The sequence below is a fragment of the Camelus bactrianus genome, chromosome 7 (assembly GCF_048773025.1).
Source record: "Camelus bactrianus isolate YW-2024 breed Bactrian camel chromosome 7, ASM4877302v1, whole genome shotgun sequence".
Classification (NCBI taxonomy): Eukaryota; Metazoa; Chordata; class Mammalia; order Artiodactyla; family Camelidae; genus Camelus; species Camelus bactrianus.
In genome coordinates this window covers 19,858,419-19,926,664 of record NC_133545.1, presented here as the reverse complement: position 1 = coordinate 19,926,664, position 68,246 = coordinate 19,858,419, and the positions used below count along the sequence as shown (strand labels likewise).

General features: G+C 41.2%; 2 protein-coding genes across 5 annotated transcripts; one reads left to right on the top strand and one right to left on the bottom strand.

Annotated features, from left to right (window-relative positions):
* Positions 1-8,062: 8,062 nt before the first annotated feature.
* On the top strand, positions 8,063-14,743 carry LOC105063079 (carboxypeptidase A1). The gene is made up of 10 exons (XM_045511060.2): positions 8,063-8,194; positions 8,683-8,764; positions 9,198-9,431; positions 9,677-9,778; positions 10,294-10,395; positions 10,572-10,682; positions 11,324-11,414; positions 11,928-12,127; positions 12,658-12,742; positions 14,473-14,743. Exons 1-10 carry the CDS (start codon positions 8,130-8,132, stop codon positions 14,658-14,660), a joined length of 1,260 nt encoding a protein of 419 aa, XP_045367016.1. The 5' UTR covers positions 8,063-8,129; the 3' UTR covers positions 14,661-14,743.
* Positions 14,744-18,992: 4,249 nt separating this feature from the next.
* Positions 18,993-65,812, bottom strand: CEP41 (centrosomal protein 41). 4 transcript variants are annotated; one of them, XM_074367060.1, is made up of 12 exons: positions 65,688-65,812; positions 51,972-52,035; positions 44,160-44,267; positions 39,789-39,836; positions 35,475-35,536; positions 34,478-34,547; positions 28,861-29,005; positions 27,052-27,203; positions 26,589-26,656; positions 25,447-25,561; positions 24,762-24,977; positions 18,993-24,094 (listed from the first exon to the last, which is right to left on the bottom strand). In XM_074367060.1, the coding sequence occupies exons 1-12, from the start codon at positions 65,718-65,720 to the stop codon at positions 23,946-23,948; spliced, it is 1,230 nt and encodes a 409-aa protein (XP_074223161.1). In that variant the 5' UTR covers positions 65,721-65,812; the 3' UTR covers positions 18,993-23,945. The 4 variants fall into 4 exon arrangements, with proteins under 4 accessions (XP_074223161.1, XP_010945832.1, XP_074223163.1 ...); XM_010947530.3 differs by lacking the exon at positions 44,160-44,267; XM_074367062.1 differs by lacking the exons at positions 51,972-52,035; positions 65,688-65,812 and adding an exon at positions 46,213-46,221.
* Positions 65,813-68,246: the final 2,434 nt, after the last annotated feature.

Sequence of the window (68,246 nt, the reverse complement as noted above, 5' to 3'; positions counted from 1 at the left end):
ACATCCCCCCTTTTGTCCAACCTGTAAAAGAAGCAGAGGTTGGACCAGTTAGTGGAAGGATGGCACAGTGGGCATCAATTGGGTATGCCTGTGCCCAGGGCCAGCTGTGCCATGTAGGAGGCCTGAAGAACCAAGACCATCTCCAGGGGAATTGCTGGTGACAGAGAAGGAAACAATCCTGACTCGGGCTAGACTTTCCCAAAAGAGACTTGAGTTTTTTTAAAAGCTGGAAGTGGTCTGAGTGAGCTAGAATTTCCAAGCTGAAGTTTTCTGCTATTAGTAGAAATCTGAGGTTATGAGCTACCTTAATATAAGCTATTGATAAATAAAGCAAATTATACCTTTGCATACCAGAATCCGTGATTATACCTTTTATGCCCTTTGCTTAGATATTTTTATTTCATCTTCATGGGGAGGATATTACTCATATCGATAAGCTTGTTAATAAGCTAAGATAAGGAAAGCATGATTTGGAGAGGTTTTAAAGGTTACAAAAGGCCACAAAGATTGAAGGTTGTTGAGGGAGATTTGAACTTGGGTTTGTCTCACTCCAAAATCATCATGTCACCATTTGTCCAAGTGTGACCTGTGGCAGACTCCAAAGGGAGCTGGTTAACATAAAGATGTTTGGGTTCCATCCCCAGACTGAAAAAATCTCTGGGGTGGACCCCCTAAATCTGCATTTTTACCGTCTTCCCCAGGAGTTCTGAGACTCCTTAAAGGCTGAGAACCACTGATCTCCGCTCTCCTGCCTCCCAGAAGGAACATGTTTAATTCTTCTAGGGGGTGTTGGGGTTTTGGCCTCCCACCCTCTGCCACTGTCCATTAGGGCTGAAAGTGGCTACTGCAGTGGAAGCCAGCCATCCTTCTCCAAAATATTCCCAAGGGGCTGCCTTGGTCCTAGCCTAAAGCAGTGCGATCTGCAGACCCCAGGCATCAGCATCACCTGGGAGCTTGTTAGAAATGCAAATTCTCAGGCCACCCCAGACCTCCTGAATCAGAATCTTGGGATGGGACCCAGGTGATGGAGAAGCACTGCCCTAGAGACAGGAGTATCTGGACCCTGATGGGTTTCCCAGTAACAGTGAAAAGAATGAACTATTTTCTGGCGCTTACTGTGTGCCAGGCATGGTTCCAAGTGAGTTACAGGATTCAATATATTGCCTCCTCACAGCTCTAAGAGGTAGGACTATTACTGCCCTTATTTTCAGATGAGGAAGCTTAGGCTCAGAGAGGAAGTGACCAAAAGGCACACAGCTACTGAGTGGCAGGCCTGGGACTGAACTCCGGGTGAACCTGATCCATGCCCCAAAGCCTCCAGGACCAGGGCCAGGAACTTGTTCTCACAGCCACGTTGACAAGATCCCTCTGCAGCCAGCAGGCCCACAGAAGTTGGGACTGAAACTGCCTTCCCAATGGAGGTCTTCTTAAAAGGTAATTTTTTCCTTAAAATCCTTCACTGACTTATGAAAGCCCGCCCAAGGCACTGCATGGCTGGCCCTGCCAGGCCCTGCAAGGTGGCTAGCTCTCTGTCACCTTGTTTCAGAACCTCGTTCATCAGCTCCAACCTCACCAGCCTTCTCTCAGTTCCTTCAGATCTTTCCCAACTAGATGCCTTTGTATGTGCTGCTCCTCCTTGTCTGGAATACTCTTTCCTCTTACTCTTCCTTCATATGGCCCATTCCTTAAAATTTCCCCTTCAGTATCGTTTCCTCACTAGTCCTTCGAGGACCACCCACTGGAGATCTTCTATCATTCTCTTTCCCCAGGCTTTATTTATTTCTTCGATAGCAATGATAATTGACTTCTTTATTTGTTGTTGTTTGTGTCTGCTGCTAGTTTGAGAGCCTGCTAGGGAAGATTCCGTGTCTGGGTGATTCACCCTCACTCAGTTCCTGTCAGGCACATAGGTACACAACATTTGCTGAAGGGGTGTTTTTCTCCTCAGCCTAGTACAAATTGGGACTAGGTTTAGCGTTATGCGACAGAAACCCCTCTTACTGTGTCTTAACCTGATCAAGGTTTTGTTTTTGTCACGTAACAAATCATCTGAGGTGGGCAGTTCAGGGCTAGTTCAGTGGCTCCTTGTTGCACTGGGGACCCAGACTCCTCTGGCCTGTTCTGTTTTGCCCCTGCTATCATTTTGACCCCTAGTCTATTGTCATCATGACTGAATTCCGGCAGGAAGAGCAAAGGGCAAAAAAAACGTTAGTTGGCCATCCATGGACTTCAGGTTCCACCTTATTGCCTGGGACTGGTCAGGAGGCCATGCCCAGCTGCAAGGGAGGCTGAGAAATGGCTTTATAGCTGAGCGCATCACTGCTCCCTAAAATTGGAGTTCTGTCAGTAAGAAGGAAGGGGCGAATGGGTATTGGGGAAGCAGCCAGCAGAATCTGTTGCAGCTTCCCTGAGGGGGGAAGAGGATCTGAAGGGGCCTCTGAATCAGTTTTTTTGCTCTAGTTCATCAAGTGACTGACTTAATCATAAAGCCACAGAACTTTCCAGATGAAAGGGTCCTTTGAAAGCTTCTAATCCAACCCTTTGCAGTTGTAAAGACTGGGGGCCTCTGGATCATCTGACTTACACAAGGCCCCACAGGAACCTAATGCCTGAGAGAAGCCACGGATCCTAGGACTGAGGGGTCTCCTTAGCAAGCCCAGTGGGGTGATGGCTGGGGATTTAAGTTTATCAAGTAAAAGCTCAAGACATAGACATACAAGTTCTGGAGATAATACAGTCATAAAACTTGAATTCTCCACCTGCCCCCCCCCCCCATTTCTTAGGTATATGCTACTAAACAGGATTTTTTATTTTCTGCATTCTCCGTTTTTTTACCTCCCAACAAACTGCTCTTTTTAAGGTATGTTTTTTCATCCTTTTCACTAGTAAAATTTATGAGCATTTATTTAAAAGAAAAAAGCACTGGAAAAACTGAAGAGAGAAAGAGTGATTATACATATGGAAAGCTATAAAGAACCACAGTGAATGTGCTGTGGTTACTGCTTTCATAAAAAAACAAACTAGGCAGGCAGTTTGGAATGTGAAAGAGTCCTGTGTGAGGGCAGGGCAGGCGGCAGAGGGTGATGGGCTAATGGCTGTGGTCGTCGGAGTCCAGTGAGGAGCTGTTCACTTCCCCCGTCCTCCTCCGTTTCCCCTCTGGCCACCCTAGACAGGATCAGAGTTTACTGAAAAATAAAATTAAATTTTAAAAAGCTTCTTTAGAAAAGTAAGAAGGCCCAGGCAGACACTTGGTACAAGCTGAGGGAGAGACCAGGGAACATGGCGCCTATCAGTGCTTGACAAACTGGTGAATCCATATTCCTCTTGGGAGTGAGGTTTGGGGTCGGGGTGTCCTGAAGGACAACTCCAGCCAGTTCGCCTTCGGAGGGTCTCCTTCCCCGAGGACTGGGACAGTCCTTGGGAATGATGATGTTTGCAAATCTCTTCGTTTGTCTTGTCTCTCACTAGCCTCTCCCTGGGGTCTGCACTCGACCTCTTGCTCCCTCCTACCCAGCTCTGTGGCTCTGCATTTACCCCCCTGCCCATCAGCCCACTTCCCTCATTCCCCAAAGCATAGCCTAGACCACCAGTGTCATCTCACAAAATTTTACTTGGGAACACAGAAGAGAAATGCAATGTGAAAAATAAAGCACCTAAATTGGATGCTGGAGATCGCTGGTGTTGGATTTGGTGGTTCATGTCCCTTCATGAGGAAACCCCTGCAGCCTTCACTCCCTTTGACCCTCTGCCTGCTCCCACGTTGCTGGGACAGCCCATCCAGCCCCTCAAGTGTAGCAGTGCGCCCAGTGCTCCCCAGCTCCTCTGTCGGTCTCAGTTAGAGGCAAACTTCCCCTTCCCCATTTTTCCTTCTACACATGGGACATTCCTGCTTAGTTCCTCTCTCTGCTGCATCTCTGTTCTGAGATTTGGGCTTAAATCGACTTTCCTAAAGACCCACTGGAGTGCTGCTCTCACCAGGTGACTCTTCCTCCAAAGAAAAATTCTGCCTCCCGTCTGGGGACAGATACCACTAGCTACTTTAAAGTGACAGTTCCACAGCTTCAAAGCAAACAAATAGGCTCTTCTGGACACTCAGTTATGAAGGACCTCCTCCTTCCAGCCTTTCATGATGCCCCCGCAGCCCCACGACCCGCTACTGCAGCCTCTGCAGGATGTAGTCTCTCCCCACCTACACTGCCCTGGGAACATTTACCCATTCGAGCCCCAGGGCCCCTGTGGCTCTATTCTGATCTCCCTGCAAATCTGGCGAGCCTCTCTCCACCCTGCCCAGACCTGTCACCACGGCTGTGATTTGTTTGACGGTAAAAAATACAAATATCCTAGAATCATAAAGTGTCAGAGCTGGAAGGGGCCATGGAGACCATTCTGACCAACCCCATCATTTCATAGATGGTGACACTGAGGCCCAGGGATGTTCAGGGACCTGCCCCAAATCATATGCTGGGTTTGTGGCAGTCTACTTTCACAAGGCATTCCTCTCCCATTTTCCTCTATTCTGAAGTTAGACAGTGTCTTTGTGTTAGCTGTGTACTTTTTCAGTCACATGTGACAGAAAACCAACTTGAAAAAACCTGAGGGAAAAACTAAAATTGGTTGGCTCTTCCTTAGAGTGGGGGTGGGGGTGGAGTGGCTAGGTCCACCTGAATCACATGGCTTCAGAATCAGGAAGGGTGGCCCTAAGGGGAAATGGATGTGCTGTTATCAGCAGGAGGATACTGGGCGGGGCAAACAAGAGATGTCCTTGACAGTCTGCCACTTGCCTGCCCCAAATTCCCATAGACTTCTCTTCCCATACACACACTGTACCACGTACAGCCTTAAACACATTTGCCAGAAAGACAGCTGGCGTCTCATCCATCTACTCTACCAGCCGTTCTGACTGCACCCGTTTGTGTGCTCTTCAAAGGCCTCCCTTATCCACTGCCCCCGTTTGATCTCTAACATGGACGTGGGGGACTACTGCTTCTTGTGTGTCTTTAACAACCCATTTCCTAGGTCCTACTTGGGGATCTCTAAGCATTGTTCCAGAGCCTCTATTTACCATGCTTGGGTGTTCTCTGGCAACAGGGCTGTCACCAATAGCTGTCCAGTTTGTGCACTGCACAAAGGCGTTCAGTGGAGGATGAGGGTTGATGTCTGCCCAGAGTGGGAGGGGGATGCCTTTCTCCACCTCAGATGAGGTTCCCCTGGACTAAAATTTATTGTCTTCTGGCAATACAACACTTTAAAATCTTCGGAAGTGCATCAGAGTGTTTTTTACAGCGATAACAGAAATCCCAATTAATAAAAATAATTTTTTTCATATATAGTCCAAAGGTGGGGCAACAGGCTTAACAATATCCAGAGAAAGGTGCCTCCTTCTCAAGACAGGGGAAATATTTTCTAGAAGCTTCCTCCCTGGCCTCCCCTCACATCTCATTGACAAAAGGGGGTTGCATGCTCACCTGTAAACCAACCACTTGCAAAAAAGAATGAGATTCCTTCGACCCATCTTAGAATTTATCCCTGAGCTGGGAATGGGGTGACCTTCCTGGGGGTGACACCCGCATACAATCTGGGTTTGCTCAGCCAGGACGAAGGAGGGAGGGACACTGATCGCTAGTCAATTTCCATTTATTTGCATTCAGGCACTTGCTCAGTGACCTGTCCTTGAATCTAGATGCCAGCCTGGTGGTTTCTTTCTCATGCTAATAGGTGCTCTGCCTGTTCCCCCAGCTTTCAGCCCAATGGCCCTCTTCATTGCCCTTGCTTTGGACGGATATGAAATGTTCCCATGAGTAGAAAGGCAGAGCTGTGGCTCTCTGCCGCAGGTTCCAGTCTAGCAAATTGGTCTTTACGAAGAGGCAATTTTCAGCTGCCTGAGGTACTTTGGAGGGACCCCAGGAATTAGGCTTAACCTCCACCTGAGACCCACGTTCCTGGGCCACTGTGCTTCCAGCCTCCTGCCAGTGCTGGCCCTAATTTTGGTTTGTGGCATTGAATTAATCTTTTCCAACCTTGCAAGAAAATAGATTATATGACTCTTGAACCTTAGATTGCTGGCTGAAGGCAGCAAGAGGCCCTCTTGGTGAGGCAGGGCCCTCCCTGTACTCCTCCCCTTTTTCTAATGGGCTTGTCTTTTCAGGAAGGAATTCACCAAAGGCCAAAGACTTAGCCAACACCCACCTCGACATGTGTAGTGTGCATGAAACGTTCAAAATTGTGGGACAGCTTTTGATTTAGAAATAAAAAAGAAATACTGTTTTCATAATGGAAAGTAAAGAAAGGCTCTCCAAAACCTTCTTTCCTGGTGGGGAACAAATTTGAACAGTCTGAGAGCACTGCAGGGCACTAAGAGATGAGGGGGAATATGAGGGATGGGTGAGACACCGTTCCTGGTCTTAGGAAATGTATAGTCTCATTGAGGAGACAGAAATAACACTCTAGGAACAGCTAAAGAGAAACAAATGGGAGTTTTGTGTTCAAGCAGCGAACAGTGTGATAAACACTCCTTCCCTTCCCGGCCTGGCAAAGTCCAGTCATTAACATCCAGGTCAAATTTCACCTTCTTGGTAAAGTCTTCCCTAGACACTCTTGGATGGGCCTGGCTGAGTCCATAGCCCTACTGGTACTTTTCACTCCATATCACAGAAAATGCCCTACTCAGGTCTCCTACAGCAAGAGAGCGGCCCAATGAGTGTCTTGCATGTTTAATCAAGTCTTGGTAATAGCTTCTTGGAAAACCTGAGAGAACATGCATTTGTTGGTTACTTCTGTTTTCCCCGTTAGGCTGTGAGCTCCCTGAGACCAGGGACCAGTCTTCCGTGGGCATCATCCCAGGGTAAAGCACAGGACTTAGCCCAGAAGCGTGAGTGATCAAAGGAATGAGCATTCAGAGAAGCGGCAGATACATGAGAGAGAAGGAAACCAGAGGAAGCTTCAGGGAGGAGGTAAGCTGTGCTTGGGGTCTGGAGGGACAGGCAGGGCTGCTGGGGTAGAAAGGAACAGTCTTCATGGAGGCTCAGCTTGTGTTAAGGATGGATTCAGTGTTTTATCATCTTCCCAGAGCTATGCTCAGGAGAGAGTTGTGAGTAAATGTAATGGGGTCGCCCTGCCTTGGCCTGGGAATGTTAGCCGGGTCGGGGGTGGGAACAGATGGAAACCAGAAGGAGATGCCTTGGCTGTTGTCAGTGCCCAAGCCTGAGGCCCTGACACAGAGCAGAGCCCCAAGAGGGTGCTGGGGAGCTGCTGGGGCCCCATGGATTAGGGTGGATTTGTGTTAGATGTCTCTGCGATGAGATCAGCACCCAGAGCCAGAGCAAATTCCCCTTGTGAATTCCAGCTCCTCCTGTACACTGTGCAGTCCCACCAGGCTCTGGCCCTGGTTCCCACCACCACACTTTCTACTCACATGACATCTGGTTACAGTTCCCATCAAGGGCAACCTAATCCCAGAGCCCCAGAGCAGTGGGGGTAGAGGGAAACGTCTGCTTCTGCTGCTGTGGCCTGACTCCCACAAGGCCACTGAGACTGATGGGAGTGGGGCTGGGAAGTTCCCTTCCAGGGGCTGTGTTCTAAGGGTCAGGCGGCCCTGGACAAAGTCAGTGTGGTGAGGAGCCAGCAAATTTGGGAGCTGGCTGGGGGCAGAGGGTCCCAGCTTGCTCTGTCATAGGAACAAAGAGCTGGTGCCCAGGCAAGCGGGAGAAGGGGACACCTTACACGAAGCCCTGGCTGGTGTGGTCACTCCAGAGTGCTGGCTCCTTCTCCCCGGCCAGGTCAGTAGACAGGACGGCAGGGGCTTTGGGCTGCAAGGCTGTGGGCTGTGGCAAACAGGGTTCCAGCTGGGAGGCCTCAAGCCCCAGCTGACCCTCAGGCCCAGGCTGGCCCCTCATGGCCATGGGGTTTAGGCCTGGCTTATCTCTCCAGCTGCCCTGTTCCCTGACACTTTATCAGGGAGGGTGGGAAGGTGTCAAGCTCAGAATTCCCACCCCTCCATCCCCGTGGGATAGGGCCCAGGTGCAGGGGGAGGACAACTCTTGGGCATAGCCAGGAGACCTCTATCCTGGGAGAGTTTAAAAGGCCCCAGGACCCTCTCTCAGCCTCAGTTGACCTTCCCAACTGGCTGCAACATGCGGGGACTGCTGATTTTGAGTGTTCTGCTGGGGGCTGTCCTTGGCAAAGAGGACTTTGTTGGGTAGGAGCATGGAGAGGATGGGGGATCTCAGAGGGGAGATAGGGAGGACTCAGCCCCCAGCCAGTGTCTGGAGGAGACGGACAGACAGCCGCATGGGAAGATGGCCAGAGAGGAGCAGACTAGCCCATCCTAGAAGGCAGGCTCATGGGGTCCAGGGCTGATAAGGGGCCCGGTCTCTCAGGACAATCTCCTAAACCTTAGAGAAGTTGGAGCTCTGAGGAGGAATTTTCAGGAGAGGAGGCAGGAGGAGGCCTGTCTGGCTTTGGAGAAAGAGTCTAAACTGGGATGGAGACAGCGGCAGTGTCTGGAAGTTTCCAAGGAGCCCAGGCCTCTCATTGCTAGGGTCCCTTGTACTTCCCCCTGCTCAGCACAGAGGATGAGGCCCAGCCTGGGGCTTCCAGCTGCCTGCCGCCCTCCTCCCACCTGGGGAGTGTGTGTGGCCAGAAGGAGCAGCTCAGGCCCTCAGTCTGCCCTCCTGCTCTGCCCAGGCACCAGGTGCTCCGAATCTCTGTGGCTGATGAAGCTCAGGTACAGACGGTGACGGAGCTGGAGGACCTGGAGCATCTGCAGGTCAGAGGAAGTGGGAGCCACCCTGAGGGCTAGTGGGGCCCACCCCAGGCCACCACCTGCCCAGGGCCAACTGGGGCCTTGGCTCTCTCTCACCAGCCACTCAAGAAGGAGGCATGCGACTCATCCCTATTAGGAAGTGACTTAAACCCCTCAGTTCCAGAGTATTGCTGCCCTTGAGAACCTGAGCAAAAGAGCTCCCCTCTCCCCAGTATTTCTTTCTGCCTTGCTGTCTCAGAGCCCCTCGACTCTGCTTTCTGGGCCATCTCCCTAACCAAACTGGACTTTGTCTAGTGCCCAGAGTTTCCCTTCATCTTCTGCCTCTAACACCGATGCCCCATCCCCAATTATATAGGAAATTCTGGCTCCAACACCCCTTCCCAAGGCAGGCTTTTTCCCAGCTGGCCGAGACAATGCCGGCTCTTGTTCTCCCCAGCTGGACTTCTGGCGGGGCCCTGCCCGGCCAGGGTTCCCCATCGACGTCCGAGTGCCCTTCTCCAGCATCCAAGCTGTCAAAGTCTTCCTGGAGGCCCATGGCATCAGATACAGAATCATGATCGAGGACGTGCAGTCGTTGCTGGACGAGGAGCAGGAGCAGATGCTTGCCTCCCAGTCTCGGGCCCGCTCCACCAGTACCTTTAACTATGACACCTACCACACCCTGGAGGAGGTGAGGGACCCCCTGGGCCACTCCCCACAAGCAGCAAGCTCTTGGACAGACTGGCAGAATGCTCCAAAGCCAGGGCCAGCCCAGGTGTGCGTGGCACGTGCTCTGTCTCTGCATGGCCTTGGTGGTCTGGGTCATGGCTCCTCTGTGTTGCAGGGCCCACAGCAGGCTCACTAATGGAGCTGCTACAGGAGGCATGCAGGTGCCTGGAAGCCATGAAGGCATCCTTTGCTCCTCTATCCCCTCAGATCTATGATTTCATGGACTTACTGGTGGCCGAGAACCCACAGCTTGTCAGCAAGCTCCAGATCGGCAACAGCTATGAAGGTCGTCCCATCTACGTGCTAAAGGTAATGGGCGCCTGTGTGTGGATGTACGTGGGCGCATCTGCAAGAATGGGCACCCACATCTGTGCATAGGCTCTTGTGGGTGAACCTAGGGTTACAGAGAACACAGTTGTATGGACTCCCTGTGCTAGCATAGGTGTGTGCATACCTGTACATACATAGTTTAAACTTCTAGGTGTTTCCAGTCAAGTGTCATATTGTGGGAAGTATCCCAAACCTGGTAGTCCATATAAAATGTTTTGTTCGTGACTTTTGACAGAGAACTATGTATGGGCATCGGGACCCGAAAGTCAGGGCCCGAAAGTCTGGCTGAGTCACACTTTCTCCAAGCTTGAGCTGAGGACAGGAGGCCAGGCTCTGCAGTTTCTGTCCAGACCCACCCTGACATCCCACCTGAGTGATGGCCCCACAAACAGTCTCAACCTGAGATACCAGAGAGCAGGTAGCTTCTGGCCCCTGGTGTGCCCTCCTTCAAGGACAGGGCCCCAGCTGAACTATTTCCTGTTCTTTTCGTCCAGTTCAGCACTGGGGGAAGCAACCGTCCAGCCATCTGGATTGACACGGGCATCCATTCCCGGGAGTGGATCACCCAGGCCAGTGGGGTCTGGTTTGCAAAGAAGGTAAGCCTGGGGAGAGGAGGAGACCTCTTGCCAAGGCCCACAGAAACCCTGGCATCTGCTTTCCATCTAGAAGCAATGACCACAGAGGGAGGCTGAGGGCAGTCATCCGTTGCTCTAGTATGGCAGATGCCTGGCCTGGCCCACTCTGCCCCTCTGCTCCCTAACCCCCCCACCAGATCACAGAAGACTATGGCCAGGATGCAGCTTTCACTGCCATTCTTGACAACATGGATATCTTCCTGGAGATTGTCACCAACCCTGATGGTTTTGCCTATACCCACAGCAAGGTACAGACTTTCTCCTGTTCTTTGGGAAAGCAGGGTTGGCCTCTGGCCTCTGAGCCCCACAAGCTACTCACCCCTAATCTCACCCCACAGAGGTTGAAGGAGGGGCACAAAGACCTGTCTTCCTAGACCAGGGGTTCTTGACCTCAGCATTCTTGACATTTTGGGCAGATAATCATCTGCGGGGGCGGAGCGGGGGCTGTCCTGTGCAGGCAGCATCCTGACCTACTCACTAGATGCCAGTAGCAACCCCCCAGTTGAGACAACTGAAAACATCTTCAGACGCTGCCAAATGTCCAGGTGTGGAGGACAGAATTGGCCCCAGTGGAGACTCCCTGCCCAGACCTTCTTTCCTGGTTCCTCTTTATTTTTATGGGATGACATGCTATGGATCAGCTGTGTAAGGGGTGACGGGGATGCCACATACCTTCTTCACTTTTCACCAGTAGAACCTCTGGCCAGATGCTGTCTGCTGTCCCCTCTGTCTTCCTTCAGCCAAGCACTCTCTTTGCAGATCTTCCTCCCTGACAGTCAGTTGAAAGTGGTTTCTGATCCCCCACTGTGTCCACACCCAGGCTTCGGATCAGGACTCTTTGTGTCCATTGTGGCCGCTGTGAGGTGGCTGATCACTTTTCCTTTCTCAGAATCGATTGTGGCGCAAGACTCGATCCCTCACATCGGGCTCCTCCTGTGTTGGCGTGGATGCCAATAGGAACTGGGATGCTGGCTTTGGGAGTAAGGCCCAGCGTGGTTTGAATGGGACACCCCGGAGTGGTTTCTCACCGTCCTTTGTCCTGCCTCCCTGACCCCCTTCCGGCCCTAGTGGTGGGGGCATATGGGGAACGTCGACCTCTCCTCCAAGGAGCTCAGTGAGGAAGGTGGTGCTCTGAGATATGCCTGTCCCTTGTCTCTAAAAAGAAAGCCCTGCCCAGTGGAACTGAGGTCTGAAACTGTTCTAGGGGTTTTCTAGCATAACTTGGGCTCCTTCCCTCCCTGGTCACTTTACTGCAAGACCTAGTCTCACCTGAGGAGCTCTTACCTCCCGGGGTACGTCCATCAGCTCTGTCTGACCTTTGCTCGGGAGGGAGGCAGGACCCCCAGGTTATAATGGGCTTCTGCCCTTTCCTAATCTGGGGCAGGGGTGAGCCCTCCTGCATCTCACCTCACCCTGAACTTCACGCAAATACCAGAAGCCATGGGAGCCACACTAGAGTATAAGGAATGCCAACTACCCCTTTCTCCTCCCAGTGTCGGGTGCCAGCAGCAGCCCCTGCTCTGAGACTTACCATGGCAAGTCTGCTAATTCTGAAGTGGAGGTCAAGTCCGTCGTGGACTTTGTGAACGACCATGGGAACATCAAGGCCTTCCTCTCCATCCACAGCTACTCCCAGCTCCTCCTCTATCCCTATGGCTACAAAACAGAATCACCCTCTGACAAGGATGAGCTGGTATGTGCTGACTCCCGCTTGCCCTCTGGTCCCAAAGGCATCTCTGAGCAAGCCTGAGTATTCATCCATCAAACCAGCTTAAGGCACAAGGGCCTATACTGCGCCTAACACCCCTTTCTCCTGTGGACCCTGATGGCTTGGGAAGACCAGCAAGGCAGGCTAGCCATTCCTTTTTGGAAACTGAGGCACAGAGTGGTCGAGTCACTTCTGTCACATGACAGATCAAGGGGTGGGGCAGGGCTGGACTTTGAGTTTGTCCCGCAAAGTCTACACTTGGAGTTGCAGGGTGACCAAAGGGCAGTGAAGTACCAGCCAGACATCCTGCAAGGCCATAGGATCATGGGGCTGCTGAATTCCCAGGGCTGACCCTGCAGGGCCCGACAGGCTCTGTGCTCTCTGCTGGGGGCCCGCTTTTGCAGGGTGCGAGCTCCTGGTTGACCCTGCTAGCCCCCAGGACCCCCTGGCCCTGCTGTTCTGGGCGCCTGGTATTGCTGGCCATGATAAGTGATCTTGCTTGGCATTTTCTCCAGGATCAGGTGGCTAAGTCTGCTGTTGCTGCCCTGAGCTCTCTGTATGGGACTGAGTACAAGTACGGCAGCATCATCACAACCATCTGTAAGTAGGTGCATGGTCTCTGTGTGGGAGGAAGCTCAGCTGGCTTTTCCTGCCCAATAGTGTCTGTCCTGGAGGAAGTAGCCAAGGGCACTCTGACCCGGGAGCACAGGCGAGGAGAACAGCCCCAGCTGTGCCTGACAACCGCTGGCTTAGGGGGCAGTGGGGCCCTTTCCTGACGTGAACTCTGCCTTCCTTGATACCTTCAGACAAACACTTCAGTTCCTCTGAGAACTCTTGTCACCCTGTCTTGAAGTTAAGTCCAGCTTCGTGCATGGAGTGGGTGGAGAGTTCCGTTTGCCTTTGTAGATCCTCAAGGAATTCAACTTAAAAAAATACTTCTCCAATGACCTTCAGTTAGAGAATATGTCCTATCTTTGCCTAGCTGACTTATCCATGCCAGGAGCACTGCTATATCAAAATGGAATTAAGTCAACGTATGCTGAGGAACACCTACTAGGCACCAGGCCTTGTTTTGTGTGCTGGGGATACAGTTAGCTGGGAACAAAATAAGCAAAGATCAGGAAACTTCCATACTAGCCAGGGAGACCAATGATAAACATGAATAAGGAAGTGATACAGCATGATTACTACCAGGACAGGGTGAGGGGACCCAGGAGTACCGGTGGGGGGTGGGGAGCAGGGCGGGCTGACTGAAGGGTAGGCCTCATTGAGAGCACGAAATTTGGGCAGGTACTGAAGGAAATGTGGGATGGAGCTAAGAGGCTATTTGAAGAAGAGCCTTCCAGACAGAGGAATCTTCTAGAACAAAGGCCCTACCATGTGTCCTGGCATGTTGCAGCAATAGTAGGAATAGCATGAAGACTGCAGCAGAGACAAGGTGGGGTGGGGGCAGGTTCTTTAGGGCCCTTGGGGGGATGCAGCAGGTTTGTGGCTCACAGGAGACAAGAGTACTGAAGAAGCAGAGGACCTCATAGACTTCCTGCCCGGAGAGCCCAGTTTTGGAAGAGGAGTGGGTCACAGTCTCACTTGGGGCTGGCCTTGCTTTTGGACTCCAGGCTTTCTTTGGAAACTGCTTCAACCCTAAGTCAAAAGTTTTTTGCTTTCTTCAATTTTTTTAATTGAAGTATAGTCAGTTATGACATGTCAATTTCTGGTGTATAGCATAATGTCCTAGTCATGAATATATGTACATATATTCATTTTCATAAAAGGTTACTACAAGATATTGAATATAGTTCCCTGCTTTGTTCAGTACTGTCAAGTTAAATTCTAATTTGCAGCCATATCTCTTTCCCCTGCCCCATTCCACAGCAGCTTCACTACTACTGCAAATCTGGGCAAAGTTTCCTTGGAAAAGACAGACAAGGGGCTTTTGCTTTGCCTCTGGCCGTTGCATTTTGCCTCCAGACCTGTGCCCTAGAGGACAATCCTGGTTACCCAAGTGGGCAACTCTAGTATATTTGGGGGCTTGACCAAGTGGCTGTTAGATGGAGGTGATTTTCAGCAGAGCTTTCAAAATCAAGGGAAATTTCTTGCTTCCTGCAGTGAGAGGAGAACTGTTGCTGGTCCTCCTCTCTTGGCTTCTTGGGCTGTGCCCCTCAGGGCACTTCTTGGGAGTAAGCCAGGCTGCCTGATGGACAGCAGGAACTTAGCAGATGCTGACTCCAGTCAACACTGCACCAGGCTCTGGGCTTTGGACCATTAACCCGGCCCATGCATATGTTTCCAAGTGAATGACCTTTACTCTCCCATTTCTGCTCCTGCCCCAGACCAAGCCAGTGGAGGCTCCATTGACTGGACCTACAACCAGGGCATCAAGTACTCCTTCACCTTTGAGCTCCGGGACACCGGGCGCTACGGCTTCCTGCTGCCGGCCTCCCAGATCATCCCCACGGCCCAGGAGACGTGGCTGGCACTTCTGACCATCATGGAGCACACGCTGAATAACCCCTACTGACCTGGTCCTTCAGCGCTCTTCTCCTCCTCCTCTCCAGCCCCACACGGGCAACCAAATAAAGTTTGAGTGTACATGGAACAGAATGGGGCTCGTGTGTGAGAAGGCATGTGGCATGTCTGCCTTTTCAAGCTGAGGCAGAAGTGATTTAGTTCCCTCAGTTCTCGCTGGAAACGTGTGGGTGGTTGGACTAGATGACCCTTAAACTCCCCTGCATTCCAAGGTCCTGTGAAGTTGTATCCAAGTGCCGTCCATTTTAATTAGACCACCCTGAGCTCAGCCCGTCAGTGGGGTGATTTGTTCATACCTTGGTAGCAAGCAGCAGCCACAGCTGCTAACCAAATGCCCGGCACCCTGCAGCGGTGAGGAATTCAGCTTGTACAATAGTCTAGCTAGTTGGATCCATTCATCTACAAAAGCAATAACCTTGAGTATGACACAGAATAATCCTGGTGGCCACTGTTGTCCCAAATCGATCTTGCAGCCAGGCAAAGCAAATTTCTGTAAAGCAAAATATGGCCTCCCACTACGGAATTAAATTGGAAGAAAACAATTGGGTTAAATGGAATCATTTACTGAAGATAAAGAAGAAACAGCAGTCCCAGGACATTTGATTAATTGTAGCATATCACAAAGACTTTGCCTTTAGGAACAGAAGTAGTTTACTTTTCATTGCCACATCCTTTCTAGCATCTCCTGGTACACTGTCCCTGCTTCCTCTCCTCTTCTACCCATCACTACACCTTATTGTTCACAAAATTTCTCAAACATAAGGCTCTCCTCTTGATAACCTCCATATGTCCTGGAATTTGGCTTCTCTCCTTTGGCTTGGTGATATTGATGGCTGTGATATCACACTTGGTAGCTTGAATCGCAACACATAAGGGTTAATCTCAACTTTTTTTCAAAGCAAGAATCTACCCTCTGTTTCTTCCAAATTTCTTAAAGTGTGACTGTGGAGCAGGGGGTTACTCCCAGAGAAGTTGCTTTGGGGTGGATTGCTAGCTCCCCGAACAGGGGAGCTGTGGTAATGATGGCAGCCTCTCCCTGAATCAGCCAGATGAGGTGTCACAATGCATCCAACTTCCCTGACTTAAAATTTGTGTCTTTTACACATAAAGTAGCCTTAAGGTCAAATCCTTTTTTTAAAGGGCCCGTTGGGGAATTTTCATCTTGGAGATTTTTTTAAAAATTATTTTTAGTTTAAAAAAATTGAGGTGTAGTTGATTTACAATATTATGTTAGTTTCAGGTATGCAACATAGTGATTCAAAATTTTTATACATTATATTCCATTCATCTTGGACTTTTTATTTTAATATTTTTTTTCTACCAAACATTCTAAAAAACTAAAAGAATAAGGCTGATTATACATATAGTGTACATAAACTTATATGTATTATAAGTTTATAAGGCAAGGTAAAGTGGTGTTTCAGTCTTTGTAGAAAGATGATCTAAAGATTTTATAACACTTCCTTCAAGTTATCTTTTGGGAAACATTTCTCTTCAATGTATGTAGATAGGCTGAAACCCACTGTAACAGCTCAGTTTGGGCAAAAAACCCAAAAAACCCAAAACAACTGATCTTATTTTTTGTTTAATAAAGACTGATAAACAAAAAAACAAAACTAAGTTAGCAAGACAATATATCATTTTACAAAACTGGATTACTTAGGCTTTAAGGGTAGAATTGCTTAAGTGAAAATAAACTGCAGTCCCTGATGGCAGGAACCACTTTGTTTGGCATTCAATCTCTAAAATCATCAAAAGTACTTAATACACAGATGCCCAATAGGTATTTGTTGAATGAATGTTCTCCACATTTACTAGAGAACTCATGGATTTTATAGTCTGTATTTTGTAGGCTTGCAAGTTATTTTAAATTCCCGGAATTGTAGTTTACAAAGTAAGGCTCTGAACAAGTAAGAGTCTTAAGAGAGCGGAAAAGACAAGGAGTAAAGCATCAGAAAGAAAACTGCATGAGGGCAGCGATTGCATCGTTTTGTTCAACATTCAGTTCCTCCTGGTTGGCCAAGTACGTGACACACGGTAGGCACTTAATAAATGCTTGTTAAATAGGGACATGGAAGTCACTAACACTTTTTTTTTTTTTGTATTTTCAAGTATAGGAAGAATTTTACATTTTGTTTTCAGAGACATTTTTTTACAAATCTACGGATAAACTTTTAATTTTATAAATAAAAACATAAAGCTAAAAAATAAACAATCATTTTAGAAAGTAATGCAGAGTATATGAACAATAACTTTGAAAGAAAGAGAGCTTTAATAAGTAGAAGGGGTTAAAAAAAAAAGATGAACATTTCAAAAGAAAAATAGGCAATTCCCAAAAGAAGAAACACAAAAAATCAATAAATGTATGAAAGATTCTGATCCTCTGATTTTTTTGCACATTAAAGAAAAATAAATATATTATTTTCCTCCCATCAGATCGACAAAGAATAAAAAGACTGACAACTCAGTGTTATCAAGAGTATGAAGAAGTAAGACCTGTCATATACTGCTCATGGGAGGATAAATTTACACTACCTTCCTGGAGGAAAATTTAGCAATATAAATAAAAAATTTCAATGTACTACTGCCTTGACCCAGTAAGTCCACTTGGAAGAATTTATTTTATAAAAGTATTCAGACAATTTCATATACATGTATGTACAAGGTCAAAATAATACGAATTTTAAAAGGAAAAGAACCTAGTAGACAGCAGTATTGATACAACTATGTCACGTTTACACAGTGGAATATTGTGAAGCCACTGTGATCTGCGCTGATATGGAAAAATGGTCACAAAATACTAAGTGAAAGAAGGTGGCCACATGATAGAAATACTCTAAAATAGGAATGTGGTGATTGTTGAGCAACTTTAAGTTTACTAAGAATCACTGAAATGTATCTTTAAGATGGGTGAATTTTATGGTATGTGACATATATTTCCCATACAGTTGTTAAAAAAAAGAAGCAGGCTACAAAATAGTACATTGAGTATGAGTCTCATTTTTGTTTGAAAAACACACACCCGCTATGCCGAGAAGGAGCTATTCCCCAATAATAACTGTGGTTCCTCTAGGCAGTGCTGGCGGTTTTCCTCCTTATACTTTTCTGAATTTCTTGCTTGTATAATCGCGGGGATAGAAGGGGGAAGCTATTTCAAACACACCACATAACCTGTGAGTAAAGCTATTTAATATCAACTTGTTATTAAAATCAAACATCCACATGGTCATCTTAATTTGTGCCCAGATTTTCTTTTATAATTTGTCTAAACTCATTTCTTCTGCTATTGCCCAGAACAATGTGATTGTCTTATTTTGGGGAAAATCTGCACTCCAGATAGAGCTGGAAGCAACAGCAATTCTACCAAGGGAGGGGTATGCATGTCTCCTGGTTGGGGGCTGTTCCCCAGGCACTCTGCAGTAGATCAGATGACAATTCCTAAGAGCCCTTTCTCTCACCTTCAGTTCCCGCAGCAATCTGGGGAACTGCTTGTGCTAATGCCTATTCATCAGGGCTTTTCAAAAATCTTTGGTTTTAAATTAACTCATTTTACTTTGTTCTTAGACCATTATATGTGGCTCTCAGTGTGGCCTGTGAGCCACTGGTGGTCCGTGAGAATCCTCCGGGTGGGCTCTTGAATATCTAAGATATGCATGTTGAGCTTTCTGGCTTTGGCCTAAAGTTAAAATTGAAATGTCATTGAATACAATCCAGATATGACCTCACTGGTCCCTCATCCACTGCAGGGCTATTCATCATCTCAGCAATTGTTTTGCAAAGGCAAGTGAGACTAGGTGGATTCGAAGATGCAGACGGAGTCTTGCTCTAAGGACTCTAAGGTCAGAAACATCATTTTGTGAACACACTAAGACCCAGATGCTCCTTACAGGAAACTGACATGACCAACCATAACATTCAAATTGGCCAGGTGAAGGGAGAAAGAAGCACAGAGCACCCGCCAGATCTGAAAAACTGTCAAAGGGTAATGAATTCTCCCCCAAAGCTTTCAGGATCTGCATTAATTTGGCAACTCAGAATTGTGAGCAACATCTAACGACCCCAGGGATGGAGACTGCCAAATGTTTACTGCCAAACTAAAAGAAGAAAATTAAAAGTCTTCTGCTTAACCACAGGGGCGTGTTCAGCCATAGTTTTAGAAGAGTGCAGTGGAAGAAGAGCTCTGCTAATATGGACTGAGGCACAGAGATTCGCCACCACTTCCTCCAGTGAAGCCCAGGTCTGTGGCCATGAGCCAGTTCACACATTTATGTTTCAGCCTAACTCAGAAACATCATCACAAAGGAAAGAGAAGATCAGACACAAATCATGTCAGTAGGGTTTTATTGAATGAATAGTTCAATCAGGAAAACAGCCTACTTTTTCGCCTTACAACCTAATGAAAAGTTTGTAACTCTCATTCCTTAAGTGATACCTCATTAGGTATTCATTAATAAAAAATGGATCTCAGAAACCCTGGAGCATCTGTCTTCAAGATAGGTGACCAGACACAGACAGTGGAATGTGGAAACGCATGTTCCCAGGAGCGGATGTTTTAGTCCCTGATGCCCATCACTTGTCGTGCAGGCAGAGCAGCAAAGCTTTCAGTGGAATCTCAGGTGAAGAGGCGGGAGGAGAAGCCAACAGCCAAGAGAAAGTTACATTTTCATTGCTGAGCTGGAGGCATGACCAGGGAGAGTGTGGCTGTGCCCACCTAGAGTGGAAAGCACAGAGCAGAGTGGCTTCTCAACCAACTCAGGACGAGTTGCTTAATTTCCACTCGACTCTCAGTCTCCTCACCTGAAAATGGGGGTATCTACCTTGTAGGGATGTTGTGAGAATCAAACACGTCAAAATATGAAGAATCTAGGAATACTGCCTAACACGTAGAAAGCTCTCCATAAATGATTGCTAGTACTATTACCTGGAAATCTTCAAGATTTGCAACAAAAGAGAAAAAATAACCCTTTTTCAGATGGGGATGGTGTGCAGCCTGTCGCTGATGGATTCTGAAGGCTATTTTGAGCCTGAGGGGACCGTGAAAAAGGCTGACTGCAGACAGCCAGGGTAATAACAACACCCTTAACAGTTCTCCGGGGATCTCCTGCAGTGGGTGATCTTAAAATCTCAGGGTTATGAATGCCCCTCCTACAAAAGTAGGACATACAAGGGGACAAGAGATACGAGCTTTCCAGGTCTCCAGAATGGCAAACCAGCGCTGAGTAGCCGCCACAAAGGGCTTCACATCCCAGACTTCAGTCTTGACAGGTTCAGTTTATTTATTCATACCCTTACTAAGGGCCACTGCCATGCAGTTGGTGATTTTTACCCTCTGAAGCTTTAAGTCAAAATATTTTAAATAATTAAAAAAATGTAGTCCATCAGTCAGTAGTGTTTAGTAAGTGACCTCTGTTTTCCACACATTTCAGCAGGTGCCTCAGGATATGCAGGTGAAGAGAATTTGCTTCTGCATTCGGAACAAAGAGGATCAGCATCAGAGAGTGAGACCATAAGGGGATGGGGGTTGGGGAGGGAGTATGGTTTTGTAAACACATAACATTCACTGAATCCTGTTCTGTCAGAATTCAATGCTGACAAATTGCCACCATTACATATTTTATGCTATAACTGACCTATGTACCAATCTGAGGATGTGGCAACAGCAATTTCAATAATTACAGCAATTTTAGGAAAGTATTACTACCCAAATGTATTCGGATCACTTTGGAAGCACAGCATGTGTTATATATTGTTTTTATAGGAAAAATATATTTTAATCAAAAAATTAATTGAACTGCAAATAAGCATATCATCATGCTCACATAATTAAACTGATGAATTAAAATCCACATTCCTGATGTTTCTTAAAAAAAAAGAAAAGGAAGTATTATGGGAGTTACAGCTTTGAAGGAATTGTGAAAAAAACAAACACAAGTTAAAGACACTGGGAATAGTTTGGAACAGGAGAAAGGTTCTTAATGGTTATCTTCAGAGTAGAGCAGGAAGGGAGTGTCATGGATTTAAATCCAGGCGGACAGAAATTAATTATCCCCCTTAAAAAAGTCAGGTAACATAAAAGACAGAATCTATAACCAATATATAACATGACAGAAACCAAAACCAACAGAAGAAAAATTACCTACATATTTCTTGCTAGCCTAGGACTCTAATTTCACTTATATTCCACAAGGGAATTAGAGAAAAGAGGGTTTTGTTTTGTTCTGTGTTCTTGGTGAGTAGCCCAGAGTCTTATGAATTTTTGTATAATCTCAACAGCACCACAGGAAAAATCCTTCAGCAACTAATAAACTTTATTTGTTCTCTTTTAATTCTGATTTACACCCCAAGTCCAATATGATTGTGCTAGTTCTGGTTTTCTACTCAAGGTAGAAAATAAAATTACTTTTAGGCCATTTGAATCACCTATGCCTTTCAACAGATTAAACCTGACATTATTATAGCCCGAGATGTTCTTTCTATTCTGGAATGAGTACTGTTGCTTTCCCCTTCCCCTCTCCCTCCTTCCCCATTTCTTGCTTCCATGCTTCTCTCCTTCTTTCTTAAGTACATGCCCCTTTAAAGCACTGAACGTATTATTTAGACTTTGGCCGTCACTGTCGCTCAGATGGAGCAGTAGTTGTACGCTGACAAAGCACTTTCCATCCAGGAGGTCCTAAGTTCCCAGGCAGGGGCAGCTCATCAACCCCTGCAACACTGACTAGAAAGCCCCACTGTAATGCATTTAAGGGGGCAGCCAGTCCCTGCCTGGGCATGAGGAGAAATGCGGGCCTTCTGACTAGAGAGCCAAGGTCCCCTTGCCTTAAGTGGAATGATTTTCTGATTCATTTATACAAAGAAAACGTGTTTCTGGGAGATGCAGCAAAAAGGAATACTCTTTCAAATCACCCCTGTCTCACGTGGCTCCCCAAAATCATCTCAACAGAGAGGAAGAGAGAAGTTGGCAGAGCTCGGCACATTAATAGCAAACAACAAATTAATAAGTATGTACTTTAATCTTCAACATTCATAACTGCACAAAGTATCACTGATCACTTAAATAATACATGTAGTTAATCTAATGAAGAACCTAGTAAAGTAGAACATTCAAAGCGATGCCTTGAATATGTAAAAAAACTATTTTTAACTGAGTGTTTTTAACACAAAAAATGCAGAATCAGAACACGTCTTTGAGGGGTCGTTATTTAAAATCCTTACCAACAGGCAAAGCACTATGGAGAAACATAAATACAGTCAACCTGCCAGATCTCTCAACTAAATGCACAGTGATTCTAATAGGTTCGGCTATACTGGCTTTGCACGTATACACAGCAGTTTCTAACACTCTAGTGTTGTGAGGTGATGGGAATGCAGAATAGAAACAAAGGGGGCTACCACTTACTTTCAGAACAGAATCGAGTGGGGGAGGTTTAAATTCCTGACTAGTCAACGTGAAAATAGCATAACCAGAACTTTGTCACAGAGACAAAAAAATTTTTTTTTCTTAAAAATGTATATGTGTCCAAAATGGCTGAAAATCTTGTCCATGCTAGGGGAAAGTTGAGTGTGGAAAAATTTGCATTTAAAAAAATCTATGCTGTAAAGAAAATAAAAAGCCAGAGCATTTTGGCATTAGCAAAAGGCTGAACTTCATTCTCAGGCAATAAATTTATGGGGAAACATGACAGGCTCCTCATTAAAGCTATGTGTACATTGGCTGAATTTTATACAAGATTCTTGAATCTTGTGGAAAATTGGGCACGGCTTGACATCTGAACAATGTCCCTGGTTTGTTTGATTTCTAAAGCATTGGAAAATGTTGCACTTTGGAAATCAAGTAGAGAAGAATAAACACACTAAAGCAGAACTGGGCTGAATCTCAAAGTTATTTTTCCATATGTCTCTATAAGATATTTATTACCTTTATTTCTCCTACAAACACAGCCCCTCTTGCTGGAAATACTGTGACACTTTTTTTTTTTTTTTGGTGGCGAGAAAATAGTCCCGTTAAGACAAATCTTACCCAGCAGCAATAACCACCTAAGGACAGGCAATTTTCAGTTGGCTTTTCAGAAGCTGGTTGCCATGACAAAGAGCACAATTTATTCCTTAGTCCCTTATCACAGCTACAGATCACAGACCATAAAAATTAACAAGGCTCTTTTTCCTTTTTCTGATGATTTCAGAGTTCCTCATCCTTACCTGAGGTCTTTTGTTCCCCCAATTAAATGGAATGAATGTCAGTCATCTAGCAATTCAATTAATGCTGATTCAAAATTCTGGCCCAAACAAGAATCTATAATCACAACCTCCTAATCACAGCTCAGTCACGAGAATGAAAAGTAAGCAGGAAATTGCACTAATTACTCAATTAGACTAATACTGTATTTTAAAGCAAGGGTTTAAGGGGTTGTCAGCTCTGACAATGGACTGTGGAGTTGTCTTCACCTTGTGTGCCCAACCAAAGCTGATGTTTTCAAGTGGCCATAATTTCTACCCATCTAAGATGGATGGGCCTGAGCTGTGTAATGGAAATTTACAACTAATAAACCAGCCACAAATGAGGGATGGGCCGGGGGCTTCAACGGCTCTCCATCCAGCCTTGTACAGTGGACAGGGCTTTCCTGTGAAGGCAGCTGAGCACACATCACCACCTGCGCTGGCTCCAGGAAAACATCTAAGGAGGAGTGTGAGAGCTGCTATTACATCTTAAAACTGAGCAATGCTCACAGGCACCAGCCTCCAAATTCAAGACAGAGCCTGCAGCGGGTGCTGGGAAAAGAGCTCCTCAGCCAATGGGTCCACACTTGGTGGGAGCCTGGGGGCTAGGAATCATCTGCACCCCCGCGGACACCTCTACAAAGCCGACCTGGAGAACCTCCATGAAACCAAGAACACTGAGTGAAAAAGAACTGGCTGGGAAGGACACACAAGATGTGCCTGAAGTATTTACAAAACAACGCAGGACACAGACCAAAACAAGCTGGACCTTATTTTAAAAAAAGAAAGCCTAAAATAATTAGATTTTTTTTTCCTATTCAGTTTCAGAGACCTAAATACTCTGTAAACAATCGGGAGGACACTAGAGACTGCCATGCCTCTGCTTTCCGTAAAAATCCTTCCCGAGCCGGATGTGGGAGAGGAGCTGGAAACGGGAAGAGGAAAGGGAGCCTATCACCCATGTCGTGGTCTTTTCTCTGCAGCAGTTTCTGAAAATGACCAACCTGGGGACTGCTCAGGAGTTCTGAAAGGAGAGGAAACATTTATTTGACTAAGATAGTCTTTACTTCCATGGTTTGCCTTGCATGTGGCCACTGCCCAGGGAGCGGGGGTTCGGGTGGCCGGCAGGGCCTCCGGTGGGTAGGTTCTGACCGCTGCGGGTGCCTGGTACCTTGGAGTCTCTTCCAGAAGCATGAGGTTGGCTCAGCCGGCCTGAAGGGAGCAAAAAAAGCAGGGAGCAGAGCTGCAAGAATGATTCCAGGGACAATCTGCCAAGTACACTTTGAAAGTAATGAAGTCTTATGCTACAACCATGTTTAAGCTAATGGAGTCCTATTCAGCATCAACTTTAGACTAAAACCCACTCTTCTTCTTTGAGACTAACTAGAAGATGGGGAAGGGACCAGGATGAAAGGAAACCCGGATAGCTTTTCTTTCCTTCCTCTCCATTATCCCAACCAACCTTGTCCTTCATTCCTTCTTTGTAAAGAAGGGTGCAGGAATGATTAGAGGAAAAAGAGAACGCAGCGTGCTTAAGGAAAGGCTGGAAGGAGTTTAAACATGCCCAGAAGCAGTGGAAGGAAACAAACTTTTCAAGAAGGAATCTAATCTTAGCCCCTCAACTCTGCCTGAGATACACACTCTCTCTGACTGATACCTTCTCTTCTATGTCTGTGTGCAATGCCTAATTCTTGCCATAATCTGGGGTCACCTCCACTCCCCTCATCACAAACAGTACCTGCACTTTCCCCTCCCCCCACAAATATTTTAAAAATCTGAATACAAGAGATCAAGCTTTTCATATGATGGGGTTGATGTTCTAAGCTGCAAATCTCAAGTTCTACAAAAAACATTATTTCTAAAGGTCAAAATATCTTACTAGGATTGTCTGCAGGACCCTGGTCCTCTTCCAGGTAATATTCTATCTTCTTTAGGTCTTCTGGGGTAAATCTCCACTTATTCTCAGCTGGTAGGGGTGGCACTTTGGGGCTGAATCGTTTCCGAGCAGAACCAGGAGGAAGGGCCTGCTGGCAAGATGCTGGCAGGGAACCCGTAATCAGTCCTTCTGGGAATTTCTGAGCTAAGACTTTTAGACCTAGGTGTGGAAGATCATCAGAAAAAGCACTATTAGCCTGGCGAGGCCAAGGCAAACCTGGAAGGGAGCCTGCATGTCTCATCTTTGGTCTCCAAGTCGAGGCCAATACGAGGACGGGAAATCTTTCTTAACTGCTTCACCATTAAGTAAATTATACCAGAAGATGTCTGTCAGTTGTTATGTGGGATTCTGAGAATTCCACCAGAAATCCTTTAGCTCAAGTCTTCAGCATTAAGGCTTTCTTACAGGGCCATACATCAACATCATTATTTCAGGAATTAAAAACATGTACTGAGGGAGCAGACAGAATTTTCACATACTCCTGATTCCTTTCAGCCAGCATGGTTTTCTCTCTTCCCAGAACATTAAATTCTAAGCACTGGGAGGAAAAAGGCGATAGGGCTGGAGCTGAAGGACTGTGAGCCCCAGTATCTGTCTCTCAAGTCCTAAGCAGCATCAGCCCCCTCACCTCCGGAAAGCATGAAGAGGTTTTCAAATCCCCGCTCACACATGGTGGTGGCTGCCTGGCTGGCCAGCCTCTCGTCATCGTCGTATAGAATGATGATCTTGCCGTGGGCGTTTTTCTGAGTTGGGTGAGTTAAGGTTTGACCACACCAAGCTAATGCTCCTAGACTACACAGAAACCCCAGGGCAACAAGAGCCACCAAGGTTCACCTCTCCGAGTTCAGGGAGTATCAGACGACCCCTCTTTAGAGGGTACTGGATTTCTTTCCTGTCGTGGAAACCACACAAGATGGTATCCTTTTCTTTTATAAACTAGTATTACCATGTCCAAGACGGCACTAGTTACACACACTACATCTTTGGCTCTTTTATCTAGATGACTCTGCAGAGTCAGTATCACCACCTCCATTTTACAGATGAGGAAACAGAAAAACTTTTACACCCAGTGTGTCCACTGCAACCTTATTTATAATAGTAAAAAAATGGGAACCACCTAAAAGACCAATAGAGAGGAATGGTTTAAGAAAATTACAGTAAATCTGAAGATGCGATATTACACGGCATCACAAATAGGGTATACAAAGAGCTTGTGTTAGTGTGGGGAAGTACCTCGTAATATGAAGTGTAGGGAAGCAAGACACTAAATTATGTGTACAGTATGGTTTCTACTTTGTTAAAGAGAACATACAGAAGATAGTCTGGAATAAACACACAAAAACATAGTAAGAGTTTGTTCAATTGTGTAATTATTTGGAGATTCAATTTTATTTTTTATATTTTTCAGTATTTAAATTATTTTCTACTTGTATGATTTTTATGAGCACGAAAATTAAATGTTAAGAAGAAAAAAATTTAAATAGAAGGAAAAAAACTTACTCCTTATGTTTTACTTGGGAAGGTTTCTGGGGAAAAAGTCTTAGGACTAACTCTCAATGGATCGTAACCTTTAACCTAATGTTTTTTGGCCCACTGTAGGATTGCTTGGAAGTATTCACAGCAACAGCTAAGGATCCAAATTCTACAATATGCTAAATAAGCTAATTAATATCGAAGGTCCTTCAACGAGTTTTCTTACCAGGAGCATGATATGTTTGATTCTTATAATCCTTATACCACCCAACTCCTTAAAAATGCAACAAAGGATACATATTCAAGAATATCATTTGAATAAGGGTTCATTGTTCTAGACAGAGTTGCAATTGGGTAACTGTAAGCTGCAAAGAGAAGAAAAAGCTTAGGAAGTCTGCAGCTCTCAGTACAACTTGGCTCCAATTCACAGTTGTTTTAAAGTCTAAGAGTTAAAATAAACGTATTTTCAAAATCAACTAGCTATAAACCTAAATACTTTTGTGAAAGAAAAGAAACAGGACATGGAACAAAATACGAAGCTTCACTTCACTATTTCTGACGTTGAGCACTGGGCCCCTAAGCTCTCTGAGAATGTCATCAGCCTCTCAGAGCATATAGTAGAGCCAACTTACAGGTTCCCAGAATGTACCCGGCTCCGGTTTCCTTAACTGCTGACCATGGGATGTGGTGCAAGCCTGCCTGGACTCAAAAATGGGCTCTGTTCTTGGCAGGAGACACTATAAAGCCTTCTCTCTCTTACCTCCAACAATGTGGCACTGCTGGTAAGAATCTCTATCTCGCACATCTAGCAGCAGGAAGGGGCAGTCGGGATAAGGCTTGTCTTTGGTGTTGGGCTCTGCTTTCTTCACAAGCCCTTTGTCTAGATCCAGTTCCCCAACACCACTGATGACACTGCAAGTGAAAAAGGAGGTCAGCAGACACTGGTCAGGGATTGGTGGCTTAAAGGTCAAATGTGCCTCTTCAGAACAGTGAGAGAGTGCTCACTGTCTTTTCAAAAGATACTTCAGAGACAAAGGAAAATGGATATGGGGTCTCAGTTCTGCCTCTGAATACAAGATCCTACGGATGGATTCCTATTTGATCACAATGGACCCCAAGGAGGGGACCCACTGTACATACTTACCTTCAGCGAATGTATGTTAGGTCATTAGCATGGCTGAGGGGGTAGAAACTGTAAGGCGCATGCTGCCTCCAGCAACAAGGGAGTTCAGAGAAAGAAAGAGGCGGACAGTTAATCCAATGGATTTCTGATGAGTGTAGGAAAGCAGAGCAAAAGAGGAAAGAATAAACTTCATGGGACAGGAAAAATGGAGGCATTTCTATATATGTAATATAAAGTAACAGTGGTGTTTTAATATATTTCATATACTTATACAGTGACCTATCCAATATGGATTTTGAACATTAATGTTTTCAATAGTTTATCTGTACTCACTTCCATTTTATAGGTTACAGCACTGATGCTGAAGAGACTTTTGATTTGGTGGCATTCATAAAAACTAGGATTAAAATGAGGAAGTTTACCACTGACAGTTCTGTTTCTGAGGTCATAAAATCACTAAAATTGCTCACCATATTAATATAGGCAAAATGTGGCAAAAACACGAATCAGAGAAAAAAGAAGAATAGGTATTATGAACAAAACGGTAAGTAGTGAAATATCTGCATTGGAATAAGATGATGATCACTTTCCTAGGCAAACAGGAAGACACATATGCCAAACCACAGATCAGTCTGTAGCAATAGTTCCTCTCCCATCACAGCAAGTCAAATTCTGCCTTTAAATCCAATAAACACAACTATATGTCATATAGTGCATATTTTGTTGAACCAAAGAAGAAGAAACTATTTCTCACAAAACTGAATCTTCAATGGAAGCCTTGTTGGTGTGGCTTGTTTTCAATGCAATTTTAGAGTCCTTGCACAGAAGGTTATAAAAATAATAATATTGGTATTAATGATAGCAATTCTTTCTCTATTAGAACTGGCTTCTCTAGTAGAAGGGATGGATATGTGCAGAAAATCAGCCCTGTCTTATAATCAACAATGAATACTGTGAGAAATTGTTGCATCATGTAACTGCCATGTGCAGTTGGAGAACTGACACCAAGGCTGCTTTCACTCTCCTTTGCGCCTATTTAATATCAGAGCACTACGTGTGGCACTCTATTTTTCTTCTGATTCTAGACAGGGTAATTATAAGCTGCAGCAGACAGAAAAGGAGAGGGGGGAATCAAACTCCCTGAGTCAAAAGATAGTGGTTGTAAAGCTAAGTCCTAATAGCAAACTTGCATATAGGAAGGCTGAGAAGAATGGGGTTGAGGAGTGAAAATTAATGCTCTCCTATCAAATATATCCTTACATTAACTAAGAATGCTGTGAACAGACTCAGGAGGTGGCATTTATATAAAGAGAAAATAGAAGGGCTTGGCTGAAAATGTGGGACCTCACTATTGCCAATCTGTTTCTAAGGTAATTAAATCACTGACATTGGTATCTAGATTAATGAAGGTAAAGTGCAGTGAAAACACGAATCTGATGAGAGCACCTCTGAAGAGTTGAGCGGCTGGAGTCCCCGGCTCCCGCACTGTTTATGAACTGGACGGGGCTTGGCGATTGCTCCCCGGGGCTCCCTTTCCCGTTGGTCCTGGCAGTGATTTCAGCATCAGGGTCTGAAGTTGCAGAACCATTGTCTAAAATTTGCAAATGAATAAGTAAGTAAATTTAATTTCAGAATCTGTATTTACTTGTTAGGCAGTTCCATTGAAATTAGGTGGGAAAAAAAGGAAATCATATCACCGTTATTAAATTATTCTTTAAGTTCTAACATATATAGACTCTCAAAATGTAGTCTGTGGACCTCAGGAGTCCCCAAGACCCTTTCAGGGGATTTGCAAGATGAGAATTATTTTCATAATAATATTAAGATGTTATTTGTCTTTTTTACCGTGTTGATATTTGCACTTACTGTGCAAAAGAAATGGTGGATGAAACGGTTGGCAAGAATCAGGGCAGAGGTACTGAGTTTTATTAGTAATTATTGCATTTTTCATCAATACACACCCACTCACAGTTAGTAAATATGGCAATCATATTTTTAAAAGTCCCTGACTGAAGTAGTAATAATAATTTTATTAAATCTCACCCTTAAGTACACATCATTTTTAAGACTCTGTGTGATGAAATGGAGAATCCACATACAGCATGTTTGCTACATACCAGTGTCTCAAGGAAAAGTATGAGTGTGAGTAGGCTGCTTTTGCCTTGAACATCATTTTCACTTGGAAGAAAAACTGACAGGAAAACTATGGTTATTTAGATTTGTGCATATCGCAGATACACTCTCAAAAATCATACAAGAGAACTTCTCATTTCAAGGAAAACAACTGATGAAATAGTATTTGTTGCAATGATTAAATCTTGAACAAAAATCTGAATTTTGGAAACTGCCATCAAAAGCTTGACTGATTCCCTGTCTTAATAATGACTTTTCTGATAAGACAGGTGTTGAGGTTAATAAATGTGACTTTTTTGATATTGTGTAATGAAGTTTGTCAACATTTGGAAGATCTTCATAACTCAGTGAAGCAATATTTTCCAAATGACCAATGAGCGATGTTACAAAATCATAAATGGGTAAAAGATTCATTCAGAGTGCAAGAAAGACCAATGGGTTTACTGTAACTGAGTATGAAAGCTTTGTTAGTAGAGTTTCAGATTCTACACTACAGCTAACCTTTAAGACGCTACCAGTCACCAGGTGTTGATGTAGTATCAAAGAAAAATATCCATAATTATCTGAGAGGGCTATTAAAATATTCTTCCTTTTTTCAATTACAGATCTGTGGGAGGCCAGATTTTCTTCATGTACTTCAATCCAAAGAGCATATTGCAACAGACTGAATGCAGAAGGTATGGAAATCAGCTGTCTTCTATTAAATCAGACATTAACAAGACTTACAAAAAATGTAAAACAATGTCATTCTCCTTATATATTTTTATTTTGGCAATATAGCTATTTTGCATACAAATATGTTATTTATGTTTATAGTGGGTTTAGTATTGTTATTTTTAAGTAAAATAGTAAATAAATATTTTTTAAGTTCTCAGTTTAAATTTTTAATACCTTAAATATTAAGAGAGATAATTCACATAAACCAAAACTCTTTGAGGTCCTCAAAAATTGAGTGTAGAGGGAGACTGATACCAGAAAGTTTGAGAATTTGCTGTTCTAACCAGCACAATGAGAGAAGAAATAGAAATAAGAGACCTAGATATTAAAGAAGATTTTAAATTTTAATTTGCATGTGATGTAATATACCTAGAAACTTTAAGAGAACTTTATGAGACTAAGGGAAATAAATATGTTAGATTATAAAAATAATCGAGATTTTAAGGTTAATTATAAAAATGACCTATTTTTAAGATAAAGAGATTAGATTAAAGAAAATGCTAACAAAATATTTTTCCCATATACCAATTAGAAATTAACACTAAGAACATTTCATTTACAGTAACAACTGCAGATATAAAATATACTTTCCTAGAAAATAAACCTATTAAGAAATGCAAAGGACCTGTAAAAACTTATAAGTCCTTTATAGGTCTTATAAAAATTTTACTTAGGGACATTAAAGAAGACCTGAACGAAGAGAATGACACACATTGCATATTCCTTACTTGGTGACTAAAAGTGAAATGATGTTAGTCTTTTCCAAATTCAGTGTTTAGCCTTAATACAAATCCTAGTGGGCTTTAAAACAAGCTTAAAATGATTTTAAAGACGAGAAAAAAAACATGTATGTGTATACATGTTTCTCTCACTCTGTTTATATATATATATATGTATATAAACAGAGTGAGAGAGAGAGCAATGTAATTTGGAGACGATGCCTTATCAAATAGTAACATATATTAAAAAGGTAAATAATCAAAACAATGCAGAACTATGACCAAAACAATGGAAAATAATAAAGAACACAGAAACAAATCCTAGAATATATATAAAAATCTAATGTATGTTAAAGGTAACATCAGAAATCAATGAGTAAAGGGAGAACTATTAAATAAATGGTGCTGGGATAATCTGTCAACTATCTAAAAAAATCAAATTTAGATAAGCCATTCACATCATATACCAAAATATGTAACAGATGGATTGATGTAGAAAAAAACCCCACAACAACCAGCCAAGTTGATAGAAGAAAACATAAGTTAATATCTTATTTTGGATTTTATGAATCTAAAGCAATAAAATACAGCATTAAAGGTCAATAGATTTAATCATGTAAAAAATGCAAAGCTCATATATGTCAAAAACCAACACACAGAAAATTAAAAGGTGAATAACATATTAGGAAAAATATCTGTGATATATATGAATGAGAAAAGGCTAATATCCTTAATTTATTAAGAGTTTTGAAATTAGTTCTTTAATAGAAGAAGGATCATGTGCACAAGGTAAAAATGCAAGCAAGATAAAATTGTTAATATGGACAGGAAGTCTTCTTCCCACTCCAGACCTGCAGGCCCTCAGGCCTCCTCCCCCAAGGAAACCCCCTTAACATATTTCTGTCTCCTTCCAGAAATGAAACAACTACATATTTTGCATATATTTTATTTCCTCCCCTTTTTACATATCCAAGAGAATGCTATTCAGACTGTTTTACATTTTGGTTTGCTGTTTATTTTGTTATTGTTTTATTTTTACTTAGTAATACTGCTTGGGAATTGTTCCAAATTATCAAGTAAAGATTTTTCTTATTTATTTTCAAGGCTATCTTGGTTTTCAGTGGATAAAGATATCATAATTATATAAGGCTTTTATAAATCAATAAGTAATTCCATTAGAAAAAAATGGGAAAGGACACATAATGTCCTCAAAACAAGAAATATGTATGACCAACAGATATATGCGAAGCTCAATAACACTATCAGAGAAATTCAAAATAAAACTATTAGATATCATTTCAGATCCATCAAATTGGAAAATATTTACGAAACCGAGAATCATTCAGCATCGGCTAGGATGGAGAGAAATGAGTCCCCTCTCATTTGCTTGGTGAGAATACAAACAGGTAGAACCTTTCTGGAAATAATGTGAAATCAGCACTGAGTATGTTAAAATGTTTACACCTTTGGACTATCTGCAGCAATTTATCTTTAGGAAATAATGAGAACCATACAAACATTTATGTACTTACATTACAGCATTATTTTATAAAAATGAAAAATTAGAAAAACATCAGTGCCCAACAGTAAGAGATTAAATAAATGATGGCATATCCAAAGGACAGACATTATATGACAATTAAGCTTATGAAGTCTATTTAATGACATAGGGAAGTGTGCTTGATAAAACGTTAATTGAAAACACCATAATAAAAAAATATATACAAAGAGTATGGATTTGGGTAGGGAAAATAGACCAAACTGTTAATAGAGTTTATTATTTTAATTTTCTTCTTTATATGTTTTTTACAGTTTTCTAATTTTCTAGAAATATACTTTTAAGTCAGGAAAAAACAATAAACTTATAAAAGGAGATTTTTTTTATTCCTTCAAAGATAGACAATAGGCACACAATCTGTCCTACAGGCATTCCTGAGTGAGTTATTATTCTGTGTAGAGCACTAGAAAAACACTAATACTACTCACACATTATGGTGTCCTACTTTACAAGAGCCTATTTTGCTGTGCAAATTTATCTCAGAAGAGAAAATTGCATGTGCCCATATGGTGTTGCCATCTCAACAATGAATTAAAGGACCAAATCCAGGTACTTATATAACCAGGTTAAAATTGGGAGTGTTGTATGAGGAGACTCAATTATCTCTATTACAAAGAGCCCTTATTTTTCTGCCATGTGAGAGGCATCCGTCAAAGATAAATTCCTGTCTTTTTCAGATTCTCTTTATCCTCTCTAACAAAAACAAGCCCAGGGAAATGACAGTTAAGTTGTACAAACCCGGTGTTCAGACTTCCTGAGAAACTTGTCTTGAAATCAAAAGTCAAATTCCTGGCCTACATCAACCTTAACAAAACACATTCCCCTTCAATAAACAGTCACACAATGACAGCTGAGTACTTCAGGATGAAATAAAGACCTTAACTCTGTGAATTCTTTTCATGAGAGAACACCTAAGAGGTTTTCTTTTTCAACTTGGTATTTACGAAAGGAAATCTGGTGTCTACCTATCTTTCTAGCCTTATCTCTTACCCCTACACCTACTCTGCCCTCAGACCACAGCCAGACAGGATTATGCGAATCCCCAAACAAGCTTGGAGCTGCTGCTTCTCCGTGCCTTTGCTCGGGGTGCTCCTGAGCCTGAAACAGCCTCACATTTAACTTGCACCTGTTGAGATTCTACCCCTAAAGGGGGCCCAACTCAAAAGCCTGGAGGAAGCCTACCTCAGTTTTTTAACCAGAAAATACGGAACTCTCATGGCACCCCGTATTTCTCGAAAGGCACACTGCAGAACCCCTGAAGGATGCAATACAGGCAGTGAGAGGACACTGATTGCTATCAGAAACACACAGATTTGTATCCTATGTCCATTCCTTACTGGCTATGTCACCTTGAACAAGTAGTTTAACTTCTGAGGCTTGGGCTTCTCATCCATAAAGTATACCTTCCTTCTAGAGCTTTTGAGAAGATTAAATAAGAAAGCTCATGTGAAGTACCGAGCAATATATATTCAACAAATGACGGTTTCCTTCCAGTCCTCCATTATGAATTTCTGCCAAATTAATAATTTTGTGTTTATCATTTTCCCCACCCAACACACATACTTATGTGCACGTGCACACTCGTGGCTACAAACTCCGCGGAAGCAGAGCTGCGTTTTATTCATCTTTGTAGTCTCATAGCACCTAGTTCTGTAACCTGTATGTATACAGCAGGCACTAAAACTATTTGTTGGAAATAAATAATTAGTATATTAAACACATCTAAAACATTTAAGAGTATAAATGCTACAGCCAGAAAACCAGATCGCTTTTTAAAAGAAATAAGAATTAACAAAGCACCAGATAGCATTTCTCAGAGAGTAACAATCTAATTACAAATAAATATATCAAAGTCCCACATCCCTGTGAACACAGGGTGAGTACTTCAGTCATATGGTCAATCCATTATTTTCCTCACATCCTCAATTCTCATTACCTTCTAGCCTTTGAATCTCCTCAGCTGTGACTTCCAGTGTTTGATCAGATAGGGAAGCAACTTGGATGACCTGATAGAAATAAGAATGAAATGTGTAGATGTGTATGTTTGTCTTTAAACAGGGGGAATTTTGTCTTTTACAAAAGACAAGGAAATATCAAACATCAAAGATCTCCTGTTTTAAGACACTGTCAATGTCCTCAATTAGAGACTAAATCGCAGGTCTCCTTAATTTAGGGGTGGTAATTACATCGCAGATGATCATTCCAGAAGAAAAGACTTGTTTAAAACATTACACGATAAACTTAAAAGACCAAAAGGATAATTTTGGACAAGAAACATAAATAAGAGTTTAAAACTGTATTCATATATATGTCTAGGCCCAACATAACATGCTATTTCTTGAAAATGCAATACTTACAATAACAGATTTGTATCAGCAACTCTTCATGCAATAAAGAAATAAATGTAATTATGAATATATTGATTAGTTTTTAAAGTCCTTTTCACAACTTAGCTCATGAGATCCATGATCCAGCCAGAGTTACATCACTGGAACCCTTGTTTGGGGGCCAGAGAGACACTTTGTCCGTAATATTCAAGTGAAAAAGAAAGTGACTTTCCCAAAGTAACAAAATAGCCCATGGTAGAAAGACTTGGAGAAAGAGCTTGTCATAGACAGGAGATCACTTGGTTTCCACAGGGAAAAATGTCCAAACAATAAAGAATCCAGAATTCTAGATTCTAAATACCAAATTAAATGGACAAGGTAAAATAAAACCTAAACCACAAATCTGATGATTAAAAAGCAGAATGTACTTTATAAAATTCTTATCAAAGAAAAAAGAAAAGTTTCATAACAGTTAGTCCCCTCATAGGTGAAATATAAAGAATGAGAAGAAACCCCTCTGCAAACTTTGCCTAGAGTTGAATTTAGAAATACTCACAAAGCACAAATTAGACAGTCTTTACGCCAATGAAAGATCATTAAACTTACCAGCTGGGCAAAAGTTGTAACTTTTAGTCTCTTGAAAAGCTCATCTTTTTTGTATCTATAATCTGAAAAGCAGGATAGGACAAATATTTTTCCAGGCTTATTTTGCTTTCTTAGAGGTATTAATTCTTTCTAGCCATCAAGTTAACATGGTATATTTTTCTAGTTATTTATATGCTTTTACAAGTATTATCTCATTTGATCCTTACAATATTCTCAGAATTAAGTCTCGCAGATATTGTATCATCTCTTCATTTATCCCTTTGCTTTGGCCAAAAGTTGAATTTATAAGCTACCTTTTTGGGGTCTAGTGATTTTACCCCTTGCCTTTATTTTATTGATCTACCATTTTCCTTACTATGCTATGTCTACTTTGACCATAGTGTATGGCATGCATTTTAATAAGCCCTTTAAATCCTTTTCAGAACCAGGCAGGGAAGAAACATCTGCATTTTACAAATGAGGACAGAGACCCAGAGAAGCTGACTTGCCCTAGGTCAAGAGCTGGTAAGACATTTACACCCCACTATTCCATCTCTGCCCCGAAAAGAGAACAGTTCTATTCCTGAGGTTACAAACTATGCTAGAGACACAGCACAACCCCCCACTTCTTTTTCCTGGAGTACAGTGCTGGGCGCAAGTGCTGGGTCCTCACAATCTCTTGTATCAGTTTTCTTTCAACTCCACTTCAATAAAAATCAACCTATTCAATTTTTGCAATATGAACCAGTTCTGAAGGTCTATTGTACAACAAAGTAAATATACTTAACACTACTGAGCTGTACACTTAAAAATGGTTATGGTAAATATTATGTGTTTTTTTTTAAAACCACAATTAAAACAAAATAAAAATCAACCTAAAACATCAATATTTAATCAGCTGTCTTTACAGTTCTACGACAACTCAAATGGAGGTACTCCTGCACTTGTTTATATTAACAATTCTTCATATTAAACAGTTTTTTTTTAATTTAGCCAATCTCACTTTATCTATTATTTACCCCATGGAGGCATGTTAAAAGTTGGCTTCCCTAAACTTTTCTGGAAGTGACTGCCAATTCTGATGAGTTCTCAGCATTGAACTCCCGCCCACCCTTACCCTTCACTCCTATTCTAGGTTTGTATATTGGCGCCCATGACTCTTTAAATACTGCCTCATTATTTCAGAATTAGTGAAGGTTAGCTGGATAATTACTGTGGCCTTTACTGTCTCATAAACCAAGACTCCTAGCAACAAAGGAAAGGATTAAAGGCACTTAAGATTATTTACCTGGTGTTACTAATCATTTCCATGAATTTTCAAAAAAAAAACCCAGAACAGACTGGACAGCTACTTTGGAGGATAATGTTAGCTTGGTTTACCAAACACCTTACAACTCGGAGTCAGGAAATACTACCTTAAAAACAAGCCTTCTATAAATATATCAAGACTCCTTTTTACACGGAATTAAAGCTTCTTATGTTCTAAAATGTCTTGAAGAGAGCAATTTGGCTAAAAACTGACCATTACTTCTAGAAAAGTCTTAGAATAGCTTCTTCTGGATACAAGTTAACACACTTAGATGCAAAGGAGCGTCTAAAACCCGCCAGGATGCAGATTCAAATAAACTAAGCAGAAGCTTTAAAAAGTGCAAGTGAAAAACTATAGTATTCCTCTCAATTGCCACCAACTTGTTCACCAAAAGTCATTTATATAAATCAAAATGGCAATAAATCAGCCAATGAAAACAATTAACAGCTTCCAAGTAGTTTGCACTGTGGCACTTATCCACTGACATCTTTTGGTATCACTGCATAGTCTGAAATACTTCTCCAATTCTTCACATTCTAAGTACAAAATGTACACATTAAAACCCCCTTTAAATAGAAATCACCTTAAACAAAAAAACAGGCTCTGCTATTTTCTAATGATTGACATTTCTATTGTCCTCTCATAAGCATTAGAAATCCCACTGCACATTTGAGCCTGAACTCTACATACCTGGTTCTGGTTTAGAAGGACAGCCATCATTAGGACTTTCTGACATTATTACTCAGAGATAAAAGATCAAACTAGACGTTTTACAGTAAGTTAAGCTTTAAATTTTATAAAAAGGATGACTTGGAAAGCTCTGTCAGTCTGTCCTTGCGAGGGCGAACTGAGCTTTTAGAATGGAGCTTCTGCTACTATAGCTTCTCCCAAACTCTGTGATGGAGACAAATCATCCTAGTTTCAGATATGTTATCAAGTTTTGCTTCTCCAGTAAGTGGAGTCTAAGTCTGTCTCTCTCGAGTTACTGGAAGGACAGAGACCTGACTATCTAGGATGTTTCACACTGGGTCCAACTAGTGTCATCTAACCACGAGCAGCCAAGAATGGGCTTTGTAAACAGTCAATAGACATAGAGTGTCTATTTTCTCCAGGCTGAGTTGAAAGAATATTCAGATTACAAAGGAATTCTGCATTTTCAGGGTTCTGTTAAAACACGTTATTAGCAAAGGGAAGTTGGGCTCACAGTGGAGGACAAATCAAAGGAAGTAACAGGACAAGGTTTGTGATTTCACAGAAAGACATGGCATCTAAGGTAATCTGAGAAAAGTGATGGGTTTAGGGTGTCACAAAACAAGGCAATATTCTCCTCCCTTCTGACCCAAAAGAACATCTACAACAGAAGATGGGAAAAAAGAAGGAAGTATCTCCCAAAATGTAAATCCCAAACCAGAATCTGAAGTAATTCTAGTCAGGGAATCAGCACAAAGTGTGTGAAACAAGGTGAGAGGAACCTCCTGTCTTACTAAAAGGAAGCTCACAACTTCTAAAGAGGGAAGGTGAAGTAAGCCTTTTCAAGGACTTTAATCCAGAGGTATTTCTTTTGGGAGATAAGCTCCATTTAAAGTTTAGATATTAAAGAAACAACACTGTGCTTTTAAGAAATGTTTTAGACAGGGTTTCAGCAATCTGGGTGGAACAGGACAATTTTTATGGGACAAATTTTGGTGTGGACAGGTGAGCCTTACACCCAACTACCAATGGATAGGAGGTGAAAGAGGCTACAAACCAAAACAGAAGCAGGCCAGCTGAATTTGCCTGCCATGGATGAATTAAGGATGACAACAATGAAGTGTAGGTGAGTAGACAAGATTTTTTTTTTCACGGTTTAAAATTTTAATATACATTTAAAATATATTTAAAATGTAACATTTTATATATATATATATATATATATAACATTTAAATATGTAGCATAAAATGTATAAATATATTATAAAATATGTAAGAAGAAAAGGACACTGATATTATATATTAGAAAACAAATGTCTACAGCATTAGTCCTTGTATAGCTGAACGTGGCAAATAACAAATTTGGCACGAAGCTGCTCCTGTGCCCACATCTATTGTCTAGGGTTTCTCAATACTGCAGCAATTCAACAAGAACAGAAACATTATCATTTAAATTAAAAGGTCTGCTGTGTAAAAATAAAAGTTCTGGTGAATTCTGGATTTGTAATATTCTCTTCCCAGAAGAGGTATATTACCAGAGCTAAGTCCTGAACTGCTATCAATCAGAGCACCTCCTTACTGCCATTAGCTCAATACTCCCCTAGCACTGGGTTCTCTTCCTGAAGCTATGAGCAAATCCATCTTAGAAAATAGATGTTCCTACTTCTTCTCGAATGCTGGCCTAGATGTGTACATTTTACAGCTGTTTTGGACACAGACTGAAAAATTATGATTTTGTGCAAGGGCAATGCACTCAATGACTGGTAGCATATCTTTGCTGAAGATTAGTTTTGAAAAAGGGTGTGCATGAAATACGATTTTTAATTAAAAGAAAGCAGACTGCAATGAATTTATAATACATAACACTACTCTAAGAATAAGCTCTTTCTTTCTCATACCTCTAAGTCTTTCATGAATACTGTTGAATTTATACTTAAAAGAATGTTATGAAATAAGAGAGATATTATTACTCCTATCTCAGGTATAGAGAAAATAAGAAAATAGGGAAGATTAAGTACTTTGAATAAAGGTCATAAGACTGCCGTACAGTGAAACCAGAAGCTTGGGTTCTCACTATTTAACTAGAGGTCATTCCACGTTAATATCTCCTACGGGATCTAAGTCAGACAGAACTCAGACCCAGAGACCACGATCTTAGCAGCTGACCAGAATGGCACACAGTGTTTCCCACATCCGTCTAGGCACCTGCCAGGCTCACCTGACTCCCATAGCTCTCCATGTGTGTCAGCTGTAGAGTGTGGTTTGGGTTGTTAATAACCAACTTATAGAACAACTACAGGGTTCCATTATCTCAAACCATCAATAGAGTTACTCACTTCTTTTGATCTCTTCTAGCTTCTCAATGTATTTAGTCATACTGTTACCTAAAAAGAGAAGGAAGATTTTAGATATGCTTTTAATGGAAGACAATGAGTAACAGTGTGAAAACAGAATGGAGTACAAGTGTTCCCTGAGCCTTTCCATCCAGTTCTTACAAAATTACAGTAGACAAATGGATCAGACACGGTAAATAGTCTTTTGCATTATACAGCCTCACTAAAAGATGAGGAGGAATCAAGGGAAATGTTTTGGTCAAACGTGTTTAAACTGAGGTGCACACCTAATAAACATTAAGAACTCTCCCCAGGCAGTAAAAATGATCACTTTATGTAATTTTTTTTCTTTCTGAGTTAAAGCTTTCCTTCTTTATCCCCCTCACCCCCCATGCGTTTTTTTGTGGGGAAGATATGCAGAGGAAGAGAAAGAGCAGTGACCTCTGAGTGTCTAAAATGTGCCATGGTGCCTACCCGAGCAACCCCTTCCTCTCTGCTAAGTCTCTGTGGTTTCCTCCTGTTTCCTGAACTTGGTCCCACTATTTGTGCTGCTGTTGCAGCCTGAACTAGACCACACAGTCTGCACACCACATTCACCAAGGATCTGATTGCTGAGAAATGACAGCAGATTCCCACCACCGTGGAGAGTCCCCAGCCCTCATGTTTTATAGCCTGGTTCTACAACACTACTTTCTAGCCAAGGTGGTTTGGAGAGTTTTCACGCATTAAAACTGGGCCAGGATCATTCTGGCTTCCAAATGAACTAAAGTCTAGTTCTCAAGCCAGGGGCTATTATTTTTTACTGAGTATGTTCAATTTGATTCAATTCAGCACAGCAAGCTCTATCTGGCATCTAAAAGGTGTAACAACAACAAGAAAAATCAACTATTCAAAACCTCATTTCTGATTTTGTGCTTCTAACTTAAACCTTGATAGGAGCTAGTCAGATTCAGTCCCAACTTCAGACAAAAGAAATGCTTCCAATTAATAGCATGAACTGTGTTTTCAAGTACTATTCTGAACCTTCATGTTTAGGTGAAGCAGAGAAAGAAAATTCTTGCTCTGAAACCCAAAATACATTTTCAAAAAAATAACTTATGTCTTTTGCTATTATTAAATCTTTACCATAAATTCATCATGGGATAAAACTCCACTGAGTTAAAAAAATTTTTTTTTCATCTAAAGACACACAGTCCCTAAATCAGAACCAAAAAATAGGACTTAGTATGGTCCTGGATCCAGACAATATCCTTCCAAAGCTCAGAGAGACATGACATTTGTCAGGGGTGCTCAGAAGGCCCCAGCCTTCTCAAGACAGATACTGGGAACATCTCAGAAGAAGTCCAAATAGCACCAAAGACCAGTATTAGAACCAACCATGAGCTTTTCTAGGTTCTTCAGGTTGGAATTGACCTGGAAAGTAGCGAGATCTCCACAGTGAGCTCCTCAGCCTCACACCCCTCTCCCCAGCAACTCAGTACTCAGGCAGGAGGTCGACTGGTCAGCACAGCAGGCGAAGAAGGCAGGGCCAGTGGTGTGTTGCTCAGCATCCCCCAGTCTTATTCTTACGCTGTTTTACACAGTAGCTTCTGGTTACACGTTCCCGAGTCCCTTATAGTGCCATGTCGTTGATTACAGCGCTTAGTTTGCTTTGGTCAGAGAAGCTTTGAGCTTCCTCCCAGAATCGTCAGAAAACTAAGGTACAAAAAGGGATTACTGACTTGCTCAGTGACACAGCAATTTAGTAACTGCAAGTAACTGCAAGCAAGTCAGATTAGTATTCCTAACCTCCTGGTTGCTAATATGGCTCACAAAAACACATCGCTTCTCTAGCTGTGCTGTTTTAAAAACATGATTTCACTGTGAGGTAAATATGTAGGAAGTGTTACTTCCTTTACTGTAGCAGGTGGGAACCATTTTATGCTCTAAATTCCTTGAGGCACACTATGCATGGGAAACAGTAGCCAACCTCATTATATAGTTTTTATTGTTAAAACACTGCATTTCCAATTTATAGTAGTTTCCACTAACAAATTGTCTAAAATCCATTTCTCAGTCAGTCATCAACATTTTCAGAGTATTGACACAGCGCTTCATCTTTGTACCCGCAGAGCCTCTCAGTGACCCTGTGAGGTAGGCTGTCCTTCCTACTGTTTGTTTTTCCCACTAAAAGAGAAGACAGAGACTCTTGCAGAGGTATACAAATATTTGGCAAAATTAAGAATAAATCTAAAAGGGCTATTGATAAGAAGCTCTTTTCATTACAGCTATTCATTCCATCCAAGCTGGGGGAGGGGGGAGAAAATGGAGAATTTCTGCATTGCTTCAACTGGAGAAATGAGACGGGGGACAGCTGACACAGAAAATCCCTAAAAATAATTTTAGAAAATAAGAAAAGTAGTATTTTACTCCCACTTCATATACTGGTTATATCTTAACTAAGCAGCTTATCTTACTGGATCTAATTTCATCTGAAAATAGTTTTTTGAATAACTTTTAAAAAGAATACAAATGAATCAATTCTATAACTGACTTATTTATTAACACATCTTTGTTTTACATAAAAGTAAGGAGCCTAAAAGACTACCAACAGGCCAATTTTTTTCAATTGAAATTACACATTCCTGCTAGAAAAATTTTCTTAGATAAGATTTAAAAAAAAAAAGTCAGTGGCTCCCCATTGTTTACTGACTAAAGTTTAAACTCCTTGGTCTACTGCTGAAGGCGCCAACATCTTACCTACCTCTTCAATCTTGCCTTAATTACTAAACTTGACAAACTCTCTGTTAGCCTTCAGTTCTCTAACATGTCACCTTGCCCATGTAATCATAATAGCTCACACAGCTGGAAGTGACCTTTCCCTCCTCTGAACTTCTGCAGCACTCGGCTTACCACTCACAAGGCATTTATCATTGTACTGCCTTATTTTGTGTGCAAGTCTTATCTACCTTATTATACCGAAAGCCCAAGACTGTTTACACACACACACATACAGAGAAAATCTTTATCCCTTCCATTGTCTAGCATAGGAGGCACTCAGAAATATTTGCTAAATGAAATATACTATGAAGCTCTACTATCTGAAGAATCCTTACAACGAATTATTTTATAATGTAAATAACCACACCCCAATTTGGTTTGAGTTTCTGGACACTTGATTTTCTCTAAGCTGAACTCAAACTGATTTATATATAGGTCGTATATGTTACGTACCACTTATATGACCCATAGTGTTTCAGGACTCAAGTAACCTAGAAATGTATACGGTGGTATTTAGCTTCTACTTAGTTTATAATTTAAGTTGCAACATAAGATGTATAAAAAAGTTTTACAATTAGAATCAAGAGAAAGAGACAACTCAACTATATCAATAGTGCTAAGCAAAGAGAGAGCACAACTGATGAACTGAGTGACTCATTCATTAGATTTTTTGCTTTGTTTTCCTATAATTTAATAACATTATTTGTACTGAGCCAGTAAGAAAAGCAAGTGATTTTGAGCAGCAGTAATCTAACATAGGTAAGATTTATAAGGCATGAACTCAGTTGCTAAGAGACAATTCCATTGCTTTATTTTTCTTCAATATTTCCCTCCTCTATGGAGAAGTTCTTTTGGCTCAGAAGGAGCAGAAAGCGTGAAAAGAGGCACAGTGGTCCTTTGTTAATCTCAATACGTTATACTAGCGCATAGTGCTTTCTGGTTTGTAAAAGGCTTTCACATTCGTTTCTTCCTTTGACATAAGAAACAGAATTAAATATCAAATAAAAATGAAGAGTACCTAGTCTGTAATGAGTTGGAGTGCTTAAGATCAAGGCTATTAGCAGATATTCAGGAAAGTAAAGACTAAAGAAGCAAAAAAGGAAATGACTGGTTTGTATGGAGGTAAGAAAAGTAATACGAATTTTTTAAAATAAAAATAAGGCTAGAAAAGACTGAATGGGGAAAGTCTATAGAGTTTTAAAAAGCTAAAGAAATCTGAAATTAGATTGAATATAGACTGAAATGAGAGCATAATGCCATCAATGAAAGAGTGTAGGAGACTAACAAAGGGAGAGCCTGTGCTTTGGAAAGTGTCCCTTAATCAGCCTGCAGTGCTGTGGAACGGAAACCCAGAGAGGGTGCTTGAGAATACACGAGAACCCTGCAGTGGAGCCTGAACAAAACGCCGTCAGGGATTTCATCGGAAGCATAATCCTTTCACGGTACAGTCTGGCAATGATGGGGAGCTGGTAAGATACACTCACGCACCTATGGAACAAAAGAAATATTTGAAGTTCAAAATAATTCGGATATTTCTAGCCATGGCTTTACATTGGTGTTTGAGTTTATAAGAGAAGTAGAGTCAGAAGGATAGAAATAAAAAACAATCTTTACCCAGGAAGAAGATATCAGTCTTTGAAGAACTCAGTAGAAGGTGATTTGGGTGAAGACAGGAGATGCCACGAAATTCTTGATTTCTTGTAATAAACTCTGAATTGCTCACTGTTTGGTAAGAAAAGATTAAAGACCCATCTATTTAGCCTAGAAATGAGAAATGCTCACTCGTTCCTGTGCCTGTTTCCACTGCTCTGACTGCAGAGCTTAAAAACATACCACAGGTGGGAGTTCCTTACTCGGACCTGGCCTTTAAAGTCACCGTAGTGTTTTCTTACCCAGGACTCCTCACACTTTTCACCTCCTGGCACACATATGTAAGTGATAATATCTGGACAAAACGCTGAGGTCTGGGCTGTCTCAGGCCCTGAAGGCGATCCAGAGGGCTAAAGTGATCTGTACCTTGGCATATAACCCACAGGCCACTGTACTGAATACACAGGCAAGTAAGTCACAAAAACATACAGAAAAAGATGAAAATATTTCCCCTAGTTTGACTTTAAAATAATTTCTAAATTTGAAACAAACAAACAAAAAATTGAACAATAGAATAAGAATTCTCCCACACTAACTTTAAAATACACTGATTTTTAAGCAATGAAGCAAACTCTGGCATTTCCAAAGGTATTATAAAGCTAGTTTGGGAGACTTCTGCTTCCAGGAAGGTGAGGTGGGTGTACTTTTCTCCACTCCTCCAGCTAAGTACAACAAAATCCCTGCACGACCCACAAAATGGGAGACAATATTTACAAATCATACTTCTGATAAGGGTCTACTATCCAGAGTACATAAAAGAACTTTTATAACTCAATAATAAAAAGAAAAATAACCCAACTGAAAAACAGGCCAATGATATGAATAGCCATTTCTCCACAGGAGATACATAAATGCCAAGAAGCACATTAAAAGGTGCTCAACATCATTACTCATTAGGAAAATGCAAATCAAAACCACAATGAGATACCACTTCACACCCACAAAGAAGACTATAATCAAGATGATGGACAATAGCAAGCATTGTTGAGGATGTGGAGGAAAAAGAGCCCTCCTACACTGCTGGTGGGAATGTCAAGTGCGGCTGCTTTGGAACACAGTTTGGCAGTCCCTCAAAAAATTAAATACAGAATTAACGTCTGACCAACAGTTCAACTCCTAGGTATATAATCAAGAGAAATGAAAACATACGTTCACACAAAAACTTGTACACTAATGTTTTAGCAGCGTTATGGCCCAAAAGTGTAAACAAACCAAATGGCCATCAAATGATGAGCAGATAAACAAAACATGGAATATCTATATAATAGAATATTATTTGACAATAAAAATGCATGAAGTACTGATAAATGCCACAACAATGATGAACCTTGAAACATTATGTTCAGTGAAAGAAGCCAGACACAAAAGGTCACATATTGTATGATTCTATTTATATGAAATGTTCAGAAGAGGCAAACTCATAGACACAGAAAGTAGATTAGTGGTTACCGGGAACTGGTAAAAGTAAGGAGTGGGAAATGATTGCTTTGGGTATGGGGTTTCTTCATGGGATGACAAAAATAATTCTGCAGTTAGATAGTGGTGATGGTTTTACAACCTTGGAAATGTACTAAAAATGTCTGAATTGTACACTTTTAAAGGGTGAATTTTATGGTATGTAAATTGTACCTCAATTAAAAAAAATAACACACCACTTAGAAAAAATGATTGAATTAAAACAAACCCTCCTGGATATTATACATAAAATAAACATAAGAAGACTCTGATAGTTAGAGAGAGGAAGGCAGACTGACTAGGGACCTCAAGATCTGAGAAATGACATGACAGTTGAGTTACCTGGGTGTGTGTTTGTTTGTTTGTTTTTTGCTTCAAATACCCTAGACCTGGAGCTGAAGAAGCCAGCAACCCAGAAATACCAATGAACAGACCAAAAAAAAAAAAAAAACCCTAACAAAAGCTTGCTGTCTCCAGCCAAAGGACAGCAACACAGAAAACTATTAGACAATAACTGCCTTATTCCAGCCACACTGCCCAAGAAGCTATGTCCCACTCTCACCTGTCAGCAAAGGCCAGATGGGGAGCCTTGATTTCCATCCTCGCTGGGCTGTGATGAAATGCCTTTATAGTACCAGAAAGAGAAGAAAGAGGCTGGGGCTGAAAATGTACTAAAAGATATAATTGCTGAAAACTTTTCAAATTTGGCAAGTGATATAAACTTACAAATTTATATAGAAACTGAATGAATTCCACACAGGACAGACCCAAAGAAATTCACACCAAGACATATCATAGTTAAACTTTTGAAAGCTATAGAAAAAAATCCTGAAAGCAGCAAGAGAAAAAACACCTTGCCACCTTCCCTGTATGGGAAAAACAATTTGAATAACAGTAGATTCCTCATCAGAAATCAAGTGATCAGAAGAAGGTGGCACAGTATTTTTCAAGCACTGAAAGAAAAGAACTGCCAACCCCAAATCCTATACCTGGAGAAAATAACCTTCAGAAATGAAGGGAAATCAAGACATTCTCAGATGCAGGAAAACTAAGAGAATTTGTCACCAGCAGACCTATCCTAAAGAAAGGCTAAAGGAAGTTCTCTAATTAAAAAAAATAAAAGAAGGAGACTTGGAACATCAGGAAAAAAGAAAGAATAGAGTAAGCAAAAGTATGGGTACATACATTCTTTTCAAGTACCCGCGGAACATATACCAAGATAGACCATATCCTGGGCAATAAAATGAATATCAGTACACTTTTAAAAATTAAAATATACAGAGTGTATTCTCTAACAACAATGGACTCAAACTGCAAGTCCATAACAGAAGGATAACAGGAAAATCTCTGAACACTTGTAACAAAACAACCTACTTCTAAGTAATCCATGGATCAAAGAGGAAGTCTTAAGGGAAGTAAAAAGATACACTGAACTGAATGAAAATGAAAATACAACATATCAAAATTTGTGAGACACAGCTAAATCAATGCTGAGAGAAATTTATAGCGCTAACTACATGCATTAAAAAAGAGGAAAAGTTTTAGATCAGTAATCTGAACTCCCACCACAGGAATCTAGAAACAAGAGCAAAACAAACCCAAAGCAAGCAGAAGGAAGAAAACATAAGATAAGATAACATTAACAAAGATAAGAGCAAAATCAATGAAATTTGAAACAGAAAAGCAAAGAGAAAACTGATGAAACCAAGAGCTAGTTCTTTGAAAGAATCAATAAAATGAACAAACCTGTAGTGAAGAAAAAAGAAAAGCCGCAGATTACCAGCATCACGAATGAAACAGGGGCTGTCACCTCAGACACTGCAGACATCGGAGGGATGAAAAGGGAACACTACAAACAACTCCACACACATAAACCTGAAAACTTGGATGGAATGTACTAATTCCTCAAAAAATACAAATGACCAAAACTCACCCAATATGAAACAAATAATTTGAATATCCCCATAACTACAGAACAACTGAGTTCAAAATTTTAAAATTCTCAAAAAAGGAATCTCCAGGCTCAGATGATTTTACTGAAGAATTCTACCAAATGTTTAAGAAAGAATTAATATCAATAATACATAATCTTTTCCAGAAGACAGAATAGGAGGGAACACTTTCCAACTCATTTTATGAGGTCAATATTACTCTGATACTAAAACCAGACAAAGACAATCCAAAAAACAAACAGAAAGCTGTAAACCAATGTCCCTCATGAACACAGACACAAAAGTCTTTAATGAAGTGGTAAACAGAATTCAATAATGTATAATTAGAATTATACACCCTGACTAAGTGACGTATATTCCATAGATGCAAAACTACTACAATATTTTAAAATGTCAATATAGTCCATTATATTAATAAGCTAAAGGAAAAATCATACAATTATATCAACTGATGCAGTGAAAGCATTTGATAAAATTCAATAGTCATTCATGACAGAAACTCTCAGAAAAATCGGTATAGGTGGAAAACTTCCTCAACCTGACGTAACTAACATTATCCTTAATGATGAAAAATTGAATGCTTTCCCACTAAGACTTGGATAAAGGACAAGGATATTCGCTCTAACCACACTTATTTAACATAGTTCTGGAGGTTCTAGCCAGTGCAATAACGCGGTAAAAGGAAATAAATACATACAGAATGGAAAGGAAGAAAAAAACTTCCTTTTTGTAGACGACATGATTGTCTACACAGAAAAGCCCAAGGAACCTACCGAAAAAACTCCTTTGGTAAGGTCTCAGGATATAAGATAAATATGCAAAAATAAGCTATATTTCTATATAGTAGGAATGAACACATGGACACCAAAATTAAAAATACAATACCATTTGTAATTGCTCAAAAAAGGAAATATTTATGTATAAACCTAACAAAACATGTATAGGATTTATATGCTGAAAACTATACAATGTCGATAAAAGAAATAGATATTCAAATATATGGAGAGACATAGTATATTAATGGATTGTAAGACTTAACATATTAACATGTCAAATTTTCCCAAATTGATGAGACAGGTTTAATGCAACTCCTATCAAAACTACAGCAGTATTTTTATAAATGTAAATAAGATTATTCTAAAATTTACATGGAAAGGCAAAGGAATTAGAGTAGATGAAATAATTTTATAAAGAAAAATAAAGTAGGAATAATCAGTCTAACCAATTTTAAGTATTCAATTTACTATATAGCTACAATAATCAATGCTGGCAGAGGGACAGACACATAAGTCTGTGGAACAGAAACAGATCCACATGAATACGCCCAACTGGTTTTTGACACGATTCAACAGAGGAAAGAAAACCTTTTCCACAAATGGTGCTAGAGCAATTGGACAACCATAAGCAAAAAGTGATCTCAATCTAAGTTAAACCTCATATAGAAGTTACCTTGAAATGTATCATGAACTTAAATGTAAAACCTCAAACTATAAAACTTTTAGAAAAGAGCATGACAGAAAATCTTTGGGATCTAGGCTGGGCAAAGAGTTCTTAGACCTGACAACAAAAGCATGATCCATAAAAGGTCACACTGATAAACTGGACTTCACCCAAATTAAAAACTTTTGTTCTTTGAAAGATCCTAGAAGGAAGGTGGAAACACAGGCTATAGACTGGCAGAAACTATTTGCAAACCAGGTATCCAACAAAGGACTAATAGCTAGGATATACAGAGAACACTCAAAACTCAATTAAAAAGCAAACAATCCAGTTAGAACACAGGCAAAAGACATGAATAGACATGTCACTGAAGAAGGCTTAACGATGGCAAATAAGCACATGAAGAGATATTCAACATCCCACATCATTAGGGAAATGCAAATCACAAGGGCAACGATATGCTACTACACATCCAGGAGAATGGCTAAAATTAAAAATGGCCACACCATCAAATGCCAGTGAGGATGTGGAGAAACTGGATCACTCACACATTGCTGGCAGGAATGTAAAATGGTCCAGCCACTCTGGAAAACAGTTTGGCAGTTTCTTAAAAAATTACATATGCAGCTACCATACAACCCAGCAATTGCACTTCTGGGCATTAATCCCAGATAAATGAAGACTTATATTCACACAAAAATCTGTACATGAATGTTTATAGCATCTTTATTTCTAATAGTAAAAAAGTAGAAACAATCCAGATGTTCTTCAACAGGTAAACGGTTAAGCTCTGGTGCATTCATACCATGGAACACTACTCAGTAATAGAAAGGTACGAACTACTAATACATGAACCTGGATGAATTTCCAGAGAATCTGCTGAGTGAAAAAGCCAATCCAAAAAGCTGAACACTGTATGATTCCTTTTATTCCTCCTCCTCAAAAGCAGAGATAACATTTTTTACCTCCCATTTGTGAAATGACAAAATTATAGAAACGGAGAATAGATTAATGGTAGTCAGGGGGCTAAGGAGTGGGTGAGGATGGAAAGTGGATGTGAGAGATCCTTGTGGTCATGGAAATGTTCTGTATCCAGACTGTGTTTATCAATGTCAATATCATGGTTGTGATATTGCAATATAGTTTTCCAAGATATTACTATTGGAAACTGGGTGAAGAGTACATGGAATCTCTGTTTTGTTTCTTATAATTATATGTGAATCTACAATTACTTCAAAATAAAAAGTTTAATTAGCAAAAGCACTAGTTTAAAAATCTCATGATATAAAAAGATACAGGTAATTACTTTGAATTATAAAAAGCAGATATAAAGATCTCAATGTCAAAAAAACTGAAATTAATTTCAGGTTCCATTATTAAGTCAAATTTTAGTCATGAATTGAGGAACTGAAGAGAAATAAATGGGGTTTTATTGATAGAACCCAATTCAATTTGCAGGAGGGAAAAAAATTAAGCTATTGACAAACCTATATATCTGAAAAAAGACCTCAGCTCTTACAAATTTTAATTTTAAAATGTTTCCAAAAGAAATGCATTCTTTTACATTAGTCTTTAAAACATCATTTGCAATGCTCAGAGAAAATACAGCATTTTTAATCAAATTACTTCCCTCACAGAATAACTTATTTGAGAAGGGTGGGTCACAGTTGCAATTAAGGGGCGATAGGTAGAGATGGAGAAGTTAAAGGCACTTATGGTAGAAGAAATGAGGCTGGAAGAAATCCTGGGACAGCATGGCCAAAGAGGCAGTACACAGGAATTAACACCAGGTCTTCAATATCAGCTTCCTCATCCTGCATACAAATCCTAGTTCTATCTCTTTATTGAACTTTAAGTAAATCACATTATCTCTGGGCTAAAACATCCTCCCCCTCAAAAACAGAGATAACATTTTTTACCTCCCATCAAACAGGATATTTGCAAGGATAAATATCTGTACAGCATGAAAATGTTTGAAAGAAAGTTCCCAAGAAACAGAATCTGCAAGTGTGATTCATTTAAAACACTTAATTTGAGTCTACATTATATAAGGAAACATGCATAATGGACGATCGTAATTTGAAGGAGACTGAAGAAAGAGAAAGACAAAATGAGTGAGAGTTAAACAAAGTCAATATCCCAGTTTATTTTCTCAGTCGTCTTGCGATTACTGGTAGAAAATTCAGTATTGCTAAAGACATACAGTACCCCAATCTGCTAGCAAAACCATCTTAATAGGATGGATTTTCCACAGCAGACTTTAAGAGGTTGAAAACCACTAAACAACCAACCAAAATCTCACAAGACTGCAAATCCACTAGGCGTCTGGGGAGTGGTCTTCATCGTGAGACTGAAAAATGTCAACAGCATGGAAATAAGCAGTAATGCTCTCTTAAATTTCATTTACCTGAATTGTAGCACTAATTTAATTTTGTCTGGTATTACAGTTACTCATTCAAGTCTGTCTGCCTCCACTTAAGCCTAAGCTCTTTGATTGCAAAAATCATGATTAACACTCATCTTTGTATGTCCCATAACACATAGCTCTGCATGTAGCTGGTACTCTGCAATGTGGAACTGAACAAATGTGCACAAGGACAATCTATTACTCCCAGCTTAAAGAAATACACATAAGGTGTTCCAAAATAGAGGTTGATGTCCTGGTATTCATTAGCGTCAGCTCTGCAACTTACTGAACAATGTTTTTATCAGTTTCTCAATTTACAGTAAGCTCAAATATGTGAATGGAGATTTTTAATGATAATCTGAAAAACAGCTTTCAAAGATAAGTCCTGAGCCCAGAAAGACACCAGAAAAGACAGCGAGAAACTTTTGGCTATGATTTATACCAGGCACACCACGCTGCTTCTTGTCAATAATCAGCTATTAGATTTTTTTTTTAAGTTTAAATTTTCTAATCTTTACTCACCAGTGTCTAGTCTTGACTTGACATGCTGATACCGTGGGTTCCGTGGTATCCTTTTGGTCAGATACTAAAAAAAATAAGAAAATTCACAAATAATTGGTTTAATTTAAGGATAAGGGTGGCAAAGTTGGGAGAGAGACAAGATATTTTAAAAATGCAAACAAATGCTAAAATGTCATCAAATTTAAAGATGGAAGGAGCTCTAGAAGGCCCAACCATCTCTGCAAATAGAACTTCGCACAGTATATCCACAGGTGAAGATGGTTATCATGTTTCTGTCAAAACATTTCCAAATTTTGTCAAAATAATCTCATAGCACTATGTAATTAGGAAAAAAACTCTTAAAAATTATTTCTGACATTGAACCAAAATTGACCTCTAATCTCCATCCAGTCTATTGGTACAACCCAGAAAAAGCCATATAACTCAACCTCAAGCAATCCATTCAGAAACTAAAGGCAGCTCTCTTGTCCTTTTTACTTGTACTCTTTGTAGGATGGTTTGTTGGCCATCTTCTCTGGACACCCTCCAGATTTACCCCCCCCCCCCAAAAAAAAAGTGGCACGCAGTCCTGAGCACAATTTCCAGATGTTACCACCAGGGCAGGACCCGGTTTTGCAGGCCTTTCTGCTCCTTGCTCCTCAGATGTCACCATGATGGCATCTGCTCTCGGAGCAGCTGGGGCAGTTGTGGGCTCAGGGAAGGTTTATAGTCTGCAAAAATGCTGTCAGGTCTCCCCTGTCCTCTACTCTGATAGTAAACTCTGAATCCAAGCACAAAGCATTTACCCATATTCTGTTTCAGTGTCATTTCTGAAAGCTACTAAGTGAGGGAAGACTAATGAATAAAGACATTACAAAATACAGCTTTCTTGCTCAGGCTTTTTTTCTGGCCTACCAGTATGATCATATGTTCAGTAACAGGTAGCTGTGAAATACAAAATCAAAGCTGGGCAATACCTTTCCAGCTTCATCTTATGCCACTATCCCACAAGTTCCCAAGTTGAAGTTGCCTGAATGTTCCCCAATGTGCCACACTCACTCAGGTCTCCAGTCTTAGTAAATGTCTGCCTAGAATGCCTTTCCTCAACGTGTCCATGGGGAAAACTTTACTTCCTCTATAAAGCTGTCCAAGGTGGAACTAGGTACTTTCTCTCTGGCTCCCAGAGTACTGACCCCTGTACTATTGTTTCCACCTTGACTTTCTTCCCTAGCCTAGGATTTCCTTGAAGCCAGGAACAATAATTTACTCAAATTTGTATTTACCCAGGACCCAGCATATGGGGGGTGCATTTATTGATATTCAATCAATATATGAATATCTAGAATGAAGATTATATTACAGCAACTACCTGGTTCCTTAAAAGAGAATAATAAACTTTAAAACCTGTATAACTTGCCCTTGAAAACATAGTTAACTACATATAGCAGGTCCTGTTAGGATTGAAAAGTAAACAATTTACATATAAAAATACATTTTCAAATGACCCACAAAGCATAAAAACAATATAAGATACACTTTAATGTCTTACAGAATATCTGTTGGTCAGAGTTTTAGAGACCAAAGACCAGGAAGAATTTTTTAAAACTGGGGGTACCTACAGAGAGTTATCTGTAGTTAGCTTTTAACTTTGACAAGGACATAAAAAAACAAAAACAAAGCAAAACCTCAAACTACCATCTGCTATTTTAACAATTAAAAAGTAAGAAAGAAAAAAAAAAAAACCACCCAGGATAAAAAGTTCAACCCTTTAGTGTTGTTTTAAAAAATCACTGATATAGTCTGTGTTTTTCCTTTCAGCCCAGGCAAGTAAAACCTTTGTCATGGACACTTAGCATTGGTCCTCAGAAGTGGAACCCTTGAGCTATTTCATCCTGAGAGGAAGGCTGGAAAGCCCCTTTCTCCATCTGATCAGTAACCTGCTGTCGGTAAGAGAAAGTGACTCTAATGCCAATTTCAACTCCTTCCTAGAGGAAGACAGGGAAGAGTCTTAAGTGAGAGAAGGAAAATATTCAAAGACTGAAAAGGGAGACCGTAGGATGAGTTCCTCAGAGGGACACAATACTGTGGCAAAACAAAACAAAAAAGCAAACAAACAGAAAAAAAGAAAAAAATGTGCCTGGTAAATTAAGTCAAGAAAAGCTAACAATGAGGGGAGGATATGGCTCAGGGGTAGAGCACATGCTTAGCATGCACAAGGTCCTGGGTTCAATCCCCAGTACCTCCATTAAAATAAATAAGTAAATAAATAAACCCAATTACTTCCCCCCTAAAACAAAACAAAACAAAAAGAAAAGCTAATACTAGAATTCAGTTATCTTAGGCTAAGGGGTTTTCTTTTTTTCTCTTTCTTTCTCTGTATTTTAAAAATTTCTATACGCTGTTTCCTGTTTTTACTTTTGTTTTGTTTTTCCCACTAGTTTCCTAGCAAAGCTTCTTTTAAAATATTCCAGGCTAGTCTCTGCTGAACCAAGGGGATTTGTCCATACCTCAGCCAACATAGCTAAGAAGTGAGGGTGCCTCTGGGGACCAGGTGTGGTGGCAGCAGAATGATGGGGGGAGAGTGTGGACAGCTGCAGTCGCTGAGCCCTTCCCACCCCCGGTTTTCCCTTACAGAGACTAATGAGAAATCCATATGCTGTAGCAGAAAAATGTAGTGTTTCTTTCCCATTTTCCCATTTTGGTCCAACTTCTTGTTCCTGACCTTTCTGGTACCAACCACAACGAAAAACTATTCGTGTTCCACTCTACGCAGAGTACCATAGAGTTTATGGAACTGCCAGACAGCTTTCCTTAAAATTCCTGCTTTGGGGGTGACTGTTTCTTGACCTACTGACCAACTAGCTTTTTTTTTTTCAATTACATAAACAGGATGGAATGGTGGAAAGTGAAAGAGCTGAGAAAAGCAGCTGTTTCAAGGAGGACTATTCATCCATTCAACAAAGCCTCATTGAACACCAACCATTCACTCAGTCAGCACTGACTGGGTGCCTACTAGGAGTGAGCACTGTGCTGAGGACACAGAGGTAACAAAACACAATCCTTGCCATCCAGTTCTCGCTGATGCTGGGAAGAAAGATAAGTGAACGGATGCTACACTGCACGATGAACAAGTAGAGGGAAGCAGGGGCTGCAACAGGAGCATGTAAGACTGGTACCTAATCCAGACTAAAAGAGTCAACAACTACTTCCAGAGGGGTGACTTCTGAGCTGAAGGCTCTGAGGGCTAAGAAAGTTAGTCAAGCTAAAGGAGTAGTGGGTGGGAGCCCCCGGGTTCCTAGTAAGTGATGAACCTGGAGGACAGGGGGCAATATGGACTCAGATAAGGCTGGAGAGGCAGATCATAAAGAAACCTAGATTTTATGCTGTAGATCACTGGTTCTCAAACAGGGGCAGTTTTGCTGCCTTGATTCCTGGGGACAGTTGTCAATGTTTGGAGACATTTTAGGTTGTCATAACTAGGTGGTGGGTGTGCTATCAACATCGAGTAAGTAGAGGATAGGGATGCTACTAAACATCCTACAATGACAGGAAGGCACCCCCACAACACAGAATTAGCCTGCCCCACACATCAACAGTGCTGAAGCTGAGGAGCCTGGTGTAGATGATGGGCATCACTGAAGACGGTTTAGGGAGAAGAAGGTTTAGGGATTCTATTTCCATTTAAGAAAGATCACTCTGGCAGCCCTCTGGAGAACTAACAGGATCACAGGCAAGAGTGGAGGCACAGATCAGGTAAGAGGTTGTGCTATGAGGATATGTGGTCCTAAGGAAGTGGCAGTAGAGATGAGGAGAAAGAGACAGTTTCAAGAAATCTTTAAGATGTAAAATCTTTAAAACTGACTAATGTAACAGGGGAAGGACAGGGCTACCATTTCCCCCAAAAGGGACTTACGGAGGAAGCATATATTGAAAAACATGATATGTTCTGTTTGGGGCATTTTGAATATGAAATATCTGTGGGTTATCCACTGTGGGAAGTGGTAAGCTGGCTATTTGGGGGGGTCTGGAGAACAAGAGAGCAACCTGGACTAGAAAAAATCAAGATTTCAGGGTCGTCAACATGTAGGCAGCAGGGGAAGTCATAGGAATGGACAAAATCACCATTGGACAATGTGTAAACTGTAAAGAAAATCCCCAACATTTAAGCTCAGGTGAAGAAAATCACTGTGGGTGAGACTCACAAGCGGCCAGAAGAAAGGGAGTCATGAGAATTAAAGAAGAGTTTCAGGAATAAGGGAATGGTCAACAGTGATCGATGCTGTCAAGCCAGGGAACAAGAGGTCAAATATGAACAAGGGAACAGGAATGCAGGTCAACAGAAAAGTAAATCTGGACTGAACAAAACAGGACACTGTTGACGACCTTGGTAAATGTGGGTACAGTAAATTGACAGAAGCAGAAGCAAAAACAGCAGGTTGAGTGCATGAAAGAGGAGGACAGTAGCCAGATGGTCTTTTCCCTCCACTTTACAGTTGCTAAGGAATCGTTTCTCTTGTTGTTTTGAAGAAAGAAGAGGTTTGAGGATGTTTATAAGCTAATGGGCTGGAAAAAAAGGTTGAAAATGAGGCAGGCAGGTATGAAAACAAGGGGGTGGGAGAGGATAAGGCCCAGAGCCCAGGGACAAGTTGCAGCTTGGGAATATATACTTAAGATAATGAAATATGATAGGTGGTCATGATGAAGTTCACCTGGAGGAAGGAGAAAGTTGATGTTTGTGGTATTATTACAGGCTCTTTGAAAGCTACTAAAAATGTCAGAGACCCTTTGAGGGCTCACATCTCTAGGGAAGGTCAAAAGATAAAGCCGTCCCTGTCTACTCACCCCATCCAGGCTACTTAACCTCTACTTGCCTTTCAAGACCCAGCACAAACACATGTTCCAGGCAGACACCTCCTCTGGAGGCCCCAGTCAGACGGAATCTCTTCCCTGCCTGGACTGTCATAGCACTTTGTACCAGTCACACTCCTCACTGCCTGCTCTTGGGAGTGAGGCTCTACCTGGTAGATCTCTGTAGCTGCCACAAGGCCTTGCACTCGTGTGAGAGCAGTAAGTACCAGCAAATGGATGAAGAGAGTTCTGAGACCTGAGCAACACGCAGTGGGTGGGCTAGTGCTGAGTGGGCAGCACAGACATCAAGGGCTCTAGGAACTTGAAACAAAGAGACAGCTCTCACACTGGAGGTAATGTGAGAGTCTGAATGGAAGAAATGGCACTGGAGCTGTTTTAAGGGATGAACTTCTGTGGGTAAAAAGATGGGGAAAGGGGACAGAAAAATTATTCCAAGTGGAGGAAATTAGAATAGCAAAGCCACTTTAAAAGCATGTTTAAAGAACAGCAGATTGTTCCGTTTGCTGGAGAAGGTCCAACAGCAACAATAATAAGAGTAATTGCTACTAACATTTATTGAGCACTTAACTATGTTGCCAGGCACTCAGCTAGGCGTTTTCCCTCCATTATCTCATTCAATCCTCACTACCACCAGTAACACAGATACTAGTATTATCCTCACCCTACATGTTAAGAAATGAGGTGGAGTTACTTCCTGAGGTTAGCTGGTAAGAATGGTAGAAACTGGAATTAAACTGGGCAGTCTGGATGTAGAACTTGAACTCTTTTTTTTTTAAAATAGAAGTATAGTCAATTTACAATGTTGTGTTGGTTTTTGGTGTCACAGCATGGTGATTCAGTTATACATATATATATTCCTTTTCATATTCTTTTTCATTATGGGCTATTACAAGGTATTGAATATAGTTCTCAGTGCTATACAACGGGACCTTGTTGTTTACCTGTTTTATACAGTGCAAACCCTAAACTCCCAATTTATCCCTCCCCGCTCCCCTTTCCCCCATGGTAACCATCAGTTTGTTTTCTATGAGTCTGTGAGTCTGTCTCTGTTCTGTAAATATAGAGCTTGAACTCTTATTAAACACTCTACTATACAGCCTCATTCAGCCTGGGGTTCTGAATATAAGGTCTACTAGATGGGCTGTAGGAAGTCTGTGAGCCCCATGAAACCATATATAGAATTTTGAGTGCATGCACATTTTTCTGAGGAAAGGGTCCTTGACTTTCATCAAATTTTCAAAGGGCTTTGTAATCTACAAAGAGTTAACTACCATGGGTATATGGAATCCTGTGCTGTAAGGTTGGACACGGATAAGTAGACTCCAAATGGAGAACCCTGAATTTAGACTGAGGGTCTGGACTAGGCCCTGAAGACAATGGAAGATACTAGAAATACTGAGCTGTGAGCCACATAATCAAAAGAGTATTTTGGCAGATTACTAACATATGCAAAGTAAGATTGAGCTTTGTGAATACATGAATGTTGGAGAAGAGAGAAGAATGAGAAATCATCAATGGGAATTTTCTGAAGGAAAATCACTAAAAAATGAGGAAGATTGTCTGAATCCCAAATCATTCAAAAATGAATGCACTGTTCTGACTTCCCATCTCTTTCAAAATGGAACTCACAAGGTTGTTCACATTAAAGTTGCAACATATGTAATAGGATTTACATTGAAAAGATTTCTAAAAAACCATTAATGTATTTTGTTCAGAATTTCTCTACGTATCTCTTTTGTATAAAGAGGAAGTCCACAAAATGAAAGGACTAGGTGTCAGTTTTAAAGGGGAACTTTTTTTTTTAAATGTAAGTTTTAATCTGGTCCAACTCTACAGATCTCAGACACCAACCTTGAACCAAGTTTGCCCATGCAGCAGCCCCTACTTTGCCAGCAGTTGCCACGTGTGGCCCATTGTATTTTTCAAGAAGGCCACAATGGAATTTCCCAACCCACTTACACTGTGATGTTGACCCTCCTCCCAGTGAGAGGTGGGGCCTATGTTCCCTCCCCTTGAATCTGGATGAACCTGGGACTGAGATGGAAGTGATGCCCTATGACTTCTGAGGCTAGGTCATAAAAGGCAATAGGGCTTCCACCTGGTTCTCTTGGGAAACTTGTTTCTGGAACCCAGCTGCCATGCTGTAAGGAAGGTGAAGTCACATAGAAAAGGCCATTTGTAGGTGGTATGGCTGACAATGCTAGCTGAGGTCCCAGCCAACAGGTTGCATCAACAGCCTGACATGTCAATGAAGAAGCCATCAAGGTAACTCTAGCCCCAGCTTCCATCTGCCTGCAAAATCACATGAGATAATCCAAGTACGAATTGCCTAGTTAAGCCCAGTCAACATCCAGAGCCACAAGATGATAATTAAATGACTGTTGTTGTTTTGAGCCACTAAATATGGGGGAGATTCATTACAAACCAATATATAATTGGAAAGCCAAATTTACTTTCTAGTAAGCTTTGAAAAAAAAAAAAGCTACATTGGGTATCTGCATCTTAGTCCTCAATTCATTGTACAATGGCTACTACCCCCAGCAGTCTACTGTGGTTTCTGTAGTAGTTAGCCAAAGTCAGAGATGCCCTACTTGCCAAATATAATGGCTGTTTTTCACTCTTTAATTTACACGGCCTTTCTGTACCATATGACACTGTTAGATAGCCTCACCTTCTTCAGTTTTCACTTGGCTTCAGTAATAGTTCTGTTTCCTGATTCTCCAGTGACACATGGATCATTCCTGTCAGCCACATAAACACTGTGTTCCCCAGGATTCTGCCTTCTTAATCTGTAAGATCTCTGTGGGCTAAACACTTAGGTTTAATTCCATTTATATGCTTCTGATTTCCAAATAGAGAACTCTAGCCTTGACTTCTCCTCCCAGCTCAGATATATTCATTTATTCATTCAATAAATATTCAAGGAACAGCTACTGTGTGCCAGGCAGTGAGACAGTGCAGACAAGGTCTCTATCTTATCTACCTATAAGTATGCCAGAAATAAACAAGCAAATAAAATAATTACAGATCATGTAGATACTGCATGGAGATAGCATACAAATGCATCTAATTTCACTTCCTTCCAAAGCCTCATTGAAAGAATGTTATTTTAAGGACATAAAGCGCGCGCACACACACACACACACACACAAACCAGAGAGTGAAAAAAGTGATAGTAAGTGATTTCTGAAGTCTAGAAAGCACATCAACAAGTGAAAATGACTTGATGGACTCAAGAAAGTCAAAGGGAAAGCCAAGAACATTCTTAAAAGGCTCAGGAATTGACAGCCCAAGGCTGAAATAAGGAAGACTGGTTAAAGGCTGATTGAGAAGATGTTGGATCCCCAAAACCTTCTTCCTCTGTGCCACTGGGTGACTGCCCCTCTCCCACCATGACAATATCAATAGATTTGTTCCCTGGAAGGGTTTCTGGACTTGAGGTGGGGGAGGGGGTGTCTCCAGACAGGGGAAAAGGCAGAGGTATCATAACTGCAGACAGGGGTATTAAGTGAATGATACATGCTAATGCTGAGATTTAGCCCCTAGCCTTAATTCCTCCAGGAATTCAAATAGGCTTTTACTCTCAAGAGAGTGGAAGAGCTCTCTGAAGAAAATACCAGCCTGAGAGGAAAGAGCTGAAGCTACGACTTAGGAAAGGGGAGTCCCCAAATCATAGCCCAGTCAGATCTTTCCGTAATTAAGCTCACCATCAGCAAACATCTCCCAAATATACAGAGATCCCAATCACCTTTTTAGTCTCCTACTCAAAAACATGAATTAACAATTTAAGATTAAAAGAAGTCTGAGAACATAGCTATGGGCTTAATTGTGTCCCCTCAATGTGTATGTTGAAGCCCTGACTGTACTGGAGATAGAGCCTTTGGGAGGTAATTAAGGTTACATGATGTTACAAGGGTGGGGCCCAAATCCAACAGGATTAGTGTCCTTGTAAAAACAGACACCAAAGAGCACATTCTCATCCAACAAGCACACAGAAAGAAGTGGTCATCTGAGCACATAGGGAGAAAGTGGCCATCTGCAGGCCAAAAGAGAATTCTCACCAGAAACTAAATCAGTTAGCACCTCGATCTTGGACTTCCCAGCCTCTAAAACATGAGAAATGAATTGCTGTTGTTTAAGCCACCCAGTCTAAGGTATTTTGTTATGGCAGTCCAAGTTGACTAATACAAATTTCATCAACAAAACAAAAAGGAAAACAGCAATATGGAGGAAACTGAGACTATGTAGGGAGAAAAAATATCTTAAAAAACTATTATTAGAGAAATGAAAACATACATCCACACAACAACTTGTACAGGCATACCTTGCAGATATTGTGGGTTCTGTTCCAACCACCCAAAAAAGCAGTTATCACAATAAAGCGAGTCAAAAATGCTAACCATCATTTGAGCCTTCAGCAAGCTACAGTAGTATTATCAAAGATCACTGATCACAGATCATCATAACAATATAATAATAATGAAAAAGTTTGAAATATTGTGAAAATTACCAAAATGTGACAGACATGAAGTGAGCAAATGCTGTTGGAAAAATGGCACTGACAGACTTGCTTGATGCAGGGTTGCCACAAACCTTTGATTTGTAAAAAATGCAATATCTGTGAAGTGCAATAAAGTAAAATGCAATAAAATCAGGTATGGCTGTTTGAAAATTCATAGTAACATCATTCATAATAGCCCCAAAGTGGAAACAACCCAAATATCCATCAGTAAAAGAATGCATGGATAAAATGTGGTAGAAGCACATAAAGGAATATTATTCAATACTAAAAAGGAATGAAATACTGATGCATGATATAACATGGATGAATGTTTAAAACATCATGCTAAGTGAAAGAAGCCAGTCACATAAGACCACATTTTGCATGATTCAATTTACATGAAATGTAGAGAACAGGCAAATCTACAGAGACAGAAAGTAGATTAGTGGCTGCCAAGATTGTGGGGTAGGGGTAGGATGGAGGAGATGTGAGAGGATTGGGGAGTGGCAACTAGAGGTTATAGGATTTCTTTTTGGGGTGATGAAAATGTTCCAAAATTGATCATAGTGATGATTGCACAACTCTGTGAATATACTAAAATCACTGAATCATACAGTTTAAATGGGTGAATTTATGGTATGTGAATTATATCTCAATAATGACATTACCAAAAAAATATAAAACTTAACAAGTAAAAAAATATTTAAAACTTTTGCTTTATAATCATACCATGTACTTAGGTAAAAGTTAAAATAATTGTGCTATGTTTTTCTGACATGGAAAGATGTCTAAGACATACTGTTAAGTGAAAAAAGCAAGCCAAAGAACTGTATGAAAAATGTTAAAACATCTGTACGAAACAAAACCCCAAAACAGAATTCTCTTTCTACACGCACACGTGCAAATGCATAGAGAAAGTTTCAGAAAAGATAGCTATGCAAAAAAATGATAAAGTGATGTAGACATTTTTATAAAAATTTATAAATAGTACAGAATAAAAATAAAGGCAGATAGAAACTCCAGGAAAAACAACAAGCAATAAGAAAGAAAATATAACCCTAATGATCACTGCTTTGGCAGTAATCAAAATTTACAGTCACGGAAGAAAGAAAATTCAACAGTAAAAAGAAATCCAACTAGAATTAGGCAAAAGACATAAAGAGATATTTTACCAAAGAGGGTACATGGAGGGCAAATAAGCACATGAAAAGATGGAAGATGTTCAACCTCAGTATCCATTAGGGAAATGCCAGTTAATAATTAAGATCATGATGAAATGTCACTACACACCTATTAAAATAACTAAAATAAAAAATGCTGACAATACCAAATGTTGCCCAGAATGTGCAAACACTGGATCTCTCATACATGGGTGTGGGAGATGTAAAATGGTACAGCCATTCTGGAAAATGGTTTGGAAGTTTCTTAAGAGACTAAATGTGCTTAGCATAACTCAGCAACTGCACTCCTGGGATTCTATTTCAGAGAAATGAGAAGTCATGTCCACATGAAGAACTGTACCCCTCAGTTTGTTATCTTTATTTTTAATGGCCCCAAACAGAAAACAACCAAAATATCCTACAATACTGAATGGTTAAACAAACTGCTATACATTCATACCACAGAATACTAACAGCAATAAAAAGTAATGAACTATTGCTACAAGCAACAATCTGGATGCATCTCAAAAACATTATCCTGAGTGAAAAAAGCCCATCTCAAAGGTCACCTATTATATTATTCCATTTATGTAACATTTTCAAAATGAGAAAATTATAGAAATAGAGAACACATTAGTGGTTGCCAGGGGTTAGCATGGTGAGGGGAAGGATAGTGGAAAGGGAAGCATGAGGGAGATATTTTTGGTGTCAGAATAGTTCTGTTATCTTGATTGTAAATAGACAGGCAAATCTTGATTATATTAAATCTACATGTGATAAAATAGTCTGAAACTATACATTGTACAAAATGTCAGTTTTCTGGTTTTGATATTGTACATAAAATATAATCATTGGGGAAACTGGGTGAATCAGGGTACATGGGACCACTTCGTACTATTTTTGCAACTTTCTGTGAATCTATATTTATTTCAAGATAAAAGTTTCTGAAAAGGACATTGGAGTCCAAAATAGAGTTATTAAGAATTAAAAACACGATGGCAGAAATTAAAAACTCAATAGAGGGGTTGGAGGACAAAGATAAACAAATCTCCCAAAGAGAACAAAGAGACAAAGATGTGGAAAACATGAGAAAAAAATTAAGAAAATTAGAGAACTAGTCATACAGAAGCAACATCAAAATAACAAATTCAAGTAAGAGAGGATAAAGAAAGTGAAGATTATCAACAACAAAATAATTTTTAAAAAATTTTACAGAATGGAAAGACATGAGTTTCTGGTGCCCACCAAAATAAAGTGAAAACAGACCCATAGCAAGGAATATCTCTGTGAAACATCATAGCACTGGGGACAAAGAGAAGATTCTACAAGCTCCCAGAAAGGAACAATTAAGTCACATGCAAAGGAACAGAACGGCTTTGGACTTCTCCACAACAAAAACTGAATGCTAGAAGACCACAATGCAATGTTTTCAATGTGCTGGTGATTTCTAACCAAGAATTCTATACTCAACCAAACTCTCGAGAAAATAAATGTGAAGGTAGAATAATAACATTTTTAGACATACCTACCATTTTAGACATACATTTTAAATATTTATTTATTATAGACTCTTTCTCCAGAGACTACTGGCAGTTGTGCTCCATGAAAACAAGAGAGTAAGCTGAACATCTTCATGTAGGGCACAAATGTATAACACACAGGGCATCTTTGCTCCTCTCCCCTACACTCATAAGACTATTCCTCCTCTTTCTCCCATATTCTTGATCTCATTATTGGCATCGGCACCAACGAGAAGCCTGAGCTAGAAACCTGTCACCCATCACACTCTCATTTCTCACAGCTAATCACCAAGTTGTGATGATTTTACCCCCTAAATATTTATCAATTCTGTCCCTAGTTCCGACACCTTACTCTAGGTCTATATCACAATAATCACCTAACCAATCTCAATCTCCCTATTCCTAGTCCTGACCTCCTCAGATCCATTCTCCACAATGTGGCTACAACCATCTGCCTAAAATGAAAATCTGACCAAAAACATGAGCTATGAACTATCGCTCATGAACTAATAGCTAATGAACTACTGCTACAGGCAACAATTTGGATGCATCTTAAAACTCCTCAAAAGCTTCTCAAATTCTGACCAGCCAGCAAGACAAATAGACAGTCAAATCACCACTCTCCACACCTACCTCCCCCGCCTCTGTGGCAGTCACTACAATCGATCATGGCACTTCCCTGGCAGAGCCTAAACTCAGCTTCACAACTTTCCCAACAAAGCTCACAGTCATCCATCATGAGATGAAACAAGTTGTAACTCCTGTTCAGTATAAAGGCCAAGAATGTTGGCAAGGCACAGAAGGCCCTTCCAGACTTTACTCCTGCCTCTCTACAGGGAACTGTCCACTCGCCTTTTCCTTCACACGTCCTTAACTTGTCTCAGCCGTTCTCTCTACCTGGGATGCTTCTTCACTTGGCTGATAACCCTGCCATTTCGTGCGATCTCCAGGACCCTTCTCTCACTCCCTCAGTTGAGTCCTGTCTTTCCTCAGTGCTCGCTAAACACCTTGTTCTTCAACCACGTTGTACTCAAATTCTGTTTATAAGCCTTCCTCACTAAAGTGAACTTATTAGGGGACAAAGGCCTTGTCTTATTCTCTTTGTATTTTTAGCATCTACTGCACAGAAGGAATCCATAAACATTTGCTGAGATTAAATGACCACAAACGCAGCAGGGCACTAGGGGTGAAACAGACAAGAAAGTAAAAGGTCTTATCCGGGAGGGGATAAAACTAATGTCGTATTTTGCATCTTTTCTAAATAGCCTGGTCTGCTTTTTCCTACTCTTTCTTTATTCCCATAACTGGAAATGATGGCTCCTTTGATTTTGATCCTCTAGTGTTCTGGGCTTCATTAGGATGTTACTTATGTTTTGTAACAGCCACTCCTAGACTGTAAGCCCTTTGAGGGAAGGGATTTGTGTCTTCACGCACTTCGCTCCTTTCGGCGGCAAACGCGAGCGCACAGTAGGGCTGTGCGAGACGGTGGCCTGTCACCGCAAGACAACGGCCAGGCTCCGCGTCCCCCAGTCCCGCCTCGCCTCCCTCCCCTCTCCAGACCCCTCCTCACGCCGCCGCTTCCCGCCTTCCGGGCGGCGGAAGTCGCTGGCTGCTCTTCCCTGCCCACATGGAGCGTTTTCCGGTGCGCCCGCCCCCTCCGCCTCTCCGATCCGGACCTAGCCCTCACCTCAGGATTCCCAATGTGCCTCCGGATAGACATATTGCTCCAACCGACCACGCTCGGGGTTCTAGCCTCACCCTTAGCCTCTAACCCTAGCTTCCTACCCCCACAGTCCCGCTCAGCCGCCTCCCTACAACCTCTTCTCCGATTGGCCTGTCTTTCCCGGCCAGCCAATGGAGGCCCTGCTTGCTGTCTAATTGCCGGGTCAAGGGAGAATGAGACGCCGATCAATGGTTGCCAAGGGCAACGCGGGACGCCGGCTGCGGAGGTCTTTTGTGCACTCCGCTGGGCCCGCTGACTCCAGCCTCCGCGCGGGAAGGGGGGCGCTGGGGGAGGGGCAGGCTGCCGCCTGCGCGTGGGCGGCTGCGCAGAGCCGGGGAGGGTGGGGGAGGGGCTGGAAAGCTTGGAAGAAGACGAGCCTTTCTAGCTAATATGGAAGCACAACTACGGCATAGGGCCACCCCCTACCCCCTTTGACTAATGATTTAAGTCAAACATCCGGATACGTCTTCCACGATAGGGGGTAGATATGGGACGGGTTGTTCAGTTGGGATGGGAATCTGTAGTTTATCATTTTAAGGTTAAGTTAATATGCAAATTATGCAAAATATCATATGCAAATACAGTAATTATTGTTGCTTTAAAAGCTTTTAGCTAGCAACAGAACGGCAGCCTTAATTGCAAAGCACACACATCATTCTGTGATTCATCATTCATTTAACAAATATTTAATAAGCACCTTATGAGAAAAGCTGCAATAGGTTTTGTGGAGGAGGGGAGGATGACTAAGAACCAGTCCCGTTGTCATGGAAACCATTGTGACTCTTGCCATCAGCCACCACCTGTTCTTATTCCAGATCTGAAAATTAAGTCCTAGCACCTTTACAAAACAATCACACACACAGTTTGACTTGGCTCCAAAATGTCCCACCAAATCCATCAAAATTATTATTTCCTTTTACATGAAGGGAACAACACCGTAACCCTTTGTCCTTTGCTTTAAGTTGTTTTTCCAGGAATGGAGAAACGTTACCCTGAGCTGTTCATACTCCGTGACTCTCTGCTTGTGAATAATAGCATACGTCTGAGCTGCTTCAGGGTCTACGCAGATGACCCACTCAACAGCATGGCCTGATGTGCCCTTGTCCTCTCAGACTCGTCAGCAACCCAAGGCTTGGTCCAGGTCTTGAATGGTGTTATCACTCAGAGCTGCTTAACCTCTGAGATCTTAAGCTGGCCACAGCAGTCTCTTGCACATTCATGCCTCCTGAGTTTTGTTTTAATCTCCCTGTGTAATCCGATCCTTCAACTTCTCTAAAACTCCCAGTTTCTCACCCCTTCACTAGAAAAAAGAGGAATTTAGGGGCTGCAGAAAATTGGAAGGGGGGTGGCATTGGGGAGGATATTCAGAAGCTTTTACATAGCAAGCAGAAGCTTCTAGGCATGTTGCAACTTAGAATGTAAGCATACCTGGTGCACAGTGGAGGTGGGATGATGGTAGAGAATATGGGTAGAATAAACAGGAGAAAGGAAGGAAGAGACGGAGATAATAGGAAGCTAAGTAAGAGGTGGTGAGAAAGGAAAAGAGATTTAAAGACATTTGTATGTAAAATGAACTGTTGTTACATCTATGAGAAGAGGTAAGGGGTGCAAGGAATAGGAAGGCATCAAGGATGGCTATAATTTTTCTAACTTGGGGACTGAATAGATGAGTGATAATGCATTAATCAAATTAAAGAACAATGGAGGTCAAGACATCAAAAAGAACAGAAAGTACAAGACCCAACAGCCCATTGGAGTTGGAAGCTCAACTTCCATTCGTCAATGTTTGGGCTCACTTCTCTGTGTGGTTGTCTCCTTTTGTTCCAGAGGGTGTATGAATATCCGGTTTCTTGGCCTCAGTAGTCATTTTGGTTGTTGAATTGGGGCCACATATAAAGCAATCAGAGATATTATAGAAATGTGGGGTTTGGGATCCAATTGTCAGAGATGCTGACTCTTTGTGTCTGGAGTGGGAGTTCAGGAATCTGTAATTTAAATACATGTTTCCCAACTCCCACTCTTGATTCTGGTGCAGAGGGCCTAAGGGCCATACCTTGAGAGACTGCCCCAGAAGAACCTCCCATTTTCTTCACATTTTGCCCCAATGGAATCCTTGGGAAGCTTAAAGCTATAAATCAAAAGGTTTTTAACATCATGAGTTTCTCTTTAGGATTCCTTTTGGGGCCTGCTATAGCAAAACGGCATCAAAATTAAAGTAAGATGCTTATCCCCAATATGAAGAATAGGTGAATGGCATAAAATGATAATTCATAAAAGAAAAGCATTTGATCAACTTATGAAGAAATGTCCAGGAAAGAAACACAAAACAAAACAACTGGATCCCATTTTTCAGCTAACAAATAGACAAAGGTTTTTTTGTTTTCCTTTAATGATAATGCTAAGTGTTGGCTAATGATTCATGAAACAAAAGTGCTCATACATTGTTAGTGTGGATATAAAGAAGTGTAACCATTCTGAAAAGTAGTTTGAGACTGGGTATCAAAGAAGCCCTCAAATCTTAAT

Bases quoted from the DNA above. Each gene is read 5' to 3' on its own strand.
- LOC105063079 (XM_045511060.2), top strand. From the start codon at position 8,130: ATGCGGGGACTGCTGATTTTGAGTGTTCTGCTGGGGGCTGTCCTTGGC. The intron at 8,765-9,197 runs GTCAGAGGAAGT...TGTTCTCCCCAG, and splicing joins AGGACCTGGAGCATCTGCAG to CTGGACTTCTGGCGGGGCCC. The intron at 10,396-10,571 runs GTAAGCCTGGGG...CCCCCCCACCAG, and splicing joins GGGTCTGGTTTGCAAAGAAG to ATCACAGAAGACTATGGCCA.
- CEP41 (XM_074367060.1), bottom strand. From the start codon at position 65,720: ATGTCTATCCGGAGGCACATTGGGAATCCTGAG. The intron at 39,837-44,159 runs GTAAAGATTGTT...TTCTCTTTTTAG, and splicing joins GACTGATATCTTCTTCCTGG to GTAACAGTATGACTAAATAC. The intron at 29,006-34,477 runs GTAATGAGAATT...TGCAAATTTTAG, and splicing joins GGAGATTCAAAGGCTAGAAG to ACAATGGTTCTGCAACTTCA.